Here is a 72,089-nt window from a genome sequence, read left to right on the forward strand (position 1 = left end):
GGAAATGAATTGTGATATGGTTAAATGTTGTAAATAGAATAGATATGCAAATATCAATGGAATTGAGATGTTAGTATAATATACTTATTTAAATTGGCTAATTGCAGTAATGTATAGATGATCCATATAATGCATCTGGTATATTTGTGACATATGTATATTTTGATGCACTGGATGAGGTTTGGCATGAGATGTGCATAATTGGTTGACATTAGAATTCAAATTGATTATATGCAAATGATTGTAACTTATGTTATATTGACTTGAATCATTAAAATAACACTTAGCTTTATCGCTTAGTATATGGTTTGTTTCCGGTGAACAGGTTTAGGTACATATCAAGGTCCTGATCAGTGATTCCAGCACCCAGCCGAAGATCTTCAACTCATCAATGTTTGCAAAGTCTCTTTTTGTTCATTATATGGCATGTACCTAGGTTGAGTCAATTTTCGTATAATATGTTATCTTGTGAACTTTTGGAAGTTAGAATTGGAAGTTTTGAGTAACGACATAATGAAATACTTGTATATATTATTTTGGTACATTTCATTTGCATGAGATGATGCTAAGTTTAAATTATGTAAATGAAGTAGGCTAAAAATGGTTAAATGGTTAGTAATATGTTAACTACTTGTATGCTTGAATTAAATGGTAAAATGGTAGTGACATTTAAGCACAAATTGTGTTAATTGCTAAAGATGAAGTAGTGAATTATGGTATGTTGCTTAATTGATTAAATGGATGGGATAACTTGTGCATATGAATGAATGAAATAGGTGCCAAAACTTGACCATTCAAAACCAATATGCTACGTCACAACGTCGAACATTTGTTGTCACGACTAGATCTAGTCCATATGCCACTCCACAACATCGAGCAATGGTCATTGCAACGAGGCCAAATCAAAATGTGGTGTCACGACGAGGAACCCTTGAAGTCGCGAAGTAAACTCCAAACTTTGAAAATATTACAAATTGGTCCTAATTCGACCTTGGTTTAGTAATAGAGCTTTCGTAAGCTTATATAAGCCCCAGAAACGAATGTACATCATATTGTATGTATGTATGGTTTGAAATTTACTCATTTATTGGTATAAATAGAATGTAATTTCATTACAGTTGCTCCAGCAACGAATGTGACATCTTATAGTTCAAATTCGGTGATCAAGTCGGGTAGCAAGGTGCTAAAAAGCCCATCTACTTGAAGCATCGATGGCCTAATAAAGCACTTAGAAAAATTAGGGCTACCTTGCTAAAAATGGAAAGTAATTTTAGAAGATTTGTAATATGATAAGATTTAAATTTGTAATCTTAAAGAATTGTGTCAATCCTTTAATAATCTTAATTGTATATAGACTTTTATCTCGATCGTCGATGTAAAACAAACTATACCATTGGATTTGAGGATGCTTAACTAAGAGGGATTTCCCCTATTTATAATCACTTAATTATAATCATTCGTAGTAATTGAATACCATTGAGAGAATTTACTGAAACACTTGGCGTGTTTTTTCTTTCTTATGACTTTTCTGTTCTTCGTTGTTGTTTTGTTTTGGAGTTGCTTCTGCTTCATTTTTGGTGCCTTAAAGAATTTCAATTTATAATTTTCAATTTTGTGAGAACTAGACTAACTCAGGCGGATTTGAAACCAAGAAATTGCCTAAGGCCACACAGATTGTGAGACGAAAGTTCTAGCCTCGTGACACTAAGGGCTAGCTCTCTATTACTATTGTAGTTGAAAAGTATTTTTAAAAAGTGTGGTAGAAAAGTGCTGTGAAAAAATATGTTTGTTAGTTTTTCGTGCTTTCTATTGTTGCTAAAAAATGCGGTTGAAAGGTAAAATGTATTTTTTAAACATGATGCTAGAAAGTAAAAAATTAGTTAAGTTGTACAATATTTAAATAATTTAATATAATAATATATTATATATAAATTTTCAATACCTTTTATGTAATTAATATAAATTATTTGTAAATTTGATGATATATAAATTATTTTAAAATTTTAAATATAATAATAAATAAGATTTAAATAATTTAATTTAATCATAAATGATATTTTGTTATGAATATTTTATTAAGTGGATGTCCATCAAGATATAAATAAGTTTTGATGTGCTTTAAACTCTAATAGTAATTAGAAGTAGTGTTCTATTTCATTTATACTTCTTATGTCTATATTATAGACTTTGGAGAAGCATTGAATATAATTCTGATTTATCAATAAAATATGCTCTCTTTGCTCTCCCATTCTCTTTGTTCTTTACTCTCTATCTATTTATTTTGTAACACGTTATCAACACGATTCTCTTTTAATTGTTTTTCTCCATAAGTCACAATTTTTTTCCCTTTCACCAAGCCTTACCTCTTTCAAGCAGCAACCAATGCACTAGTCGATAACTCCAAATTTATTGCTCAAGCTGTTGTCTATTACCTTCTAGAGTTACTACTATTTCAGTCTTTAATTGGGGCCTACACACAATGGGTAATCATTATGCAAAAATTTTTATATAATCCTTATGTGTGCTCATGATAATAGCTAGGGTGATAACGATGATGTTAAAGAATCTCAAGTATATTTCACGATAATTTATTTACTATATCATGTTTATTATAATTGGAGACTAATCATGACAACATGAATAAATATATTTTTATTTGAAATCTATACATGTTTGCGATGGTGATTATGAAATAAAGAATCTATTAGGACATTGATAAGTTCTTCTTAGTAAATCTATTGCATTCCCAAGTGAACATAAGCATAAAAGAAAATAAAAATCAACATTATTTTAATATTTGGTAGTACAAAATTAGTTGAAAGCTCCAGAAGAGCTAATATATTAATATCTTGTGATGGTTAATCTATTGGTTTTAAAATATATTCATAATGGATCTCATATTGACATTGTGAATGAGGAAAAAAATATTTTTCATACGAATCAAAAGAGGATTGTGTTTTTATATTTTGAATCAAACTTAGGACCTCTCGCATCCTAAACGAGAATCATACCACTAGACCAAATGCTTTGCATTTGAAGATTTTGGCATATACTCTGAAGCGAATATTGCATATAATTATTTGGAAATTATATTTATTTTGTTGACTTAGTGGCATTATAAACTTCACATTGATTTAGACATTTCCATTAGTAAATGTTACAATAGTACTTATATGTGGATACAAAGTAAAAGGAGTGATAGTAAAATTATCAATTTGTCACAATTTATATTAACATTATTAGTACATTTGAAATGCATGTTAAAGTAAACTAGAATTTTACTGATTCAAATGCATTTACTACTTAGCGCGACTAGTTAGACCATTCTAGATCATATATGATGTGAAAATTAATTGAGAATTCATATGGACATTCATCAAAGAACCAGAAGATTATTTAATTTAAAGAATTCTCATTTGTTGCTTGTTCTCAATGAAAATTGCTTATTAGAAACTCACTAGCTAAAGTTGAGATTTAATGTCTTGCATTTCTGAAACGAATATGGGCTCATTCATCAACCATGTGGATGGTTTTGATATTATATGATTTTGGTAGATGCATCTACAAAATAATCACATATGTGTTATCAATTTGCTACCTGTCGTTTACAAGATTGCTTGTTTAAATAATTAAATTCAGATTATGCAATTAAGACAATTCATCTTGCTAATGTTGATGAGTTTATCTATCAATCTTTTATTAATTGCTGAAAAACTTTTGTAAAAGCTTGTTATTTATACGCCTAATGGTTTAAAGAAATTATTGATTGAACGTATTTAATTAATATCTATACCATTACTTATGAGAACTAAACTTTCTATTTCAACATGAGATTATGTTGATTTACATGTTGTACATATCAAGTCAATAAGTTATAAATACACCTCATTACAATTGGTTTTAGTCAAGAGCTAAATATTTCTCATCTTTGAATTTTTGTATGTGTGTACGCACAAAGATAAGTGAATCCTCAAAGAAAGTTGGGAATACATATTAATTACGAGTCTCATTGTATTATTATATGTTTTAAATGTATTGGAGATTCAATTATGAAATGATTTGTGATTACTATTTTGATTCAATTGTAATGCCCCAAAAATCTCTTATATATTTATTTTTTGTAGGTTTGTGACACAAATATATGTCTGCTTCAGTGGTTATGTGTTCGGGGAGTGTCTAAGAAGTCTTGGGTTCAAGCCTTGACTTAGGCAAAAATTTTAGTTTTAATTGAATAAAACCTCTATCTCTAACTAGTAGGCTTATAAATAAATTTTGGTGAAATATGTCAGAATGGGTCTATTGGTCTGATGGTTAAGTGGAAGGCAAATGAGCATAAGGTTAGGAGTTCGAGTATTTGTGCAAACATGAGATTAATTTTTACTGCTTGTGTCATGTGGGTGTTGTAGTTTGACCGAAATTCTAAAGATTTTGAGTGGGGTTTGAATTTGGTGGTTTAGGGGTTTGTGGTGGAGTGATTTGGGGAGAAAAATAAGGGTGGAAAGAGGTTGGATAGAATCGAAATTGGTTGCGAAAAATTCGGTTGCTCTCTCTTATTTTTTCAGTTTTTTGACCGTTCTCTCTTCTTTACTTTTGGGTTCTCTCTGCCGATTTTTCCCTTTTCTTGTTATCGAATTCATTTGGTTTTGGCTTAAGTTTTGAACGTTTTTCTTACTCTCTTTTTCCTAGCCAAATCATATTTGATCTTCTTCCCAAATTTCGGCTTCTTCTTTTCTCTACTAGGATACCCCTTCCTGAAGTGTTGTCAAGATTTTGTGTTGTTTTAGTGGGTGCTGAATTGTTCCTCTTTGTTCTTTATCTTTTCCCCCTCCCGAAATTATCTCTCCATTCCATGGCAATAGTGTTTCTTGCCTATCTTTGGTGGTTCTGTGCGTGTGGTTTCGGTAAGTGAGTTCTTAGTTTTTTTTTGGCAAATGGTTGTCATTAGGGTTCTAATTTTTATTTTCTTTATCTTCTTGGATAGTAGCTAATTTTGGAGGAAGAGACCAGACGCGAGTGGAACCTTAGTCGATTATTCAAAAGTCGTGGGTAAGTTTGAAGGTTGCGTATCATAATGAGTTATTTGTTCCTATTCGGTTTGAATGCGTTTCAAGGAATTAATCTGGTATTTTCGATCAATTGATAGGTATTAGAGTGCTCTGGTATACAAACGCATCAAAAACGGTTCAAGTGTGTAAACACAACTCTAAAAACAGAAATCGGTAAAAAGCTAAAAAATGTGATTGTCGATGCCATATAGGCGTGTGGCCGCTTGTGTGGTAGGCTGTGTGATCGAACATGGGTGTGTGATCAACGAGGCTGACCATGTACGAATCATGGGTCAGGCCAAATTGGGCCATGTGGGCCACACTGGCTCGTGGGCCCCACACAGGTTAACCACACGAGCATGTGGGAATACTAGGCCAGACTGTGTGAACCACACGGCCAAGGCCATTTTGGGCCGTGTGGGCCACACGAGCGTGTGAGCCTACCTGGGCTTGCAGCATGGGCTTGTGGGCCCATTTTCACTGTTTGACTGCTAAGGTTGCACAAATCGCCCAAGTCGACTATGAACCTACTGAAGGGTCGGTAAGTTTATATAAACCCCTAATTGACTGAAATGACTGAAAGACTGTTATATGCCTATATGAGATAGATATGTATGTTTATACTTTGAGCAAGCTATATATTGTATACTGTTTATACATGATACCATGACATGATTGTATGATACATTGCATTGAGTTAGGGATTGATATTAATTGGAGGAAGTGTACTGAAAGGCCTCGAGCCTAACTTATTGGCAGTTCAACTGCAACTACTGTCTAGTGTCGCATTTATACTACTTTGGAGTGTGGGATGGGTGGGTTGATTATATCCCCACATGAAATGTAGGGTTGGACGGATATGGAGTGTCGAGGCTGGCTGGGCAGGACCTATATACTGTATAATCTATTACTGTACTGTTTATTGTTACTGTAATGGGCCAAGGCCAAACACATGATTGCTTGTGTGCTAAGATGGGCTAAAGCCCAAACTGATATTGTCTCTGACACTGAAAAGGGCTTAGGACCAGACTGTGATTGCTTACTGTCTATTTGCTTTATATGGGATTACACACTGAGTTTTCATAAACTCACCCTTCTGATTTGACTATACATGTAATCCCTAGACATAGGCGGATCGGTGTGACGGAGGACTCAGCGGTGGCCACACGACTTATTTAATTCAACTTAGTACTTAATTATAATTTTGCTTTTATTTTTGGGGCATTTACTGTAATAATAGCCTCTTTGGATTTTTATTTTTAATTTGGGATTTATATCATTTTGGTTTATAACTGTTAGTGATAAGAATAATCGAGTTTTCAAAATGAATCAAACGTTTTAACAAAATATACACAAATACGCAAACTGTCTTAAAAGCTTCCGCATAGATTAAACGTTTTGAAAATTTTCGACTGATTAGTTAACACGACTTTAGAATTAATAAGAAATTCTTAAAAGTTTCTAAGTGGAAAGTTTTTAAGCAAAGTTACGGCTTTCCAACACAACCTACGGTTTTCAAACACAGTACTATGTGACATCGCCAGATTCGGCCATAATGACTAGGCCAGGTTTGGGGTGTTACATCGATAGTTTTCCTGACATTAAGGGGAGAGAAATAATATCTTGTAATGAGTTAGGGGGAGAGTAATTTGAACCAGAAGTTCTACAAGGATAATTCATTACAAGTTCCAAATATGAAAATTCTCATAAAAGAAAATAATAAATCTAGATGATCATATAGTGAAGGCGGGTGCTCCAATAGAGACCCAAGACATAACTAATAAGTAAAACTCCAGAAGAGATTCAAGTACCTGGAACTGAAGATTAAAATAGTGAAAATAAGAGATCTCGATAAGTTATGTCAATTCAAGAAAATGTCGAACCGATAATAAAACTAGTCGACAATGGTTTTGCATGCAATATTATTGTTGAAATAATGAAATAAAAGGAGAATCTTAAATAAATCTATTGAGAAATATAGATATGAACTAGATTGTTCAAAATAGAAAGACGCAACTCAAGTACAAATAAATTCGTTGATTTTTTGGACCAATAGTCTAAATATCTAAAGGTATAAAGCCAGCGAGGGTAAAAATGAAGTGGTTTTGCAAGAGCGGAAGAAAAATATGAAGTTTTTCACTTAGCCTTGGCATTGATTATGAAAATATATAATATTCTTTTGTGGTGGATACAATAACCTTTAAATATATTATTAAATTGACCATTTATAAAAGATTTAACTTGCGTCTAATGGTTGTTGTTACAACCTTTTATGAATCACTATATAGTAAAGTTTATTTTAAAATCTTTGAAGGATTTAGAATGCTAGAAACATATTAAAATTCTTGGGAAATTGTTCATTTATATGAATTGAAATAATTTGAACATATGTGGTGAATAGTAGTTGAAGGAGGGTTATAAAATGATCCAAAATACTTATTTGTGTTTTTATAGAAGAATCATGATTAAAGATTGTTATGATTATTGTTTAAACTCTTGAAGAGATCAAAATATATTTCCCGATATAAATGCTTAGTTTATACATTCAAATAGTCATTTGAAAAACTAGTATTCAAGATTGAATACGTAGAATATGATAAAGTATGTGATGTTTTCATGAGGGAGTAAATACGAGTTGTACTCTTTTTCATTTAACCAAAGTTTTGCCCCATTGAGTTTTCCTGGTAAGGTTTTTAATGAGGCATCATATTATGCATATTATAGATATGTGTACTATTTTTCCTTCACTAGCAATTTTTTCTTTTCTCATAGGATTTTTATCTTAGTAAGGTTTTAACGAGACACATTATCTACAAATGGACATCCAAAGAGGAGTGTTATGAATATTTTATTAAGTGGATGTCCATCAAGATCTAGATAAGTTTTGATGTACTTTAAATTCTAATAGTAATTATAAATAGAGTTCTATTTCATTTATACTCCTTATGTCTATATATATAGACTTTGGAGAAGTATTGTATATGATTTCAATTTATCAATAAAATTTGCTCTCTATTTGCTCTCACATTCTCTTTATTCTTAACTCTCTATCTATTTATTTTATAACATATTTAAATAATTTAATATAACGATACATAAAATATTTAAATAATTTAATAGAATAATATATAAAATATAAATTAATTTTTTTATATACCAAATAAAGGTATGTTGATAATTTTCACAAAATCCAAAAGCAATAAAAAGTTATCTTAGATTAGGTTAGGGGTGAATATTCGATCGAGTCAAATCGAGTAAAAAAATTTTGAGTTAGTCGAGTTGATGAATCTTATTTTAGCAACCGAACTCAATTTGATTTTTTTTCGAATCGAATCGAGTAAAAAAAATTTTACTTGAGTCGAGTTAACGAATCATATTATTTATACTCAATGTTGCGTTTACATGGATCAATTATTTAACTAGTCGACAAAGTAAAAGATTATTTAACTACGCAATAGACCTGTTCATGGGTCGGGCCACACCGGCCTGGCCCGAAGGCCCGCTCAAAATGTGGGAGGGTTTGAGCAAAAATATAGACTCGAAAAGTAGGCTTGGACAAAAAAAAGGGCTCATTTAAAAAACGAGTCGGGCCTCAAGTAAGGCATTTTTGCCCCAGGCCCGGCTCGGCACGGCCCCAATTTACTAAAGGACAAAAAAATATGTTTTTTAAAAAAATATTATTTTCTTATTGTTTTCTCCCTATTTTGCTACCATTTTACTATTATGTTGTTACTATTTTATTGTTATTATTTGGATATTGTATAAAACTTATTTTATTATTAATTTTGTTATTATTTTAGAGGTATCTGCTTATTAAGTTGCATCTATCTTAGTGTTATTTAAGTATACATATTTTTTAAAATTTATTTTCAATTTGTTGTTAAATATTTGTTCTGATTTTTTAGGATTTTTGATGTATTATATATTTTTTAAAATTATATAAAAAATAATATAAAAATTAATATGGGCGGGCCGAGTCAGGCCCGAGTTTTAACATTTTATCCGGGTCGGGTTTAGACAAAATTTTAGGCCCATTTTTAGGGGTGGGCCGAGCTCGAGCCTAGCAAAGGGGCTACTTAAATTTTTAGTTGAGCCCGGCCCAGCCTGGCCCGTGCACACCTCTACTATGCAAACAATATAATACTTTTGCCTTTTAATTTAATGGGTAAACATTTATCAAAACGACATTGTTTTATCTTTTTTAACTTAATAGTTTTGACTTTTAATCTTAGAAAAGGTAAATATTTATCAAAACGACATAATTTTGCGTTTTTTATTCAGATTTTCGGATAACTCGAATTGTGTAATTCATATACGAGTTAAACAGAAAATTTTAATTTTTTATTCGAGTTTATCTGAATAACTAGAACTATTTAATTTAAAATTTAATTTTTTATCGAATTTTTCGAATCAAATCGAAATTTCATCACTTAGAAAAATAATTAATTATGACACTTTTGATTGCAAAAATTAAGTATTTTCATTATTTCTAAGGTGGAGAAACAGTTTTTCGAACACAAATATAAATTTTCAAACTTGCCCCCATCCGCCTGTGCAAGTGCTAATCCAATTAAGTAATTGGATAAAGTCCTTTTAATAATGATGATGATTATGATGCTACTGAAATTATGATGGTGCAATTTGTGCTTATAAAATGAGTAATGAGAATTCTAAGACGAGAAGAAAGATGGGGTTGGCTTGGATTGCAAGGGATACTCTCTTCATTTAGTCAATAAGGACGGACGATGATGGTGATGATACTATGAATTCACTTTTATTTATTCCTATCTTTAAAGAGTTTTTATTCTATGATGACTAGTATGTAGTAACTAGTAAACACCAGTAACCAATGGAATATGAAAAAAGCAACCATTTTTCTTTCTTTTTTTAAAAAAAGAAGGGAAGAAAAACATTTAATATAGGGGGTATAGATTGTTTCCATGAGTCTCATCATCAGCCACCTTTTACTTTGTCTGTTTCACAACCAAGCAGAACAGGTGGCTAACCTCTTCTTTCACTTGCCAATCTCCGCGCTTCTCTCTCTTTCTCTCACTGTCTTTCTCTTTCACTTCCATTTGGGTACTTTTATTTGGCCTTTGTTTGGTCATACTTTCATCTCCAAAATTTGGCAGTAAGTTCCTGTTCCTAATGGGGTTTTTAATTGAATCTTTATATATTTTTCTTTTTTTTCCTGGTACTGGTTTCTCATTTTCAGGTATGATGTTCTTAGGTTTCTAGTCCTTTGAAAAATATCTCAGCTCTTTTGCTTTGATTATCTCTTGTTTGCTTATTTTGATTTGGTTTCTAATTTCTTTCACTGTTGCTGGTCTTGTTCCTTTTTTCTCTTCTTCTTGTTCTCTGCTAATACTTCATGTTTATTTTTATGGTAAACTGCAAATGAGAATTCTCAAATTTCATTTATTGCCGATTTTTTTTTCTTTCCCCCTGTATACTTGATGGAATAATTGTATAAAAAAGTTGAAAACTTTGGGGCTTTTATTGAGCAATTCTCTCCCTAGAACTTATGTTACTCCTTTTCATGGTGATGATGATGGTCATTTTCTGGATGCATTATCTGCTTGGAAATCTTAATTGTTGCCTTATCCTTTTTCTCTTTTTCCCCCACTGATGAAAGTGACTTGAATTTTACGAGTATTATTAGTACTTTTGGATTTGGTATGCTTTTGATGCAGCAAATATCATTCCATTATATTGTATTTCTTCAAATTTCCTCTTATGGTGTCAGCTTCACTCAAACTACTATTTGAATCTGAATTCAGAACTTCTGCTTCATCCATGTCTGAAGCATTTGAATGCTTGAAACTTGAAACATATAAGAGGAAAAAGAAGCAGTGAACTTGCTAGCTTATTAGGAAAGAACGATATGCTCACTAAGTCCTGTAACTTCAAATCCTAGAAGGTTTCTCAGTCCAAGGAGTCCGGTATTGTATAACTAGGCAAATTCTCTGTGTTGGAAGCATTATCCAAATGGCTTATTTGGGAATAGGTATTTATGATTCCTGATATGAATTTGATCTGTTGTAAGTAGGGGGGTTGATATAGAATATGTACTGAAATCGGTAAGGTTTTGTTGTATCTATGGATTTCAGATATGGCTGGTGGATGAACTTGAGAAATAAAAAGTTCTGCTTCATACTTCATAAACAGCAATTTAGAAATTCAGTGATTCATGGATTGGACTGAAATCTAAATTCCATATTGTTTTGAGTTCCATTCAAGCAAGATAGACTACTGGACGTCCACATTCTTCTTATTATTACAAAATAGTTTTGAGTCAGTCCGTTTTGCTGATTTATTAACTTATTTCAGCATTTACTCGGTCATGCTGTTGCTTCTTTTCCTTTCTCTTCCATTGTTTACGTTTCTAATGAACATAATTGATTGATTGGACGAAGTATTCTATAAATATTTGTGTGTCCAGTTGATGAGATATAACTATATCAAAGAACAGTCCGCACTATAATCATGAGTACTACTTCAGCTGTTCCTCTGAAAGATCAGAAGGCCAAAGCAAATTTCCTTCTAGAGGTACATTTTTGGACGTTGTAGCTACAATTTCATGTTATACTCTATTTGTATACTAAACTCTCCCTTGTTTCTATTAGTTTTTGACTCTCGAAATCATGTTGGTTTCATCAGATTGCTAACACAGAGAAGCATTTGTGGGTGTTAATCCACACCAAAGGTTTATTGCACTCTGATGTTCGGGATTTATACCACAAAGTCTGTTTAAATTACGAGAGTTTCTTCTTGGATGATCATGAACTGACGGAACTCCAAGATGTTGAATATTCGCTGTGGAAGCTACACTATAAGCACATTGATGAGTTCCGTAAAAGAACAAAAAGAAGCTCAGCTAATTCAGAAAGTACAATGTCTGCAATGGGCTCAATTGGTTCTGATAACAGATATATAGATGGGTTTAAGTCATTTCTTCTAAAAGCTACCGAATTTTACAAAAAACTGATTGAGAAACTCAGAAGTCATTATGGACTTCCTGAAGAATCTTCATCCTCTAAAAGGGGTGGCATCAATGCTTCTATTGAACCTGTGAAATTGCGGAAATGTCACTTCTTATGTCACCGGTTTTTAGTATGTCTCGGGGATCTTGCTAGATATATGGAACAAGTTGAACAATCTAGTGTCCTCAAGCATAATTGGTCAGTTGCAGCCGCCTACTACTTGGAAGCTGCAATGGTATGGCCAGATAGCGGAAACCCCCAGAATCAGGTATTTTAAGTGTTTTTCTTATTTTCTCTATTGATATATAACAATGAATGTGTTATGAGCCAATTATATAGAACAAAGTTGCATTTGTAACATTCTGAATTCCCGATTTCTATGTAATAACCATAAATGTTCACTTTTAGTTGGCAGTACTGGCTACGTATGTGGGTGATGAGTTTCTTGCTCTATACCACTGTATAAGAAGTTTAGCTGTAAAAGAACCATTCCCGGATGCCTGGAACAATCTTGTTCTACTATTTGAAAGAGTAAGATTTATACTGTTTGCTGATGCCATGCAAATAATTTTGTACCCTTTGGATATTCATACCAGTTTCTGATTTCCAAATGCTTCTTGTGATTTTGCAGAACAGGTCATGTGATTTGCCATCTCTTTCGAGTGAGGAACAATTTGATTTCTTACAACCATTTGAAAGAAGTGGTTCCCAGGTAAAATTACAATCAAGTGAAAAAGTTTCAGATGGCGTTCCGTTGAAGGGTGAAAATGATCACTCTGAAGGAATGAATTTTTGGCTGCTTCTTATCCGAATGCTAAGTTTCTTCTTCTTAAAATCCAGGTAATTTTTGTAACTACAGATGAGTAGAATTAGTTCATTTAAGATGCAAATATGTTCAAGGCTTCATATGCTAGTTTGTCTCATCCGTATCATGTCTGCTTTTCATGCTCGTAAATTACCATAGGGCATAGCATATGGAGTATATGAAGAATTGACTTTTGAGTTGCAAAAACATACTTATGATGATCCAATAAAATAAGTTTGTCTTTGAAACCACCACAGCTAGATGTTTTCTGATTGCTTTCTATCAATTTGAATGCTGCCAATCTTACTCGATACGGATGGTTTGTCAACTTGCTTCTTTGGTGTTTGTATTCTGTTTTTAACAAAGAATATTTAAGCTTTTTTGGTGTTTGCATTCCGCCTTTAACTAAGTTCTGATGTTCTTGGCTGATGCAAGGCAGTTTGGAGGACTTCCCTTGTGCTTTTGCATCTACCATGAGAGTGTTGGATGTGATGATGGCTTTAGATGATATAAAGCTAAGAGCAATGCTGGAGTCCTATCAGCTTATGGATTCGGCTAGAACAGGCCCTTTCCGAGTTCTTCAAGCTGTTTCTGTTTTCATCTTCGTCTTCCATAATCTAAATAATAACCCCGAATTGCCAGGGTCGAAAGATGGAAAGAATAAGAAACATCTCGAGTTGATACAATTCGCATTGAATGCTACATTCATTTTCATGGGACGTGTTGTATATAGATGTTTGAGGGCAAATTCTTTGAACTCGTGTCCCCTTCTACCTGCCATACTTGTTTTCGTGGAGTGGCTGGCAAGTATGCTTGATGAAGTTGAAGCATATGGAGTGGATGAGAAAACTAAAAGCTCTATATCTTATTTTTTCGCTGCTTTTATGGACCTTTTGAAGCAGCTCGATGTTAACGTTGAAATTGTGTCTGATGTAAGAATTGCACTGTGGGAAGACTATGAGTTGAGGGGCTTTGCACCGTTAGCTCAAATACATGTTTCATTAGATTTCTCAACTAGTTGGAATCAGATAGACAGTTACCAAAGTGGGATTGAATGCCGTATACAGCGTATAATCAATGCCGCGATGACGATTGCAAGCAGATCAAATGGTTCCTATAAATGGATTATCTTTGATAGTTTGGGGAAGAAATTCTATCCGAAAGATGCAAATGAAATGCCTGAGAGACTAGAATCAGAAAATGGGGAGTCCAATTCAGATGTAAATGTCAAAGGGCTGAATCAGCATACATATGAAGCTGGAAAAGAATGCAAGACACAGATTGCAAGTGAAAACCAAAGCAGCCATCTTGCAGATGGGAAATCTGTTGCCATGGAAGAGGAAGAAGTTATTCTCTTGAAGCCTCTTACAAGACATAATTCAGCACCACCCTATGGGAAAATTCATAGCGAAAAAGACCCTGCGTCTCCAAACGAAATGGAGGAAACTGTTCCTTCCGATGAATGTTTGCGCCGTGCTACGTCCCTACTAATAGCGCAAAACCAGGCCAATTCTGATGCTTCAGATTTTCAATCTGACATCTCGAATTTCAGGCGCAGCAAGCCTGTCAAGCAACATGAGCCTTTTGTAAAAGATACCACGGCATTCTTGTTTTCAGAAGCCCCCATCTCTGCTGGGCCACCGTCACTTAGTTCTTGGGTTCTAAACCAAGGAAGTTTAAGCAGTACCGAAAAGACAAGAAGTGATGTTAGTAGACCAAGCTTGAGCCCTATTGCTGAAGTAGCCACTTCATCCCTGAGCGATCTCTCGATCCATCAAACCGAGGATTCTGTCAATTCATCAAGATTTGATGCTTTAACCAATTACTTGTACTCACCTCCACCATATTCGGCTCCAATTCCTTCTGCCCCTTTATTGCCTGATGATGCTGCTTGGTTTAATGGTAATCAGTCTAGTTTTTCCGGGGTGAATGGCTCAGAGTTCATTAATAAACCCGAGCATTTCTACAATGCATCAAGGATAAGTGGTTACCCCAATTGGTCTCCTGATGGCGAACGTATTTATGGTTCTGGTATTCCTGGTTTCATTGATAAATACCCTCCATTCAGCGGGATGACTTCTTCAGAATGGCTTCGGAGATACAGAGAGAGTCGCAATCTTGATCATGCCAACAGCCATGTGCAGCCTATCAACTATTATGCTCCCGGGAACCCCATTCCCACACATGATGGTTCCCGTGTTGGTCTTTTCAATCAATACGGAGTACCATCTGTTACAAATCCAACAATTTACACAGAGAGTTCAGTATTGCATCAAGGATTTCCCTGTGTTTACGGCATGGAGGAACCGAGAAGGGAAAAGCCGTTTCATGGTTATCAAAGACCGAGCCATTATGGCTGTGGGGCCATGACTGAGCTTAGAGACGAGCCACGGCCACTCTTGCAGTATCTAAAAGAGAAAGAATGGCTACTCCAGCAGGATCCAACCCTGAGAAATCCTACTTTCATGGGAAATTGAAAACTTTGAAGCTCTCTTTGGACATTCGCGTAGCATACATCCTGTGTGTGTATATATATATAGACATAAAGAAGTTGAAAATATGAATGTAGGTATGTTTTAGTCATGTCTGAAAATGAGGTATTCAAGTGTGAAGAAAGGGTGTCACAGATTTAGGATGATTTTATAGTGATATATAATGTTGTCTTACTGACCAGAAATGTTGTCTTCTATAAATTTACTTTGCCATGCGTAATGGACGAAATCCCCATCAATAAGGTACCCAAGCCAATGGAAAGGCAGCTGATGGACGAGAAGAATTCAAGGCGAACTAAAGCTAAAAACGATTCAGAAGCAACCTAGCCCAACAGCGAGTTTCGCTCTTCAGGTGGCAATTGTTTGATGATTGTAGTATAATTTTGACGTCCTGGAGAAGTTTGATTCCTTCAAAGATTGGCTGCTTTGAAACATCCTGTGTTAATATTTCTCCCTCCTAGGTAGCCTGCAGTAATTAACATTAAAAGTTCTGAGAAGCAAATAGAATAGCACGGAGGATGAAACCGTGCACAGATACAAGCTGAAAACCATTGGAATCCCGGAACATAATTTTGTCTGTTGTGGACAATGATGAGGGAGAGCAACCATTGAACAGGGGAGGGATTCACCGAAAGGGGACGTGAGATCTTTGTTGAAGAGAGGGAGAAACATTGCTTAGAAAGAAGTTGAGAATTATTTGAGTAATTTTTGAGATTATCTTAATCACCACAAAAGGGGCATAAATTAGTGCCTTTGAAAATGAGATTGTTTCTTTTAAGGCAACAGACTTGACTTTTACTCGGAACTTCAGCATTTTACTCTTTTTAAGAAATGAAGCTTAGAGGAGATCATCGGTTTTCATGGAGGATTTTGAAAATAGTACTAAAAATGTTAGGCATTAAGTTGATTTTAAAAAGAAAAATCTCGAGTACCACCATCAGTCTTTAATATTTTTTATATAAAAAATACATTAAAAGTTTTATAAGTAAAATATTTGAGAGAGGTGAAATATGATGTAAAAGTAGAACCATATGAATTGTTGGAGTTTGGGTTATTCTTATTATTAACTACCAAACCGGCTATAACCCTAAACCACTGAACCCAACGGAGAAGAAGCGCTAGGAATTTCTATTGGGTAAAGTCTCCGGCTTTGCTTCTCAAACTCAAGATCTGAAGATCCAATGGAGAAAGAACAATCAGCAGGAGGCGATATATCATCAGCCCAAGCTGTTTTACTTGGAGCTTTAGCTCCTGGTGTCAACGTCGGTTCTGTTTTCCTTCTCTATGATCTGCCCCCGCCCCCCGCCCCCCCCCCCCTCTGGCTTCTCTTTTTAGATATTTACAATATTTGCAGCCATATTTATTTATGTAGTTTCTAATGAACGATTTTGGGTTTCAGGGTCCTACATGGAGTACTCTAAAATTAACGTTTTTGATGTTAGGTCTTTGCCTTGCTCTCATGTTGGGTTTAGCATTCTCCTCTACTGATTCCTCCTTGATTCTTCATGTTGCTTTCCTTGTTCTCATTGCCATCACGCTCTTCTTGCTTCTTAACTGGTATTACTATCTATGCTAACCCCCCCCCCCCCAATTATCTTTTGTGTTGAACATGGATTTATAGTCTTCTAGCTTTATATTAGTTTTTGCAGTTGCTTTATTTGCTATTTATGATTTAAATGAAAATCATAGGATTTTGTATGATCATTTGGCACTTTCTATGTTAGATCTGAGAGGATACTTTAATTGTCAAAAGGTATTTGTACCATAATTACCATGATTCTCTCAGACTTTAATGGTTTGGTATTTTAGCATTTGAAAATTTCAGTGTTTTGTCACAAACATGATGGGTTTTAGCATGCTCTTCTGATATAATGGTGATATATTAGATATCAGTTTGGATTGAACCTGCCTGTTATCATGGCACATAACATGGTTTAGATAGACATGGTGAGTAGGGAGCTCGGAATTTTGTTTTGAAAATGTCGATTCTTGCATGCTCGCATAGTTCTTTTTCCAGTTTTAGAACAATAAATTGGAGGGAAGAATGCGAAAGTGACTGGTTCTTATAATGCTAGCAGTAATTATATGCATAGGGATGATGATATTTGAAATAGCAAAATTGAATCTTAAATCTTTTCTAATTGGAAACTGTTACTTGACATACACCCTGAATTTGGTTGATTGGATGGATATCTTATGCAGGTTTCTTGAACAGACCGGTTTGGTTTCTGTTGAGCGCCAAATGCAGGAGATGGACTTAATACCGAATAATCGTAAGAGAGAATGAACAAGAATCAATTTAACAGAATGAACTGAGTTTTCTTTTTCTTAACTTTTGAATTGCATTACGGGTGAAGATGTCATCAAACACAAGGAAAGGTGGAGGATTTGAGAATGAGATGGCATTTCTAAGAAAAACATGTTAAAGAGAAGTGTTAGCAAATCATGTTGCTTCATTTTTCTTTCCCGGGAATCACATCGGGGACGCTGATCATTAGTCGCTCTTTGCTTCCTTCTCCTTATGTTTGCCCTTCTTGGCCTTGATGAAGCAGAAGCATGAGCAGCATGGGAGTTGAAGCAAAAACTTCATATTTCTTGTACTGATGATTCATTTGCAAAAATTGAGATTTATATAGAACTCCAATCTTAGTTTTCTTGTAAGGATTAAATATATTCTAATATGGATGCCATTACTGAGGTAGGATTCCTAGCATATCAATGACATATTCATAGCCATTGGATGTCTTATGCTTCTTTGTGTGGGTCATGTTAGGGCTTTTTCTCCTCCTTTTCCCCCAAATGAATAAAGTCCATGCTTTTTTTGTTATTTTCCTTGGCAAAATAAAAGACTTATGTTTTGAAAGGAACACAAAGAATCTGGTTGACCCTGTTCAAGGGTTTCAATTAATAATCTTTACCAACTAGTTGTAGGATGTCTCAATAATAATAATAATAAATAAAGAGACGATGGTTTCTTCACTGCAAATCTTTTAGTAATTTTTATCAAAGATAATTATTTGACAAAATAATTACCCTAATGTCTTAAAATAAACAAACATAAAATATTGGGTTTGAAGGGTAAATCAGAGATTAATAGATGTCTTGTTGATGTGCTTAGTTGAAGTACATCATGTGCTTAGATGTATGTATATATTATTGTATTTTTAAATCCTATTACTCCGAATGCAAATTTGATTGAATTCCTCTAATGAGTGTTTTTATTGAATTTTAAATCTTTTATCTAATAATACATACTATTATTGGTATATCGTGTCTTTTTCTAAACAATGCTCTTATAGTTATCATTATAATTCCTAAATGTATATATCTAACTTGGGATATTTCTTTTAATCATCTTAATTTTGTCTTTAGTAAACTGTGGGATTTACGTTAATCGCCTCTAGCATCTTTGGCAAATGTATTACCACTTACTTTTTATATATATCTTTGACACTAGATTTTACATTTAGATATTTTATAAATTTCTTCTTTAGAAATGATTTTATTAATCTTCTAACATTTCATCATAAAAGTAGTTTTCTTCTCGATTATATTCCCTAATTTTATATTTTGTTGTTCGTTCTTAGGAATTTTTCTAATTGATTATTAAAAGCGCTTCCTATATTAAACACAAATATATATTCTTCATCATCCGTGTCAAAATCTATTTCGATATTAAATCGTATAATATTTCCTCGAGATTTATTTACTCTTCGAACATATTTTTGAACCTTGTTCTTCAAGTGTTTTAATAATTTTCTTGCACTTTTCCCTTATTAGGACAATTTGGTGCTATATAACCTTCTTCATCACATATGAAACATTTACATTTTTGTTTTTAGGATTTTCGAAGTTTTTCTTCTAATGAATCTTTCCTTTTATTATAACCGAATTTTTCTTGTTTCTGGTTTCCATCTAACTAGCTTATATCTTCTATTTTTCTTTTTATGTTTTTTATAAGTATTTGGACGTCTTGATTTACATCCAAATTTCCATTCATTTTCTAGAATTTTTGTACAATGCTTATTACTTAGTTTATGCTTAACTTGTTTAGAAGCTTTACTTTGTAAACAATAACTAGTTATTCTTTCTTTTGCAAAATTAATTCTATTTCCTATAGAATCTATAGTTTCTGAATCCACTCCAGATATTTTACTGTGCTTTCTAAATAAGAATCATATTTTTTATACAAATCTCATCCCATGGTGGTGGTAATTTATGGTATGACAACACATAACTAGACAGACTATCTTGATATTTTTTATCAGTATAGCCACAAAATCATGTTTTTAGAATATAAATTAACCCTATAATAGATCTTTAGGAGTTTGAATCTGGTTTATTAACTGCCATTTTTGTTCTTTTTCTTTTTCCGATTCTTCCCATCTTCTTAGGAATTGTAGAACATTTCCTTGAAATGTTCCAACAAAGTAATTTAAATTTTTTCTTTTGACCACATGTTGTTGTTAACAAATATAGTCATAGACTGTGTCCAATCATCTATGGTTTTTTCATAGTCCGCCATAGGAATATTAGTTAGATCTAAATATATTCCTCCTTGAGTAACATTTCTTTTATTTAGATCATCTATCCTATGTGGGACAGGTTGAGTAGATGATTTCCTAAATTTTCGTGTTTTATTTCATTAGTAGCAATATTTTCTATTTGATTACCAAAATTCTAGTTGTATTTTCAACTTGTTCATAATTTTATTATAGGATCTTAAATAATCATCTTTTAGAAGATTCAACTCTAGTTTTATTTTTCCATAACGATCTTGATCTGCTTTTATCAGCATTCCATTAGTTCGGTATTTATATATTTTCTTCTTCATCTGTTGAAGTATTTTTTATCGATTTGTAACTTGTAACTTTTATATCTTCTAAATTGATAGAATTATCGAATTATTAGAACTACTACTACTGTTTGTAGTGTCATAGTTCAACATATAATGATAATTGAATAACATAAATAGGTCTTTATGTTTTTCATAAAGTTGTTCTATTAGTTTTCGATATTCTATTCTTTCATTTTTATCAAATGTCTTAGTGAATTTATTCTTCCAATGTTCTATAAGTTGTTTATAGGATTGGAAATCATATTTTTGTTGATAAGTATAATTTCTTTTCTGTTTTTTAGATTTTTTATGTCTTTTGTTTTTAGAAGATGATTCTTCAGAGGAAGTGTCTTCTTCTTCTAACAAGGCTAATATTATGTTACTATTCCCATTATATAAATGTCCTAAATCTATTTCTTGTTCTATATTTTTATTAATAAGAACTTGTTCTAATTTATTATTAACTTCAGATAAGATATCTTTAGATTGTTTGTTCAAATCTAATTTTGTTGCTTCTCCTAAATTATTTATTTGTTGTTCTATTGTATTTACTTTATTATATAAGTTATGAAAATATATAGAAGTAATATCTATTAAACTATTAAAACCCATACTAAGTGATGAAATATTGTTTTCAATTTTAGAGTCAATATACATAGCATGATTACAAATTTTATCATTGTATAGACAATCAATTTCTTCTATGAAATTTATCTTAGGTACCTAAAACCGTCTATTATCTTTATATTTTCTTACTTTAAAACGCCAATAGTCTCACCCAGGCATAAACAAGCTATAGTAAAATAGAATAACAGATATATGAGTTTTAAGATAAACCAACATGAAATAAACAGAACTAAAAATAAAGGATAAGAACTTACAATGAATACTACGATATTATTTCTCCAAAAAATGTTACACTGACGCTCTGATACTAGTTACAAGGAGTTTAAGGAGACAGTAGATGGTAATACAAATTTACAGAATAAAACTAGTAGTAAATGAAAGGTTTTACAAAATAGGGGAGGATGGTGGATGGGAAGTAACTTAGAGAAAAATTTCAAAACTAACTTGAATGCCCTTCTTATGCTTCCTTTATCTCATTTTATAAGAGAAATTCTAAACTCTGTTTAATTTCATTTGAATCCCGCATAGTTTTTAAGATAAAGATGATGTTTCATCTTTGATTTGATGATATTTTTTGTCCTGATGTGGTTGCTTTCACATTGCTTCCTTTTTTTGTACATAGATGTGGTTGCTTCCACATGTTGCTTCTTTTTTTGTCTGGAGATAGATGTGGTTGCTTCCACACGTTGCTTCCTTTGTCTTTTCTTTTATCCTTCTTGGATGTTATCTAGATTCACTTCTTCAATTTCATCTAGATTTAATGAATCAATTGACAATCTTGGTGAGTTCTAATTTTCCCATATATTTTTTATTTCTTCAATTATGTGTGATAAAAAATCGCCAATCTCCATGTCAACTATCTTTTTTAATAGTTGAACGGATTCTTTACTTCTATCATCCCAGTGATATCCAACTCTAGCATCATATGCCAATATTTTTCTTCCATCAGTCCAAAAGCAATAAGATTTTTGTTGAAGTAGATATTGGGTTTTGGTCATTAAATCTACTCCTGCTTGGATTTGATAATAACTGAGATTTTTGTAACACTTGCCAATATTTTTTGTCAAGTGTTCTTTCTCTTCTTTAGTTGCTGATAGGTTGGGTCCTCCGATCATTTTTTTAATGGTCCATATTTGATATGGCTAATAAAATTTTTCTTTTTCAACTATACCAATAAGGCTACTGATTTCAAGATGAAAGTAATAATAAAAATCATCTTCATATACCATACGTAATAACATAATTTTAATAAATGCTGGAAAATATTTTAATAAATGAAAAGAAAAATTTTGAGCCGTTATTTCCCTAACAAAACCCCATTCGATACTGTTTATATCAAATGGTTCATGATTGATTCTAAACTTTATAGTAGAGAAATTTTCATCTAAATCATTTGTAAAAACATAAGCTTGTAGAAAGTATTCGAAAAAACTTTTTGAAATTGAGCTTGTTGGTTGCAAATGGGTCCATTTATTTTGTAAATATTTCTCGGTAGGATATTCCTAGCCTTATTATATAAACATAATCTAAACATTTTATTTATAATCGGGTTATTTGTTCCATTGTTAATAAAATACGTAATCTATCAAGAAGACATTTATTATCTCCTTAATATCTAAAAATTAATTTCTAGTTTTTCCCAATCTCGATATAAAATAGATTTTAATAATAAATCATGAGCTTCTTGTTCTTTACTTTTTTTTCAACTAAAAATTTTGAAAGCTTAGTAAGAGCTCTTCTAAAATTAGCTCTTTGCTCGGTAATATGGGTTTTTCATATTTCATTAATACAATTATATAATTCGAATGGTAAGCCTAGATTATAAAAATATTTTATTTCCTGAATTTGTTGTGGTTTCAACAAATTTTTTGTTGCACAAAACTTTTTTGCTCCTTTTATAATTTCGGCATAACTAGCTTGGTATGCTGAATTTAGATCTTGCAACCAAGGTAGTTGACTTACCAGTTGTGGTGTAAATGATAATTGAGTTCCAACTGGTTGCCTTACCATTTGGATATGGAACATAATATCCTTGATTAGGATAAAAAGGTACTTGAGAAAGTATTGTTACAAATCCTTGATTAGGATTTATAGATTTGAAAGTGTTCCCTTTGTTGGGTTTTTCATGAACAGTAGTCTATTCACCGACTTTTTTTAGAGGTTATTTGCCTCTATCCATGAGGCTGGCTAAGATAATCAGTAATAATATTGTCAGTTCTTTTGACATATAAAACTTCAAAATTAGAAATATATAATTCATTATACCATCTAATTCTTCTAGGTACAGTTTTCAAACTTTTATTAGTAAGGAAATGTTTAACTATCGATTATCAATTTTTATGATAAATTTTCCATGTGCTAAATATATAAGAAAATTTTTATTCATTTCTTTATAGCTAATAATTATTTTTATATATGACATAATTAATTTTATTCGGTTTAAATTTTCCCGAACTATATCCACATATTAATTCTTCGTTATTTATTGTTCTAGCTTTTAAAATACAACCCCAATGATTTTGTGAGGCATCTATTTCTAAAATTAATTTATCACCTTATTTAGATAAATAAACTTTTGGAATTTGATTGATTTCATATTTTAAATTTTCTATAATTTCCAAGTTTGTTTTAGACCGGATAAAAGGCTTATCCTTTTTTAATTTTTCATATAACATACCTATTTTTTAGATAAGTTAGGAAAGAAATTTCTTCCATAATTTATAATTCCTAGAAATTGTTGAAGTGCTCTTTGTCTTCAATTTTTTCAGGAATTCTTTTATTTTCTTGTAATATGATCTTGTAGTTTAAGATCATCTGCAGATAATTTTAATCCTAAAATTCTATTTATGTTTTTCTAGCTCTATTTTCTTAAGACTTAGTATGATTCCATGTTTTATGAATTCTTGAGAAATGATATTTAAATGTTTTCTATGTAATTGATGTATCTAAAAATATCAAAATATCATCTATATAAACTACACAAAATTTTTATATTTATTAAATTTAGAATCCATCCATCTTTGAAAGATTTGTGGTGCATTACATAATTCAAATGGCATTACTTTCCATTGATAATGTCCATTAGGTGCACTAAAGGCTGTCAAAGGTTTGGACTCTTCTGTTAGCATGATTTGCCAGAATCTCGATTTACAGTCAAATTTACTAAAATATTTCACTTGCTTAGCCTAATTAATTAAAACATCCTTTCTTGGAATAAAATAAGCATCAAAAATAATATTTTGATTTAATCTTTTATAATTAATGATCATTCTAGCTTTTTCACTTTTTATTTTGACATGATTTCTAACCATAAAAGGCTGGACTAGAATGTAGACTATTAGTTTTTCTATTAATCATTTTTCTAATAATTCTTTAATTTGTATGTCAAATTCATCTATATCTTGTTTAATATAGATCATAGGTTTAACTCTAATAATTTTATTGGGATTTTCTAATTTAATATCACAATATCTAGGGCTATTTTGCCATAATTTTAATGGTTCTTCACTAAAATTATTATATAATATTTTAAACAACCAATAACTTGTTTCAAGTTGTTTAATTTGTTATTTTCTTGGTGGTGAACATTTTTTATCACAAACAAATTTATGATTTTCTACTAATGGTATTTCTATAGAAGTTTTTTCTACTAATAACATAATTAAATTTCTATCAATAGAAAATGGCAAATGTTGATAAATAAAATTATTACCTAATAGTATATCTCCATGCATTTCGGAAAACATGATATTTTAGGTATTACAAATCTTACATTATTTATGTAAAGTGGTACGTTTCTAGCTTTATATTGAATTATGGTTTTGTTACCATCTATTCATATAGCTCTTATTGGATGCTTCATAGGTTCCCATTTTTCTAAAGGAATGACATTTTTCTACAACTACTAGTTGTACGTCCAAGATCAAGTAAAGCATGTAAAGAATATGTTTTATATTCTCTAAATTGAAATGTAATTTTAATATATGTAATATTTCCTAGATTGAAAATTGAAAATGTAATCACATCACTTGTTCCAAGTTTCATTTGTTTGAGTATTATTGAAGTTTGTATTTCTTCCATTCTAGTGTTTCTAGAAGATCTGAGTTTCCACTTGGTTTTGTGGGAAAAATATGAATATGAATTGTTTTCATTCCTATTGGTGTTGAAGATATAGAACTTCTACTTGGATTTTCCTCATCTTCCTCTATTTTAGTATTTGAAGGTAAAACCAAATTATCATTTGTATTGTTATTGTCAAATTTTAAAATATAATTTATCACCAAGCAACACATATTCTATTGTACTTCTTGGTTTACAAGTACTTGCACTATTTATCCTTTCTATCATTCAATCTCTTGGAATTGATAGATCTCTTAAATGTAATTTTTTGGTTGTATTTTAATAGTGATTTTATTAGGTTCAAAGAGTTCAATAATTTTATTATTAATTTCTTTGATTCCTACTTCTGCTATATTAGTATATTCATTAATAGAAGTCCAATTGATTGCTAGATCTTCTGCTAATCTTTCCTCATATGTAACCGACTTTCAAACCCACTCTTCTGATTTTGTAGGCCCCAAAAAATAGTCATTTTAGTAATTTTAATATTTTATTAAAATGATTAGATTTTGAGGTGATCCAATCACACCTAATTAAAAAAGATTGGTGGCGACTCTGTCTTCCTTTTCAAAAATGAAATAAGTCGGGACAAAAAAAAACAGTTTCAATATGTATGTTTGTAAATGAGGATTGCTTTGCATACCAAGTAATAGAATCTAATGCATGAGGCTAAAATGAATATATATAAGTTTTTCATCATATGTTTAAAGGTGTATAGATGTGTCAAGAATAAGATTTGGCATTTATTTAATGCCTATAAGGTGATGAGTTAAGATTTTGGGTCATTTCGACCATTTGGAGTTGGTGTTTTGTAGGTTTGAGGCTAATAAGGTAAAGTTTGGAGGAAATTGTCTTCATAGTCGTGAAATCCCCCTGCTGGTGTCATGACATTAAGCCCCCTATCTTTAAGGTTGCGACATTCCTTTGTTGAAGTTGCGACGTCAACTTCATGTCTTCTTAGTCGCTACTCACCCTAGATGAAGTCATGACACCATGCTACTACCCTTAGTGCCGCCATTCATCCATTGGTGTCGCGACAACACCCTATTTTAATTGTTTTTACATTTTAAACCCTCAATTGTTACTAGAGTTCTATAAAAGCTTTCTTAAGCTTACTTAGAATCCATATTTGAATAAATAATGTTTTTAAAAAAAATTTAAACTTAATTGTTTACATAATTGTCTTTATTGATATTGTAATAAAAATTGTAGTTGCTTCAGCAATGAATATGGCATTTCACATCTTGGATTCGATGAACGGGTTAGGAGTGGGGTGTTACACTTTGAATCATTTGCCTCCAACAGATAAGATAACCAGACATCTAATGTACTATGATTCTAGTTGGTTTGACAATGAATATCAAGATATGCCAAACTTTTCTAGCCACCCTACAGTCACGAAAGGCATGTAAGCATGTTTCAATTATAGCTTGGCAGATAAAGCAAATAGTAGAATAATCCACTTTCTTATTGTACACATTCAACACAGCAGGGATGTAATTATTGAGAAATTTCCAATTTCCTAGCTTAATCTTTTCTAGGACATTATGTTGCCAAAATTTAGTGTAAAAGTGTCGAGTTAATTGTATAAGCCGATAGGTAGTAAAGGGAAGATTAGAGAGCATGGCCTTGTACCTACTATTCACTATTTAAAAGTATGTATTATCCAATCACCATATTAGCTTATTAACTTGGCCATACTGAGCAAGCAAATCGTTGAGAAATAAATCCATATCAACTACATCGAATAAGATACGAACCTATACCTCAAGTCGTCAACGCCTTAAATTCCTCGCAAAAACTAAGTGGTAGTAAAAAAACACAACATAGCATACATCAAGATCGATTGCAAAATGGATTTGACAAACATCTCTTTGCCACCTTGAGACAAAGAACAGACACTCCTACTATCAAAACACCATTGAAATAAAGATAAGCCTCCCTCTTATATCGTCCACTGCAAGAAGACCTAAATACTTTCAAGGTTATCCAACTAGTAAATACCCAAAACTAACTCCACATCTACGCGATTCTAATCCTCTACATTTGAGTTGTAAAAGACCATCGACTTGAAAAACTTAATAACCTGACCCAAAAAATCCTAGTACTCCAAAAAAACCTATAGAACAACCTCTACCCTAGCTTATGTAGTATCCCAAAAAATTAAACTAACATATGCAATGAATAGGTGAGTGATAGACGGACTACGGTGACCAATGCTATGTTGGATATGGTGCCCTGAGTGTAGTATATTTGTTTTTACACTTGTAATTTTTTTCAAACAAATTAGTTCATAAAATTATTCATAAATTACATTAATATCCTTTTTATGATGTCCTCATGTGGTTTTTGCATGTAAAACAAATATTAACTCAATGGTTGTCAATTTTTAACTAATACTAAGCGGTATTGTATGTTTGGGTCTAAATACTGAAAAATAACTTTTATTAGTAGATGAACCTAAACATGTAATTAGTCTAATCGAAAATGAGTAAATCGATTGAAAGACTAATATGTCGTCTGTCAAGTCCAATTGGGGAGATACTTTGTCTTGGGCATCGAAACAGATGACTTCTAGAAGATAGAGATATAAATGTGACTAACAGGGCTAACAGTGCATCGAACTAGACCCAAGCAAAATAGATCCTGAATTCGTTTATGGATTTACTCACTTGTGATGTTCATGGTGTGACATATCTTAATCTTGAGTGGATGATGGATTATGTATGCATGACTTGTATATTTTGATGTAAGTAAATGCCTGAGTTCAAATAGATAATGGACCGAAAGTTAGTGCGTTGGGTATATGACTTCTGTAGTATGTAGAATCATTCAAAGTAGTGAAATTCATAGCCCCAAATATTGGTAAATGATATCCTCTTATTGACATTACATGATAGACGAAAACTAAATGTGGTCATGGGTCGTTCATCTTCGTGATGAATGACTTAATTACTAGTTGATAGTAGTTGACTTTTTATGAAGGAAGATGTAATGGTTACCATGAGATAAAATAAAATCATATTGAGATAGAGGATTTATCCTAAAGAGATTAATGATATCCTATGAGAGTAACACACTTGTGACAATGTATTGACGAACACTGATCAAGTAGCTTTCATAATGGTATATCATTAGGGAGAGCTCAGTCACGATACTATAGTGGAATGACTTTGTGACCAAATGAGTTTATAATTAATAGGCGAAAAGCTAGAACTTAATTAAAAATCATTTCAACCCTAATCACATATGTCTAATTGGTCCCTCCGCTAGCTCGTTGAAGCCAAAAATGAATTGTGTGTTGAATCAAATGAGCAGAAAAGGATAGAAATGGTAAAGTTAAATAAATGGGAAACATTCGGAAATGAATGTGGGTTTCCACTAAGTATGGAAATAACTTGAGAATTAATTTATAATTTTTTGAATTATTAATTAATTAATTAATTGAAGTTAAAAAATGGGATAAATTAATTGGTCATTCTAAATTTGTTGAATGTAGAAAATTAAATATATTTTTATAGATTCTTTTATAATAAAGTTGTCATGATTTTAAAGGAATTAAAATTGAGTTGAGAAAAGAATATTTAATTGGAAAATTAATTAATTTAAATTAATTTAGTAAATAATATATATTTTTGAGAAATAGAAAATTATGTATTGGGTTGGATTAAATTATAAAATGATGGGTTAAAAGTCTAGGAAGCACATATAATTGGACCCAATATAGGTGAAGCCCGAATCCCTATCCTAATACATATGAAAGGAAGCACACCCTATTAGCCCCCTCTCTTGTAGTTTGACTAAGGGATTATTTTCTATTAAATAGACATTAAATTTATTCTACTAGTTCAACTAGGGTTTCACTTTCTTTCCCTATAAATAGATGGCAACGATAGGGCTAAAAACACAAGAAGTGATACATAAATTTGAAGTATTATTATTCTTCTTGAAAATAGTAAAAAATTATTTTTAGGTATAATTTTTATTTTTCAGAAATAACAATTCTACTAGTTTTCATTAAAGAGAGAGTTTTATTTTCCTACTGAAAGTAAAGTAAATAATTTCTAGTTCAGTGTTTGATTTGAATTGTTTAAGCCCACACTCGAAGTAGTTCATGATACGAGAATAGTGGAGAAGGCCACTCATTGAAAGTCGGGAATGATAGGGATCCATCTTGCCTAAAACACAGGTGCGATTTCGGGAAAAGTTTATTGTTATAAATATCACAAACTGGCTCTGTTTTCAATTTTTTATATTTCACTGCGCAAGAGAATCACTTTTGAACTGAATTTTTTTCAATAATTAGTATCAGAACCAATTTGTGCTATGTTTATAGTATAAACTGATACCAAAATTTTTCTCTCTTCTTCATGTGTGATTGAATTTTGATAAGATATGACATTCTTATAATTATCATGTTTAGGGATATGTGTGTGAATGAGAATATGTTATTATTTTATTATTTATATGATAAAATAATTTTGCTAATGTTGTGATTCCTAGAAATTTGAATGTAATTATTATTAATTTTGGGAATGTAATTAGATCGTGGACTATCATCTCCATGTAGGATTTATTTATTTTATTATTTTAGAATAATTTATGTAAGCTAAAAACGGACATCAGACTTATGTAACTAATATTTTTACGAAACCCAAAAAATCAATATGCATCCAAGCTAATCGAGATGACACAAACACGACCCAAGCAAATCGGAAAAATATTGGCGGTGGTCCAACAGCAAAAGTTGGTGGTTCGATGGTGGGGATCTACGGTAGAGGTTGGTTGTGAAGGTCGGCGTTGGTGGTCAATAGTGGTCAACGAATGTCCAGCGGTGGCCAACGGTGATGGTTAGTAGCGGGCCGACGATGGCCAGCGGAAGTCTAACGATGAGGTGATGGCGACGTGAACTGGTATGGCAGTGAAAGCCCATTGTGGCAAAATAGAATACCTAAAGTATGCTTTAGGGTGATTTTGTAATTTTATAATTTTCCTAGAAAGGAATCATGGAAACTTTGGCTGGTCAGGGTCATTTAAATTTTATACTTTTATTTATGATAGCATGATGATATTTATTTGACTGAAAATTTATGTTCATGCATATGTATAATAAGCATGCCATATAGTTTAAAGAAAGAATGTCATATGTACTTGCCATGCATTTATTAATTATTCATGATTGAAACCAGACATTGAAAACCTTACATGTTTTTAAAAGATTGAGTGGGAGAAGGTCCCTAAACAAGGCTATGACATCCATCAATAGTCTCTTGTGATGGAATGACAATTTAACTACCTACGGTAGTATTGTCTTGTGGATTTCATCGAGGAGATTTCTTAAAAGTATGAAGAATTGTCTTGTAATCGTATGACAGTTGGTCAGTTCTGTTGTATGTATTATCATGCGATATAACAAGTTTTTCTTCAAAGAGGACAACTAGTCACAGCATGTCACAAGGTGAGATTGCCCCACGATGACTCATTTGTGTTCCATGATGTGATTGGTGTTGAGTTGATAGTTATACACTCAAGATCTTCTATTTAAGTAACTTCCCACAAAGCTCTACTTAAGTTAGAGTGATGGCCAAACATTAAACGACAATTAGTACATGTGAATGCCTAAGGAATTAGGTTCATGTACTAATTGGATCGAAATACATGTTCTTACTAGTTGATCAAGATTACCCTATGGTGACTTAATTCAATAGGTGCAGGAATTATCGTTGCAATGACTTACAAATATTTTCAAGGTTTAATGTAAGATGCATGTATCATATTAATGCATACCATAAGTTGCAAAATTTTTTCAAAATATTTTCTTAATACAAAAATATCAACGACTGAATATTTTAGTTTTAGTTCAAAAATGACACCTACTCCCTTATTAAATATACTTATTGAGAACAAGCTCAACGAAAATAACTATAAAGAATGGAAAAGGAACCTCATGATTGCCTTGAGTTGTGAGAAACTAAAAATAGTCCTTGATAATAAATGCCCTCCGACCACTTAAGTTGAGGCTAGAAAACTCTAGAATGACTGATGAGGTAGCTCGCTGATATATGCTGACAAGCATGACCAACAACCTTTATAAGCAATTAGAGAGTTGTAAGACTGTTAAAACGATTCTAGACAAACTAGAAGACATGTTCGTAGGCCAAACTGCCTTAGCTCGACAATAGATTATTACTAGTTTGATGAATGCCCAACAAAAGCCTAGCAATTTTGTCGAAGACCATATGATCACTCTTATGTGATACTTTGTCGAGGCTACAGATAATTAGGTCAATCTGGACCAGAACACACAAATAGAGATGATGTTCAAAAGCTTGTCCAAGGATTTTGCGAGCTTTTGGGTCGTATATACCTTGGGGACAATAATTTGATGCTTTCACAACTCTCTTTTGGATAGATTCTCTCTTTCTTTGATCCTTTTCAATGTGAATTGAATTCTCTAATTTTACCTCATAAGAATTTTTACTTACTAAAGTTGGACCATTAAATTGACTTTTATCGCTCAGGGTCCATTTTCTCTCGATCTTTTCACATGAATCATCCTCACTTCCCTTTAACCCCTCACAAAAATTTTGAACATTGAATTCATCAAAATACAACTCTTTAATAGGAAAATAAAGGTCTAACTTGTCCAAATTTATAGACTCTAGGAAACAATTCGCACTTTCAACTTTTTCCAGTTCACTATCACTATTATCATAGTTCTCACTATTACTATCAACTTATTTGATATCAACTTTGAAACAAGGTGCAATGCTAAATCTAAAGTCAACAATTGGCACAAAATCACACTTATTGTCTTCACAAATGGTGTCACTCAAATTTTCTTACTCATTCATACCATCATCAATGATAGCAGTGGATGAAGACTCCTCAATAGGCTCTATGTCATACTTACGTTCCTCAGCTTGCAAGGATCGTGTGACTACTATCATCAAATCAAGTTGAGAGAGCGTGGCTGAAAATTTCAAGAATGTCTTTTTAAATGAATACGTTGGACATTTAGAGTCTTTGTGATCCTTCATATCACACCACAGGCACTTGCTTGCCCGTTCTCTTTGCTCCACCATAAGTCGTTTAAGGTCGACCTATAGAGATTGGATTGATTAATTTACGATTTCTTATGACCAAGATTAAACAAATCTGCGAAATTAAAGAAAAAGGGAGATTAAATCTAAATAAAAAATAATTAATAGAAATTAAATAAAAATGAAATAAAAATAAGTAAAACAAAATTAAAGCTAAATAAAACAAATAAATGAAAACTCTAAGCTCAAGTGTGATTTTGACTTTAGCTTCGAACTAATCTTAGACAATGGATTTTAGTTGTAGAGATCGAGGAACAACCTCAAACTTCTTAATTCTTTTGTAGTAGTAAATTAATTGCAGGAATAGCCTGACAACTAACCCTTACCAAGTGAACAACCTTTAAAACAACTTCCATGATTTAATTCCTCGACAGTTTTACGAACTAGAAGAACTTGGCTCAAATCACAGCCTCAACTACGCAAGTCATTTAAACTTGATTGTTAACTCTCTTGACGAATCCAACCACTCACTCAATTGATCGCATCAAGTTATTCTTTGATGTATCGAATACAACAATTACGGATCATATTGATTCACCAATTGTATATTGTTCAACATTGAACCAATGGATAACCTTTATCTATTTAATGCTAAAACAACATTGTGAGACAATTGAGTCTACCTCCTAAACCAAAGAATTAACTATTACTAATGTGGAAAATATTAAGTACAAATTTAAAATCTCACCGTTCAAACACCGGATCAATAATTGACCTAAAACTAGATCAACTCTAACTAATACTTAACTGAAGGACAATAACAATAAACTAACTAAAGAGAAACTTTACTTAAAATTAAAACAAAAAATAAACAAAAATAATTTGGTGATGGCGGTAGTGTGCGCCCGCTTAACTATTTGTACATATAATAATAACAATAACTGAAAAGAAAATAAAACCTATTAGTTAAAAAGAAGGGTGGTTGACGCTCCCCTTCAATTCTCCTCTTTCACGTATATCTATTCAACAATAATAATAAACCTAAAATAAAAAGACAAACTTAAAATACAAAAAAAGTTAATAAAAAATAATAAAACAATCACAAATTCTTCATATTGCGCATCAACTCAAACACTTGTACCAAATCTTTTGTACAATCCATCTATCAACTCGTTTTGTACCTACATAGAGAATGATCAATTAAGTATCAAATTAAGTAAAATTCATTTTCAAAGTTAATTAAAATAAAATGATAAAAATATGTCAACTAAGCACATTAAATGAGATTTTTTACAAAAATATTATAAAAAAATAAAAATTTACCAAAATATTATAACTTTTTTATTTATCAAAAAATATATTTTTTATTTATCAAAATATATCAAAAAAACTAAAAAAAAATTCAGATCGATGTGATGGGTTACTGGTCACGCCAATGGGATTGGCGGCACCAAAGGTGCCAAAACCATTGGCGGCACCAATGGTGCCAATACCATTATGCACCGATTAATAATAGGGGGTCGGTGGTGGGGAAGAAGAAGAAGAAAGAAAGAAAGAAAGAAAGAAAGAAAGAAAAGAAGGAAAGAAAAGGAAAGGAGAAGAGAAAAAAAGAAAGAAGAAGAAGAAAAGGAAAGGAGAAGAAAAAGAAAGAAAGAAGGAAAGAAAAGGAAAGGAGAAGAGAAAAAAGAAGAAGAAGAGGAAGGAAGGAAAAAAAAAGAAAAAAAGGTAATTTTTTTATAAATTTAATTTTTTGTAATATTTGTGTATTTAAAATTTATGTTATGTACATTATAATTATTTTATAATTTTATTTAGCATATATATTTTATGAAATATATTTAGAATGAAAAATAATAGTATGTACATTGTATGTTGATTAGAGATTTTTTATGAAATTTACTTAGGAATTTGAAATTAAAATTTTAGGAAAATAGCATTAAAAGTAAAATGACAAAGAAGTATATTTAAGAAAACATAAAATATGAAAAGAAAAACGGAATTGTATATTTATCGAAAATAATAAAATGCAGGAAAAATGCGAAATATGCACATGTAATAAATTTCAAACATAATAAATTGAAATAATGTAAAATTATAAAATAAAAATTACGATATTTTTTAAAAATAAAATGCGGATAAAAAATACAAACAAATGGTCAAGTAAGAGTGTATTAGTAAATTTTTAAAAAATTCAGAAATAATTTATACAAATAATTGAAACAAAATGTCTTGAAATAATATAAAATAATAAATACGAAAATAATATAGTTTTATTGAAAGTAATAAAATCGAGAAAATAATAATACGACCAAAGCGCAAGGGAAAGGGTTTATTGCGGGTTTTTTAGAAAAATATTACAAAAAAAAACCAAAATATTATAAAATTTTTCTTTATTTACCAAAATAATAGAGGAAAAAAAATGGTGATGGAGGGAAAAAAGGCGGCACAAATATATGGCTAATTACCTTTTAATCCCTCATTATTTATTATTTTCTTTTATTCTCACTTAACACACTAAATTAATAAATTTCAAAAATGATGCAATGAAATAATGTAAAATTATAAAAGACTAAGTTTATGATATTTTTAAAGTAATAAAATGCGGAGAAAAAATACGAACAAATGGCGTAAGTAAGAGTGTATTACTAACTTTTATAAAATTCAGAAATAATTAATACAAAATATTTCAAAGAAAATGTTTGAAATAATATAAAACAATAAAATACCAAGAAACCGTCACATCACCGATTTTTTTGGTTTTTTGATATATTTTGGTAAATAAAAAATATATTTTTGGTAAATAAAAAAATTTATAATATTTTGGTAAATTTTTATTTTTTATAATATTTTTTGTAAAAAACCCACATTAAATGTGTCAACCATATTTTGAAACATTAAATGTCTCAAATTAAAGAGTTCGCGAGCTGTCTGTGATGCTTGTGTCTGACACCATTCTATCAAATAATATCATATCACACAATATGGTACAAGAAAACATTTTCTATTTACATAATTATTATCGACCTTATAATATTTGGATCCACAGTCCAAATAATTTGTAGCTCTTATATAAATTTAATTTGAAGAAAGACTTATGCTAGATTATATGTCTTTTATAATACATAAATTAAGTAAAATTAATATAAAATTTATAATACATATCTTTTATAAAATAGGTTTTATAAATTGTCCAAAACTTTCATATAAATAATATTTTTGCCATAACTTAGAAAGTTATTTTTATAAATAAGTTATGACAAAAACTATAATATTCTTTTATGAATAAGATAAGTATATTATTTTATAATATATAGTATGGACACATAAATAAGTTATGTTCATATATTCTTAACCATAACTTTTATAAATAAAAATATTAAAACATTTTTATAATTTTATTTTTATAAAAAAACTTTTTTGCCTTAACTTTAGAATTTGTTTAGGATTTAAATAATATATTTCTTGTTATAACTTTAAAAATACATAAATTATTTTTATAATATAATATTTTTAAGATTTATAATATAAGAAAACTTTGGTCATAATCATCTCAAATGCTCATACGTGTTTATGCTTAAAATATAATTTTTATAACTTATGTGAAAAATATTTTTTTACAATTGGATTTAGTTGTAATTACTCCAATTCTCACTCTCCCCCTAAGAATTGGAAAGTAAAATTAGGTGCTCCAATTACACCTGATTTGATGGGACCTTTCAATTACAATGGTTACCCTAACATGCCACCCTTGTGCAATTACAAGTAATTACATTCAAATCCAATTATTAGGTGGCTTTTCAAATACTACCTGAATTAATTTAGCTACTATTGTTTGGGTCAAAACTAAAATTTCAAAAATTGAAAAGTACATAGACTAAAATTGACCAATTCAAAAAGTGCAAGGATTAAAATTGATCAAATTGAAATATAAAAACTAAATCCACAACTTTTACGAGGTATAAAAACTAATATCAAAATCTAACCTTTAGTATAATATGAATTCCTTTTTCCTTACAGAAGTTCTCAACTATTGGATTTTTCAAGCCCCAAACCAAGAAGGTAAGAATTTTTGGGGCAATTTTAGTGCTTAAAAATGTTGGTGATACAACATTATAAGACATGAACATATTAAGGGAAAATAATATAAAAAGTATAAAACAATGGCACAACACGAAACGGAAGCAAGAGCACGACAAATATAGGAACGCGTCAAACTCTAGATAACACAAATTGTCAAATCTTATATAAATATAAAATAACTTAAACACGAATACGATAATAAAAAATATATGAATACATGAACTACCTAAGAATGTAGAAATGATTTAAGATAAACGATGAGGTTTTTGTAATTGTGAAACAGTTAAACTATATTGATCTTAAATGGCAATAATTTTAATCCAATAAAAAGCTGAAGAAGAAGAAGTTGGTCCCCCCAGACACCTAATACGTAATTAAACCACACTTATGCTACAAGTAATCTAGTGAATGTAATGAGACAACTGGAGCACCACCAGCGGCGGCGGCTGCACTGCCGCTCATTCTTCCCATAGTCTCTATAGCCATGACCCCAACTTATTTGTGCGATATGAATGAGACATATAGTGCAATCTTTATGCTTTTATATGTTTTAAATGTAAAACTACCACAAAACTCCTGGATTGTATTTTAGGTTTTTTACTAAAAAATTAGATAAATTGACTCTTGTACGTTAGATAAATGAGTAAAATAGTCCCTCTGTTAAAATTTGGTATTTCTATATAATGTATAATAACAAATTTAGCCCTCAATCTTTACACATTTATTCAATTTTACCTCACTATTTTATTGAAAGTAAATTAGAAAATTTTGAAACTAATCAGGCTAAAGGGTCAAAAGACCTTAGTAACAAATTAAAAAAATCACTTAAGCCCTTTTAAAATTTAAAATTATTAAATTATTAAATAAAAAAGCATATAAATATAAAAATTTATTTAAAAATAACAATCTGATCAATTAAAATATAATGGTTATAAGATATTTAAAAATTGACCCTACTCTTTTTGAGTTAGTATTATTATTTAATAAAAATGTATAATTTTAAAAATTTTAAAATTTCTTTATAAATGTTGTTTATAATTTTATAATTTTTTAATAATTTTAAAATTTAAAAGGGCTTAATTGGTTTTTTATTTGTTATTAAGGTTCTTTTACCCTTTAGCCTCATTAGTTTCAAAAACTTTTAATTTACTTACAATAAAAAAGTAGGAGTCAAATTGAATAAATGTGTAAAGGATGAAGGATAAATACGATCATGCCTTTCTCAAGCATAAAAATCATAAAATTTAATTTGTACCAATAAAGGTTGAGGGATAAAGGCAAGACCGGTAGTGGAGATCTTTAATGGCACGAGTCATTTCGGTAAGTGGTAAAATGAGGTTTTAGATGCTCTCTTTTAATAAGGTCTAGACATTGCCATTGATGAAAAGAAACCAAATGCTGTGGAGGAGAAAGATTGGGAGATTATCAATCATTTGACATGTGGTACAATTCAATTGTGCCTTTCTTGAGAGTAGAGGTAGGCTTTCTCAAAGAAGACTTTTGCAAATAAGTTGTGGTTGACACTAAAAGAAATTTTTTTAAAGAAAAACAATCAGAATAAGCTCTATATGAAGAAAAAGATTGTTCCACTTCACTTATGTTCTGAGTACCACTGTGAATGATCACATCACCAGTTTTAATTAATTAGTCACTAATTTAGTGAATATGGATGAGACCTTCAAAGATGAATATTTGGCTTTGATGTTGTGGGGGTGACTTCGTGAGGAGTTTAAGTTACTTGAAACTATTCTACTTTACAGGAATGTTTATGTATCTTTTAGTGAAGTATGTGCAGCTTTATATAGTTATGAACTGAGAAAGAAGGAAAAGCAAATAAATGCAACCGGAGATGCAGAAGCTTTGGTGGTCCGAAGTCGTTCACACACTCGAAGTAAAGTACAAAAAGGGAGATCCAAGTCAAAGGGGAAACCAAGTAAAGATGAGTGTGCTTTCTGTCGAGAAAAAGGACATTGGAAGAAAGATAGCGCAAAGTTGAAAAATAAGGGTAAATTAAATAAAGGGAAAGCTATAACAGAATTAAATGTAGTTGAGTGTGATAAAGAAGATTCAGATCTCTTAGTTGTTACATCAGTAAATGACCATTCTAATGTATGGATGTTGGATTCACCTTGTAGTTATTCTATGTGTCCCTATTTGGAGTGGTTATTTGTTTTTAAAGAACTAAAGGGTGGAGATATCTATACAAAAAATAATACTCGTCTTACCACAAATGAGATTAGTTCTGTTCAATTTAGAAATCATGATGAATCAATCATAACTTTACATTATGTTCGTTATATGCCAAATTTGATGAAAAATATCATTTTTTTTGTGGGAACATTGGCATCAAAAGGTTTCGAAGTGAGAGCTAAAGATGGTGTGATGAAGATTATTTCTGGTGCATGTGTGTTAATAGAGAAGGTCCGCAAGAATAATAACTTGTACCACTATTTGGGTAGTACAATTAATGGGACAGTTGCTGCGACATCAACTAAAAATCGGGAGTTAGAAGCACTTAAGCTATGGCATATGCGCTTGAGGCATACAAATGAAAAATCCTTGAACTTACTCATAAATCAAGGATTATTTAAAGGAGTAAGAACCTGTAAACTAAATTTCTATGAGCATTGCATCAAAGGGAAGCAGACAAGGGAGAAGTTTGGGACTACAATCCATGATACTAAAAAAATTTTGAATTATATTCACTCTAATGTCTGGAATCCCTCCAAAATAAGCTTTTTGAGAGGAAAATATTATTATGTAACTTTTTTTATAATTATTCCCAAAAAGTGTGGGTGTATACAATGAAGACAAAAGATGAAATGTTAAGAGCTTTCCTTAAATGGAAAAATATTATGCAAACTCAAATTGGCAAAAAGATCAAACACCTTTCTACAAACAATAGTGGAGAGTATAGAAGTGATCTATGCAAAAAGATCTGTAAAGATGAAGGCATCATTAGGCACTTCATTATCAAATCTACACCACAACAAGATGGGGAGGCAGAAAGCACGAATCAGACATTGCTGGAGAAAGTTTGATGTATGCTATCCAATGTTAGATTGGATAAAGAGTTTTGGGCTGAGGTTATAGCATATGCATGTCATCTCCTTAATTGTTTTCCATCTATTGCAATTGATGGAAAAACACCATTAGAGAAATTGAGTAGGAAGCATGCTAAATATTATTATTCCTTACATGTGTTTGGTTCCACTACATACTATATTGTTAAGGGATCAAAGTTGGATTTAATAGAAAAGAAAGCAGTGTTCTTAGGGATCACTTCTAGTATAACGGGTTTTCACTTATGGTGTCCAAAAACAAAAAAAAATTATCTTCAGCAAGGATGTCACCTTTGATAAATCTACCATGTTTTTAAAAGTGCAAAAGAAGCAGTCAAATAATACTCATAAGCAGACGAAGTTTGAAAGAGTGGTGATTCCAACAAATGAAGAAGTTAATGATTCTCCTATGGTAGAAGGAGACTCTAGTATGGAGGATCTAGTGGAAAAATGAGACTCCAATAAAGAGGATGTTTAGACCCAAAAAAATTCTACAGCAACTTGAATCAATTACAACCAATAAGCCAAGAAGAATAATTAGAAAGCCTACTCACTTTTCTGATATAGTGGCTTATGCATTCTTAATTATAGCCAATGACATTCTTACCACTTTTAATGAAGCAATTCAAAGTTCAGAAAAAATGAAGTGGAGGACTATCATAAATGAAGAAATGCAGTCCCTTCATAAGAATCAGACTTGAAAACTAGCTAGTCTATGGAAGGGAAAGAAGACAATTGGGTGCAAGTGAGTGTTTGCAAAGAAAAAAGGATTTTCTAGCCAAGATGAGGTGCACTACAAAGCAAGATTGATGGCGAAAGATTGTGCCCAAAAGGAGGGAATTGATTACAATGAGGTATTTTCTCCAGTTGTGAAGCATTCCTCCATTAGAATTTTATTGGCTTTGGTGGCACAGTTGGATTTGGAACTAGTTCAATTGGATGTAAAAGTTGTTTTCTTTTTACATGGAGACTTGGAAGAGAAAATCTATATGACTTAGCTAGAAGAATCAGGGTTGCTGGAAAGGAATATTTAGTGTATAAACTTGGATAATCGTTGTATGGTTTAAAGCAATCTCTGAGGCAGTGATACAAGTGATTTGACAAGTTTATAGCAGAACAGAGATACACAAGAAACAAATATGATCAATATGTTTATTTTCTCGAGCTTTAAGATTGTGCTCTCATATATTTTCTTCTTTATGTTGATAATTTGTTAATAGATTCCAAAAGTCAAGTAGAGATTGAAAAGCTAAAGAAATAGTTGAAAAAGGAGTTTGAGATGAATGATCTAGGGGAAGCAAAGAAGGTTTTGGGCATGGAGATAACTTAAGATAGAATCTTGAAGAGGCTTTGTTTGATTCAGAAATAATATTTGAGAAAATTGCTAAAGAGTTTTGGCATGAATGAAAAGTCAAAACCTGTTAGCACTCACATTGCTCATCATTTCAAGCTTAATGATTTTATGTTGTCAAAGAATGATGCAGAACAAGAATACATGTCAAAGATATCATATGAAAATGTTGTTAGTAGCTTAACGTATGCTACGGTATGTACAAGACCTAACATTTCACAAGCAGTTGGGATGGGGTTGTAAGTAGGTATATGCATGATCCAAGAAAGTAGCAATAGCAAGATATGAAATGGATTTTGTGATATATCCAAAATACAATAGATATTGGATTGATTTTTGAGTAGGAAGATAATCAAGGTGTGGCTGAATATTGTGATTCAAACTAATCTGGTGATCTGGACAAACGATGCCTAATTACTGGTTATGTGTTTACTCTTGCAAAGGCAGCAGATAGTTGGAAGTCTACTTTATAGTCAATAGTTGCTTTATCTTCTACAAAAGCAGAGTATATGGCAATCACAGAGGTTATAAAAGAGGCAATTTGGCTTCAAAGGTTGCTTGGTGAACTGGAAATTAAGCAAAAGTATGTCAAAGTACATTTGTGATAGTCAGAGTGCTATTCAATCAGCAAAAAAATCAAGCTTATCATATAAGGACAAAGCACATTGATGTCCAGTATCATTTGTACAAGAGATTCTTGAAGAAGGTGGAGTAAAAATCCAAAAAATTTCAACCACTGAGAACCCTATCAATATGTTAACTAAAGTTGTGACTACAGTCAAGTTCCAACTCTGTTTAGACTTGATCAATGTTAAAACTTGAAGGTTGAAATTTGAAGACACTATCAAATGTTATTTTGCAAGGAGATTGAAGATGTGAAAATTTGCTAAGATGGAGATTTATTGAAATAACACAATCCCACATTTAAAACATACAAGGTTGTGGAGAGTTTTGTACTATTTCTCCACTTTTAAATCCTTCCAAAATTTTTCACTTTCTTCTTAAGGCAATTTTTCCCTCACCCTATTTGCACAACATTCTCAACCCTAAATTCTTTCAAATGCAATAATATTTATAGTAAATTCTAATAATAATAATACCCAACATATTCAAATGCCAAATTAATACTCAAAATCCATTGCACCGGCCAAGCTAGCTGCTAAAATCCCAAGAGTGGACCATCTAAAAGTCCATGCCATAATATTGTCTTTACTCGTATGGCCTTACCTTCGCAGTTTTAAGATTTAATCAAATGATACTTGAGTTCAAAAGCCAGCCATATCAGCTCATATCAGTGACACCAACAACAAGAAACTGGCCAACATACCAATTCCAGTAAATAAAATGGACACATTGCAGTTTCCGTACCATTGATTATACCTACCCAAAACCACAAACTGAAAAAGAAAAAAAGATAATTAATTAGTTGGTCCATTTGAGATCTTTTACTAAATACTGCAACAAATACCCAAAAAAACCCAACCTAATACTAATAAGTAGCATTACATTAGGGGGAAACAAGGAAGAACATGTCATGCAACGTATATACATACACTATAAAATAGAAGCCAAATACTGGACATGAACCTAAAGATGAGGATGAAGAGGATCCGAGGTTCCTCTCAGCGCAGTACAGGGATTCTCAACCTTTGATATAATAATAGAACTATTGGCTGAATTATTCTTGCAGCTGACATGATCGCTCGGATCCAATCTTGGTTCCATGTATATGCTTCAACAGTCAATTTATTACACATATTTGGTTGCTTGTTTTCTACTTCCCACCCCTGATATGAGTATAGGAATCGCTACAACATGAAAAAGGGAGATCATTTGAAGAATAAGATGAAGGTATTAGTTTTGGCTAGATCAGAGAAGTGACTGAGGACCCAATGTTTGGTCAATCATGCCAGGCAGTTACAGGATCATATGAACCAATTTGCTCTAGCTGAGCTTGTACTACATTCCATTCCATTCTTCTTTGAGGCTCTTCAACTTTGACATCTTTGATGGCTGCCCCAATATCGTCAGTCATGTGAAGATCTCGAAAAGGTGGTAAGGCTTGGAAATGGGTAGGCGGCTGAGTGTTTTCAAGGCCACCATCAATGAACTTGTGTTGGTGAAGTGTAGAAGCTAACAAAGAAGCAATGGTTGGTGTAGCGATGGTGAAGATATTGGAATAGGTTGAAAGGAGTGGATTTGAAGTGATAACGTCCTGGATTTGCTTACCATTTCCATAATCACTAGACACAATAGCAGTAGCAGAAGAAAACCCTGGTCTAAAAGCATTCAGTTGAGGAGGTTGCAGATCATAGTTGGTCACTGTTTCCACACCTGAAGAAACTCTTGAATCAAAACAATTAGGGAATGGAAGATTGGTATCAGTTGCTAACCCATAAAACAAAGGGTTGATGTTGATAGGGGGGGTAGAGGGTGAAGAAACGTCGATTTGAGGCCTAGGACTGGGACTTGCAGTTGCACCAGCAATGGCTGAAGCAGGCCTCTTGAGACGCTTGTTTTTCCGGCAACCACCGCCCACTGGAACATTCCTTAAAGTGCCTCCTTTAGTCCAATAACGCTTACAAGCCTTGCAAAAGTGTCTGGGCTGAGATAAACTGTAGTTGTTGTAGTAGCAGAACTTGGTGTTTGATGAATCACATCGAGGACACTTTAGGGCTTGTGCTTGTTGGCTTGGTTTCTCCATAAGCTTACTTGTTGAAGCCATCATCATGTGTTTCTCATCTACACGATTCTGCAACCAAAGAGAAGGGAGAAAGAAAAAGGAAAGAAAGAATGAAATGAGGTGTTCTTAGGGTAAAATAACAACACAATATAGATATTCTCTTCCAAAATGAAAAGCAACAAAAATGGGGTCAACACTTTGTTTTTTGTCTAATTATTTTGAGAGAGAGAGAGAGAGAGAGTAAAAAACCTTTGGCCATTCATTAGTAGTTGAAGTGATCACCATTTCTCCTCTCAAAAGAGCCTTTGTTAATGGGGGGGGGGGTTCAAATATTACCTGTGAAGTGATTGACAGATTATGTTGTGATCACCATTACAACAACTTTATTCTTTTTATTTGTTAATAATCAAATTTTCACGTGATGGGGTTTGGTTTATAATTGAAAAACAAACCAAATTTATAATTAAAAAAAATGGAGGGTGGGGAGGAAGAATATATGTGTGGAGGGTACAAATATTCAAAATCCAAGAACAAGACAGGAAGGTAAAGCAGAAGAACAGATGAATCTTTGAGAAGTTCAAGAAAAGAAAGAACATAAAATGAGACTTTTTGCATATCCACTATTATGTAACATTCCTTTATAGGGAGAGAGGGTATTCCCCAATGCAATCCCCCTTTACTTTATTTCAACTTTATTATAATTATTGAATTCTAAACCAACATTTTATAATTCATATTAAATAATGATAAGGTATAAAAAGTTTCATGCACCTACCTAGTTTCAAAACATATAGGAAACAGGAAATTAATTGATATGCTTAGTAGGTACAGGGTGTCCTTTGATTAAAACCCAAACAATATTTATAACCATTACATCTTAATTTTCTCACACAAATGTTATTAATACTGTTTGAGTCATCGTTTCGAAAAATATGAAAGACTAAATACATACATTTTATAAAGTACATCATGGGAGGACAAAGATGTGACGCATCTATCATTTAACCCACCCACTGGTTATCCAAAACAGCTCACCTATATACGTCTCTTGTAATTGACTGAAGTTCAAAGTTGAAACGATAAAACCTTCTTTCTTTCAATTTAATTAAAAAGGAAATATATATATATTACGTTCAATTTCAAATTTAATTTATTAAGTTAAAGCTGAGTAATATTTTTAATATCAATTAAATTTGAAAAAAGATTGGAATGAAATAGTAAAGTATGTTTCTGGTTTACGCGTATGATATTTGTGATCACAGAAATGGATGGACTTTATTAGTTGAAAGAGATGATTAATCTTTTGCCTTTTTCTTTTCCATTAAGATGGCCGTACAGTTATAACGTGGAGAAATAATAAAGACAGAACCAACGCAGATGGGTTCGAATGGTTTTAGTAAAATTTTATGTTTATGTTCTACTTCTTTTTATAACTATCGAAGAAAAAAAAACATAACGGGCCCTACTACAAACCCACACCACACTTTGAGATGATGATTGCCCCCACCATATGTGGCCAAGATATACTTAATTGCTAAACATGAAAGAAACCCAACCAGCACGTTAAGGCCAAACTCTTCAATGTTATGTGCAGACAAAGATCTCACTCTCCATTTTTAGTTTCTTTTTTATTCACGTATTTGCCCACCTTTCACTTCAATCATAAAAAGAGAAACTACCCATTTGCCCTCTAAATAAATATAATTTTTTCCATCAAACAAGGGTAAATTTGTCCATCCCAGGGGTTGCCCAATTGAGTTTCTTTGTTGTTTTCAGAGAAAAAAAAACGTATTATACAAATTTGTAGTATATGGATTCCTTTCCAAGGACCATATATTCCATTCCATGACCGATGAATCCATCATGTACCCTACTGTACTTTCATTTTTAATAGTTTGTAATATTTTAATTTTGCGGACGGTGATGAATGTTGAAAAATAAATAAAGGTCGAATTAGGTCATGTCTCATGTGGGAACAAACCAGCACATGCAGTGGCATGGTTCATGATGGCCCAACTTGGGTATTATATTTTGTCATAATAAACAAAACAGATATGGGACACTCAAAATGAGCTATTCACACACGGTCCTTGCATTTAATATCAAACATATATGATATCTTGTCATTTCTACACTAATGGTGAATCACATGATGCAACTGTTGTATTTATATTGAATGTAGCCCAAGATACAAAGGACAATTGGATAAATTCCATAACTGTGTTCAATTAAAACCCACAAGTTACCATTGATCAGACAAGGGTTTTTTTTTCCCTCTCCAAAGACGACTACACCAATAGGGTACCCTAGTTTGATGGACAATTTTTTTCTTTCCATTAGACCCTTCGGAACAAACCATCAACTCATAAGGGACCAATATGTTAAAAAAAGAAGAAGAAAAAAAAAACTAAACCGAAAGTCAAATTAGTTGAACCTTTGATTTTCAGTTCAGGTTGAGTTAAATAATATTTTCTTTGTTTTTTTTTTTTGCCAATTCTAGTTATTCTTTAATTTGTCAATTTAGCTTATATAGTTGGATTGTAGATGCTAGCTACATATTCACATTCGGATTTTGTTTGGAATTAACCTAAAAAATTTTATTAATTATGAAAATGTCCCATTTAAAAAATTATATACTAAATGAACTGTTTGTTATAATAAATTTTAGTGTCATTGTTGCCATTGGCGACACCACCCCTAATGAGTACACAATCATTGGTCTGTTACGGTAGCCATTGGCGGCACTAGTAAAAATATGTGTATATGTCATGCCAAAAATACTTGTATTTTGAGGGAAAAAAATATATTTTAATAGATGCTGCCATTGTCATTAGCGACATCGACATTTTTATTAAAAAAACAAAAGCATGTCAGATTTTTTTTGGTGTTGTCATTGCCATTGATAGTTGTAACACCCCCATACCCAACCCGATCGTCGAGTCAATGTATTAGGATGTCACATTCGTCGCCGAAGCAACTATTGAAAATTTAGATCAATTTATCATATTATTTAATTAATGTAGATCATTAACTCATTTTAATTATAATTGAATTTACGATAGAACTAATAATGAGTTAAAGGAGCTCATTAAAACATCCACAATTGATCAAAGGCCAAACTGTAACGTTCATAAAAAATTTTGAACTGTAGTCGCGTTGTTGGGATTTTCACGTCGTGACATGGTGAACTTGTCATCATGACGTCATCTCCATTTTCTTACAAGTTTCATGTTTTATTTTTATATATCATTACCTGAATATATATTTAGATGTCATAACCGCCACTTTATTTTACATATCATCTACTTACATCTATTTCTAATATCAAATCATCATAAAAACATGATATTCAATTAAAGATAACAAAGTATATAAAATTAACACAAATATTAAAGTTTTACAAATAAGACCATTGGAAGGCTTGCACTTCCCAAAGTAGTTTACCCACTTTACGTATATTTCATATTTATTTCTAATTTGTGCCAATCAATTTAATTCTTCATAAAATTTTAACAAAGAATTCAATACCACATCAATAGAGGTGATCATGGGCCGGGCCGGGCCAGGTTCGGGATGGGCCCAGACAAAATTTTAGGCCCATATTTCGGGTCGAGCCTAAAAATAGACCTAAAAATTTGTCCAAGCCCGGCCCAAGAGAAAATTGCTAAGCCCGAGTCCGGTCCGACCCGACCCATATTAAATATATATTTAATATATATATTTGATTAAAAATAAAAATATATATTTGATTAAAAATAAAATATATATTTGATTAAAAATAAAATATATATTTAATATATAATTCGGGTCGAGCCGGGCCCAGGCCAAAAAAGTTTTACCCGAGGCCCAGCCCGTTTTCTAAACGGGCCTCATTTTTTTGCCCAAACCCATATTTCGGGCCTACATTTTTACCCGAACCCTCCTATTTTTCGGGCGGACCATCAGGCCGGGCTGGGTAGCCCAACCCATGATCACCTTTACACATCAATTAACAATTATTCACTTATTATTTTATCAATTTGTTTAAACATACTCACATGTATTAATCATTCCATCACTTATAACCATTTCGAAACATTTCAAATTCTTCTACTATATATATATATTCATATTTTTTTCCTCCTCCTCCTCTCCATTCCACATCCTTTATGTATATATTTGTTAAAATCTTTAACTTTTAGTATATAACATGCTTATATGTAATAATATCTATAATTCCACTATTTACTTATGTGTTCATATCAAAGCTGTCCACTTGAGTCATAGTCACTAAATCATTTATATCTTGAGTTACAGAATTTTAAATTAAGATCCGTTTGATGTTTTTGAAACTAGGCTCAAATATTTTTTACCATAAAAATTTCAGAATTTATGACTTAGCCAATAACTACAGTAAATTCTTCAAATTTGTTCCTATTCTGTTGTTTGACAGCTTCGACCTTTCTTTACTAAAATTAATTATCTCTTATTACGGGATTTGGATTATGTTTCCGTTTATTTCTGTTGAAAATAGACTCATTAAGAACTTAATCATATAAATTTAAAACCCTAATAAATTTTTAAAATTTTTATGATTTTCCAAATCCAGAATAGGGAACCCAAATCCACTCCTACCTTGTTTTATGAAAATTAATATATCTCAAACTATAAAATTCCGTTTATTTCACCGTTTCTTCCATATGAAACTAGGCTAAATAAGCTTTAATTATATATTTAATTCAATCTATAACTAAATTTCTATATTTTTGGTGAATTTTCAAAGTTAAGTCACTGCTGCTGTCCAAATTGTTTTAATGAAAAAAATTCTTTTCCATGGTTCTTAACGCTATCTTTCATTCATTCACACATAATTGTCATACTTTTGGTTACTATAAAAGTTAGACACTTATGTTTATGTGTAGATTACATATTCATTTCTTAATCTTAGTACTTTTCAGCATACAAATCACATTCTCTCTTACCAATTTAGTGTTTTAGGTCTCTATTCTTCATCAAATACTTTCAATTTCTAGTATTTAGATTAAATATATGTTTCATACATCTTACTCAAAACATTTTTAACTCAATCTATTGAAATACAAGTAGGTTTAGTATGAAACTTACCTCCTTTGTTAAGATTTTCTTCAATTCTTCATTTCTATGCATTTCTCATCTTCGCGACTTTCCTTCCTTTTTCTTCTCATTTTCTCCACTTTCATCTACTATTTTCTTGCTTCTAAATTGATGAACATATTCTCTAGAATCTTTACTTCATCTTCTCTCTTTAATATCTAAGGAAATTTTAAAATTTGAGGTAAAAGATAGGTTTTCATGGCAAAAGACTAAATTGTAAAGAAAAGAAAATTTCTTTTCTCATCCTTTCGCTCATGTTGGAAGGATGATAAATTTCATTCATCCTTCCTTTCTTCTTGTACTACCATTTTCTAAATAAAATAATAATAAATATCTAAGTAAAATATTAATAAAATAATATTTAACTAATTAATTAAAAATCACCAAAATATCATCAACATCGTCATTACATTCTAGAATTCTCCCTCTTGCTAATTGACTATTTTACCTTTTATGATCTTTCAAAATTCTATCCTTGAATCATCACTTAATTTGGTAAAATTACGATTTAGTCACTCATAATTTTTTAGCTATTCAATTTGGTCCCTCCATGTCAATTCCATATCTTAGTAAATTGGATTATTTTCACTTTTGGTCCTTCAACTTTCTCATTTTTACACTTTGATCCCCTAAATTTTGAATATTTACACTTGAGCCAAAAACTTTTCACATATTTACGATTTAGTCCCTTCCTTAATACATCATGTCATGCTTCTTGATTTAACTCTCTTTTAATATATTGTAACTTTCATTTCTTTGATCTTATACCTAATTTCAATAAGATTTTATCTCATATTATTTACGACTAAGGGGTTTTTGAGGATGTTACAACGGCACTGGTATGTTTTAAAAAAATATATTTTTTAATGGGTGTCGCCGACCTCTATGGCAACACCAAAGAAAATTTTTAAAAAAATAATCTGTCATCCATTCTCTAAAACGAAAACCTAGATTCGGTGCAAAAAAAACTGGTACCTTCATCATCGAGTGGAGAAGCATGAGGACAAAGAAGAACAAAAAAAAATTGATATATACCTGGCTAAAAACAGAAGCTCCAGTGGTGAGAAAGGTGAATCAAGAATGTGAGAAAGATAAAAGGAGAAAGAAATGATTGTTTTGGTAGTTAGTCTAAATGGAGAAAGCCTTCAATGGTGGAGAGTTCACATCGACAAAAACAATTTTTTGCTATTTAGTTTATCTTCATCTTCTTTTTTTTTGAACGGTAAGGAATGTGTAACAACTCGATTTTGGGACTAGTCGAAACAGTGGTTTCGGGACCACAAATCCAATGAGAAAAAAAATTATTTTTATTATATTTTTATGGTCTACTATTTCATGGAATGATTTTGTGAAAATTCCGTTCGAAAATTTTGACGTTTGGGCACTCAATTTAGTGAAAAGAACTAAATTGTAAAAAGTGCAAAAGTTGAGTTCTACATGTTAAAAGCGTCCAATTGTTATGAAATTTTAAATTAGAGGTCCTTAAATGGAAATTATACCATTGGTTAACTTGTTGGACAAAAATGGACATGAGATAAGTGAAATAGGATAATTTTAAGTTGGGGGCATTTTTGTCCTTTAGTAATTAAAAGAATTAAAAAGGCCAAAATAACCAAAAATTTGTCCATCTTCAAGCCTTGGCCGAATTTTACAAGGGGGGAGACATAGTTAGAGTTTTCAAGCTGCCAAGCTCCATAGTAAGTGATTCCAACCCCCGTTTTTAATGTTCTTTACGTTTTTGGAGTCCCGGTAACTTGATTTAGCTTATTCTAGCAATAATTTAACCTAGGGTTTATATTTGGAAAAATACCCATAGGTGAAATGTGTTTATTTTGATTTTTTATGGTAGAATATGAAGCTTGAAATTATGTTAAACAACTTTTGCTAAGCGATTTTAAGTGAAAACGAGTAAAACGACATAATCGGTAAAAATACCTAATGTTCATAAGTAAGTGTTAGAGTGGGAATTCGATGTTGCCATAGAAGGGAAAAATGTTCAGCATGTCATAATACATAATAATAAGGGATGAAGTTCAATTTACGAGCTTTGGGGAAAAAGTGTAAATATGTAAAAGTTTAGGGGCAAAATTGTAATTTTGCCAAAGTTTGAGTCAAGGACTGTTTTGATAAATGTGAGTATTAAATAAGTCAAATGTGTTATTATAGATCAAGAAAGAAGTGGAATCGACCTTGATCGGAGAAAAGAAAAGATTAAAAATTAAATTGCTAAATTTTTATATTGTTGCACCAAAGTAAGTTTTGTGTAAATAATAGCAATATATTTTTATAAATTGTGAATTATATTTGATATGTGAATTAATATTGAATGTGGAAAGAAAATTGTTTATGAATTATTCAAGTGATAAAGTGTTTAAAATAAAGTGTTAAGTGTAAATTCGGTTGAACTTAGGAATAGAAGTGGATACAAGTGACATGTTACTAGAGACCAGTGTTACAGTGGTACAGTGAGTCCCGGTCTTGGGTGATCTAGCATGTGTTGCGACACACGATAGCTTGTGTAAGCAGACCCTTGGACATTTCGGTGTTATTGATCAGTGGTAGCCCGGCTACACTTGATGGTAGCTACTGACTACATATCGATGGTAACCGGCTACATTTCAGTGGTAGCTACGGCTACGTATCAGTGGTAGCTTTGGTTACATATCAGTGTGGCACTTATGTGCTAATTCTCTACGTATCCGTGTATATTCCGAGTGTTCAATGGGAAATTGACTAAGTGAAAATACATGAGATCATGTAACGATTAAGTGTAATTGAATGATGAATGTATGTGTGGAATTGAATTGAATAGTGATCGAAAGTGAAAAAGTGAAATTATGAAATAGTAAAATTAGCAGCAAAATAGTTTTGGATAGAAACAGTTGTGTGACTTTGAAAAATCACCAAAAATGGTGAAAATCTAATTAGAGAGTGAATAAGATATGAAAGGAAAGCTTAATAAGTCTATTTTTACATAAAAGAAACAAGGCAAGCAAAATACTTATATATTTTGAGATATTTTAAGTTTAGTGAGACAGGGTCAGAATGAGTTTGGAATCCCCTGTTCTGACTTTGAAAAATTGTTAAAAATTGTAAAAAAATAATTACAGGCTAAAATTTATATTATTAGAACCTTGAATGAGTCTATTTTTAAGTGAAATAAACGTAAGTACCATCTGAATTCTGTATAGTGAGATAATTAATTTTTAGTAAAGAGATTAGAACTATCGAGCAGTGAAATAGGAAAACTTTAAAGAATAAAATGTACTTATTGGCTAAGCCAAAAATTCTGAAAATTTTATGGTAAGAAGATATGTGAATCTAGTTTTAGGGAAAATTAACGGATCTTAATTCAGAGCTCTGTAGATCTAGATAAAAATAATTTAGTGACTCTGACTCGGATAGATAACTTTGAATATACATGTGAGTGAATAGTAAAATTATAGAAAATGTTATTTATAAGAGTATTATGTACATTAAGGATGTGGAATGGAGAGGAGGAGGAGGAAAAATAAAATATATGCATAATTTATATATAAATTGGTCATATGCCGATTTTATTTGATAAACGTTGAATTAGAAATGACAGAATGTTTCATTTCAATTAGTTATTATGAATTGAATTGTAAATTCATATGGATGAAACCAAACAATTATTTGTTAGTATTATGCATGAAATAATGTATTATTCTATATATATATATATATATATATATATTCATGGTTGAATTATGATTGTTGAGAAAGATAGATAAATTGGAAAGAAGTTCAAATTGAGTAAAACGCAGGGTTGAGTACTTTCATTCAGTGATAAAGATCAATTGACGGAAAATACCATGGATGGACCATGGCAATAAGTGATATGTAATTCCGTGTAAGACCATAGCTGGGCTATGGCATCGGTATATGTTATGTGATTACGTGTAAGACCATAGTTGGACTATGGCATCGAGAAAATAAAGTACTCAATTCCATAAGACGTTCACTAATTTGACAAAGTTGGTAAGTGTTACATGGACTCACACTCAAGTGATAGATTTATTGTGATTGTTGAAGTTGAATTCAATTAAGTGATTTCACCAATTGGATATTGTATATGGCTAGATGTGTTAGTGAATTACATATTTATGAAATGATATTTGAAGTTCAGTAAGTGATATTGAAATTAATATGAAATGATTTATGATTGTTATTAGTAATTTTTCTAACATAATGTCGATTCTTCGATGTTAAAATGATTTAACGGATTTTATTGAGCATATGAATGAGTATGAGACTCATACGAGTTAGTATAGATATGTACATGTGTCTTATAAGCTTTGAAATGATAAGACTTGTGAATTGTGAATTAATCTGTGTGAAAGTATATGGGATAGATTAGCGAATCTTTACAAGATATTGAATATTTAATATATTACAATGGTTTAATAGGAAAAATATGACGATACGAGAATATGAAATGATACGGATCAATTCAGGTACTCGCGAGAAGCAAGTAATAATTGATAAATTCATATGACGAGAAAGTGAAGGATTATAAGTTCATATATGGCTATGAAATGAACAAATAGTGATAACTATAAGGCTTGGATCGAATGAGTATATATATATTGGGCCTTGTAAGCCCTAATTAGCGATTCAAAGATAATAATTTGAAAGTTTTAATATGTATGAAATTTTATAACTCAGTTTAATACGTTTATAAATGTATGTGTTTTGGTAATGCCTCGTACCCTATTCTGGCGTCGAATACCGGTAAGGGGTGTTACAATATGACATCGCCAGATTCGGCCATAACGTTTAGGCCGAGTTTTGGTTGTTACAGAATGACTTCCATTAAAAGAGAAAAAAATCATTAAAAATTATAGAAATTCTAATGGTGAGAAAAGTGAATCTAGAATGAGAGAAAGATAGAAGGAGAAAGAAATGATTGTTTTGATGGTTAATCTAAACAGAGAAAGCCTTCAATTGTGGAGAGTTCACAACAACAACTACAATTTTTTGCTATTTAGTTTATCTTCATCTCTTTTTTTTTTTATATTTTTGAATTGTAATGAATGTCTTCCATTAAAAGGGAAAAAAAAGCATTGAAAATTACAGAAGCTCTAATGGTGAGAAAGGTGAATCTAGAATGAGAAAGATAAAAGGAGAAAGAAATGATTGTCTTGGTGGTTAATCTGAACAAAGAAAGCCTTTGACAGTGGAGAGTTCACAATAGCGGCGACGATTTTTTACTATTTAATTTATCTTCATCTTTTTTTAAAAACTGTAATGAATGACTTCTATTAAAAGAGAAAAAAGATATTGAAAATTACAAAATCAATGAACTGTCAAAAGACTAAAAATTAAAATAAGAAGAAAACTTATCAAAACCTTTCTTCTTCAGACGAAAACAGTAAAGCAAATAGGAAGCCGTTAAAGAGTTCCCCATACCCGGTTTTTGGCTAGATTTTCATTGGTTCTTGAGGAAACATTTTATTTTCCCAAACACCTTTTTTTTTTAATTTCTTGGTTTTATTATCATTTATTATGTTTATGTTTGCATGTTAAACCGTTTATTTATTTAATGAATAAAATCCATCTATTTTCTATAAAAAAATATCTTTTGTATTTAATGTGTTTTTAACTCATTAACCCATTATTTTCGAAAATAAACAAAATTAAGTTGCTAAATGTTAATAATCCAGCTACCTAACTGTTTTCTTTATTATTTCAACTTTTCTTCAATCTCCCCCATATTTTTTTTTACTTTTTTTTAAAAGTTTTCAGTTTTCTTTCCCGCCATTGATTTTTCAATTTTATCCAAGCATTTATCAATTTTTTCTCTTAATTTTTTTGTTACACTAGATCCAAGTCTTCGTTTTAGAGAATGGATGACAAAAACTTCTTTTTTTTTTAAAATCTTCGATACCGCCGTAGAGACCTACGACGCAAATTAAGAAATCATTTTTTTTAAAAACACACTGGTGCCACTAATATTAAGGTTTGTAACAAAACACCAATGTCGCCAATGGCAACGGCATGACTTAAAATATATCTAACACACTTTTTTTTAATAAAAACGTCGGTGTCGTCAATGACAACAACACCACCTATTAAACTATAACCTTTTTTTTTCCCTTTTCCCTCAAAATATAGATATTTTGGCATGACATGTATGCATATTTTTACTTGTGCCGCCAATGGCAACGACAACACCTAAGGAAATTATTCATTTTTTAAATTGACCAAAGATTGGGTACTTATTAAGAGTGATGCTGCTAAAGACCCCGACGTAAAGTTTATTGTAACAAACATGTTATTTTCATAAATGACTTTTCAAGTGAGTCATTTTCGTAATTAATAAAAAATTTAGATCAATTCAAAATAAAAAGTCTTCACTTCTTAAATCTTCTTGTCAAATAATGAAGGGTAAAAGTAAAAATATCACAAAGATCTTTTGTATTATGAATCAAATTACATTTTACCTTCTTTCCTTAGAAATAAATAAACAAAATTAAAGAACAAATTGTTTCTTTCTATTAAAAATTCATCTATTTGTGAAATTAAAATTGACGTAACTAATGAAATAACAAAATAATGATACGTGGTGTGCCATGTACACGCATGACATACAAAGAATATATTTTTAATAAAAGAATCAATTTACTCTTAAATTTAAAGTTAGTATACAAGAATTAATTTATTATTATTATTAACAGAAACAAAATTCAGTCTATTCTTAATATAAAAAAGGTAAGAGTGAGATTGATAATGACTACCAGAGATGGCAGTACCCAATCAATAAATATATTCGTGTTTGTCCAATGTACTCACGAACTTTTACACCTTGTTTGGTTGGGTGTAATGGATTAGCCATTACACCCAGAATCGGTGGCCCCACTGAATACATCGTTTGGTTCGCTGTATTGCCCTAATACGGGCCTAATCCGTTGCGGACGGATTCCGCATTTTGGCTGCTTCACCACCGATTTCTAATCCCTTGCAAAAGCAAAGATTAGGTAATTGGTGTCTCATTTACCCTCCCCTTGCCGAAATCGACTCCAGTCGACCCTCTCCCTCCCAGCGAACCAAACCTCTAGCCGATCCCGATTTCAACTTTGCATCTTTCTCCGACTCGACGGTGTCAGATTTCCGGACGGCTTGAATCAGTAATCTCCGCCTCTGAGTAACCTATTTCTTTCCTCTCTGCATGCGATTGTTTCAGTTCTTGGCAAATCGACATTTCGTTTCTTGCCGGTTATGGTTTTTTTTTCATTATTTGTTTGGTTGTTGATCATTACAGGTTCTTTGCTCCAGCAGTTCTTCATCGGTCTCCTCTCCGATTTCCTCATTACAGGTTAGTTTCCCCCCATTGCATGTGGCTATACAATTGTTTGCAGTGGCTATATAATTTATTTGCAGTGGCTCCATCTGCTTGATCAGTCAGAAATGAAAACAAAGGACTATGAATGCTCATGTCCTGTTTGGATTTGTATGCTTTTTGAGAATTTTGTTGAATAGAAACACTCTGATATTCTGTCATGGATATTGCAATTTAACATGCATATAATGAGCTCTAGAATGACAGCATAGTGCTTAAAATGTCCACAAAATAGTCCTGGTTGCCATAAAATTTCTCGGTGGTTGTTTTCAGAATGAATCTAAACTAGACAGAGATTCCAACATATATATCTTGAGCAAGTACCAAAAAAAGAGATTATCTTTAAAACTAACTTGACTACTTCAACTTAGAATGCTTTGAAATGTTTGCTCACTGATAAATGAATGGAGACAGACTAATAAGAAAATAAGATTCATGGTTTTAGCATAAGAACCCATGTTGGATGTTGCCAATGGTGCTGTTAATTTGGAGGTGAAAAAAATATAGATTCATATTGTGTAGCAATCGGAGTTTTGCATGCATCAATTAGCTCTCCATATATAGTCTTTTCTTATAGGTATAGTGTAGCTTTCCATGGCTCAACAGTTTTCGCGAATGATCCTCTATTCTCTAAATTATATTTTAATATATATTCTAAATATTGAATGTGTGTTAATACGACTAGTTTCAAATGAATTAACACCCAAGTACATTTACTGCTAATTTGATCTCCAAGTTGGTGTGGAATTATGAAACTAAGAGAGTTTTTTCCTATATGTTGCTTTTACGTTTCATTCTTTTTGAAATATTTAGTTGATAAGGTTTCCTTCCACTGTATCTGCTTTTGGCCATATATGAGAAACCAAGAAAACCCTTTCTTATTGGGCTGTATATATATTGAAGTGAAAATGAAGCCATGACCTGTACCTCCAGTTGATGGCACCCAAGGAACATAAATTACCCAAAGCTTTCTTCATTACCAAATCTCTCATCTTACTTTTAAAAGTTTTAAATTATCATCAAACTTATAATCATCAATATATCAAACATTAACCCATTTTTCAATTGTGGATGTACTTCCTTTCTTTCCAAACAATCATGAAAAAGTTATCACATGGTTTTTGCTTTCACTTGCTCTCTCTCCTCCACCTTCCATTGTCCAACTTTCAAGCAAATCGTTGGAATTCTAGGATCTTTTGAAGATTAACATGCAACTGTCGAATATTTATGGTGGGTTTATAGGAGCTTAAGTTATCTATTTTTGGTATGTGTTTCAAGTGTGTTCTATTAACTTTGTGGTTAATTTTTAACTCTTTGGATTTTAATAATACTTTTATTTGCTAACCAAAAAAAAAAAAGGAAATTCATGGACGAATATTGTTATAAAAGGAGCAATATATAATTTGGTACTTGTGTTTTCAATTAGGTAATATTTATAAAAATATATACACTTTCGTTGAATCAATATATTATATAGATTTTTATAATTACAATGATAAAGTTTATTACTATATTCTTATTAACTATTTATCTTTAAAATATTAAATTTGTTAATAGCTATCAATCATTTACATAAATTTTACTAATAATTTTACTAATTAAAATAAACACGTGCCATCTTGATTCTTTTAGATTCAATGTTCCTTCCTGTAATTTCTTATCCCCATATAATCCTATCAACTCCCCAAAATTAATAACCTAGTTGCTCTCATTTTTAATTTGTTTGACTCTCAATTATTTTTATAAAATTTAATTTGCAACTTCAATTTTTTGATAGTGTGTTCTAAATTAATATTATTTATTTTTATTTGATAATGTCTAATTGCAACTTCAATTCTTTGATAGTGTGTTCTAATTTTAATATGTTGCAATAATGGCTCGTCTGCCTTTAATTGCACAACGTGAGAGGCGTAAAAGAATTGGTATTGCATTGACAATATGGTTGGAAATCTGTAGAATTGCGATTTGGTTCTTATTTAGAATGGGTGCCAGCCTTAGCCTATAGACTTATAGACCAAGGATTTGGTCCTATACTTTAGATTTTTATGCAAAACGGGATTATGTGAAAAGGCTTGTATATGCTAGTGACGAGACTTGTATTGAACAAGTTAGGATGAATAGAACTGCCTTTTTTAAACTATGTGAGATGTTAGAATCGATAAGGGGATTGAAGTCGTCTAGAAACATGCTTGTTGATTTGCAAGTAGCAATGTTTTTACATATCATCTCCCATCACCTGAAAAATCGAGTTATCAAGCATCACTTTAGAAGGTCCGGGGAAACTGTTAGCAGAGCATTTCATAGTGTTTTAAATGTTGTCATACGCTAACAAGATGTGTTATTTAAAAAGCCGGAGCCAATTACAACCGATTCTTCTGACAGAAGGTGGAAATGGTTTAAGGTATTGGACTGTTTTATATATAGCTTGTACAACATTTAGTTGACTTGGATTTAAATTAGTATTCTAACTCAAGGCTTTATATCATGTGATATAGAATTGCTTAGGTGCTCTTGATGGAACCCACATCAAGATTAGGGTGCCAACAGTTGATAAACCTAGATATCGAACACGAAAAGGTGACATAGCAACAAATATGCTAGGTGTTTTTACACCTGAGATGCAATTTGTTTATGTTCTTCCTGGTTGGGAAAGTTCAGTTGCCGATGGACGGGTTCTTCGAGATACCATTAGTAGAAGACATGGACTAATTGTCCCCCATGGTAAAGTGGATAGTTAGAGGACTTTGATATTGTTCATTAAGATCAAACTTTTTGTGCTGAATTAATCATTTTAAGTAGCAATTTTATTTTATAGGTTGTTATTATCTAGTTGATGCTGGATACACAAATTGTGAGGGATTTCTTGCACCTTTTAGAGGACAACGATATCATTTGATCGAGTGGCGTCGTGGTTATCGACCAAGTTCTCCGCAAGAGTTTTTAATATGAAACATGCCTCAGCACGTAATGTTATTGAGAGATGCTTCGGGTTATTAAAACTTAGATGGGGAATACTTAGGAGTCCATCGTTCTATCTTGTAAGGGTGCACAATAGAATTATTGTTGCATGTTGTTTGCTCCATAATTTTATTCAAACCCATATGAGTATTGATCCCATTGAAGCGGAGGTGGGAGAAGGATTACCTAGTAATGTGGTGGATGACGATGAACAGAATATCACAAATATTCATGCATCGGATGCTTGGGCTACTTGGAGGATGGAACTAGCCAACCAAATGTTCGATGTATGGCAAGCATCTAGAAATTAGTTTGTGAAACTTTTGTATTGATTTTTGTATTGTACCAAACTTTTTGAATTATAATTTAATTTCTTCTCATTCAGCATGTGTTATAATTTTAAATTTGTTGTGGTTTGGAGCTTTTGATTCATGATATTGAACTTAATTATAATTTTATAAAGTGTTCACCTTTTGATTCATGATATTAAAATAGTGATTAATATAAATTTTTTTTGTTCTTAAGATAATTATGTCAGCTGTTCCAAAATCAAGAGCATCTTCTCAATCTTCTCGAGGAACCAAAAGAAAATGGGTTCCAGAAGAAGATGCAGCGTTGGTTTCCTGCATGGTGGACCTGTACAATGTTGGAACATTTAATGCTGATATCGGGTTTAAAGCTGGTTATTTAAACGAGTTGGAAAGAATGCTACAAAAGGTTTTACCAAATGCAATGTTAAAGGCGAAACCTAATATTGAATCGAGGATTAGGTTACTGAAAAGGGAGTGGTCAATCGTCTATGACATGCTTAATGGCCAAAACAATAGCGGTTTTGGTTGGGACGAGCATAGGCAGCTCATTGTTGCTGAAGATGCGGTTTGGGACTCCTATTTAAAGGTAAGATTATTTCAAGTATTTATTATCTTATTTTTACCAAACTTATAACTAATATGATTTCCTCATTTTTTTAGAGTCACAAAGAAGCCGCTCAATTCGGACATCGTACTTTCCCTTACTACGACCGACTTACTACCATATCGCAAGAGATCGAACAACGGGAAAGATGCTCAAACAATTGCTGATGTTCTTGAAGAAATAAATCTTGAGGTGTACCTACTACGGTATGGATGAAGAAAGAAACGCATTCTATGATGCGAAGTGACATCTCTTTGGATGACATGGATGTTTATCACTGAGAGCCATAGCGAGATAGAGACCAATGGGGTTCCTCATCTTCAAACAAGAGAAAGAAGAAATCGATGCTCGTGATATGTATTCTTCATTTGATGAGGCCGCCACTTTATTGGCCGAAAACATCAAAAGGCCGTTGGCGATCAAATCGATGAGGAGTATTGCCTCCAGGTGGTAGTTCAATGAAGTCGAAGAATATCAAAAGATGGAAGAGAAAGCTTCAAATTTATATTCAACCTTATGGGAAATTGAAGGTTTAACCAACGATTAGTGGTATGAAGCTTTGAGTAAATTCCAGATCATCCAACTCAAATGATCGTTTTCTTTAGTTTACCTTCGTTGCCTGCGATTGGAATGGGTCGGAAGATTTCTTTCTCACCATTAAAATCAATGTTCAAACTTTTTGATGTTGTAAAACTATATAACATATGGATTATGATGTAGAATTTCATTTTCATCTAAGCTTTTCTTAATATAAGTTAATTATGTTTATGCGAATATAATTCTCAAGTTATATTTTGACTTTAGTAAATTCATATAAGAACATTTTATTATTAAGAATTTTATGAAATTATATATCATTATTAAATTATATTTAATATTAATTATTTTAAATTGTATAAATTCATATAAGAAAATTTATTATCAAGAATTTTATGAAATTATATATTATTATTAAATTATATGTAATAATAATTATTTTAAACTATACAAATTCATATAAGAAAATTTATTAGTCATAATTATTTTAAATTTTATTAAATCATATATTTTAATTAAAATATATTTAATAATAATTATGTTAATTTTATTTTATAGTATCATATATTATGATTTGAGTAAATTCATATAAGAATATTAATTATTAAGAATTTTATTAAATTATATATTTTAATTATAATATATTTAATAATAATTATGTTTAAATATGATTAAATTATTTATTATTGATATTAATAATCTTATTAAAATTTAAATAACAATTACCAATAACCATTTACCCAAACAAATTTATGCTAAGGGTATTCTAGTCATTTTAGTTTTTTCCATTATGCTATTACGCCTCTATTCCATTACACCTTTATTCCATTACGCCTCTATTCCAATACAGCGAACCAAACGTGCTCTTAAGGTTTAACCATTTGTTCCTTGGTTTGGATTAATGCTATGTGATATTCTTTCCAGGATTGCTAATAGAAAGACATCAAAAAGAATTCGGATAAGGTAACACACAGCTCAAACTTTGCACCATTTCTTCCAAAATTCAAGCTTTGAGATCATAACGATGATGAGTTAAAATTAGAATCCTCTTGAAATTAGATGAATGAAGTGACTTCCTTACTCGTTCTTGATTCCGAGGAGCTTCATGGCTAGCTCCCAAGTGACAATTGGAGCTGCATTAGCAGGAAATGCTCTTACTATTGTAGGACCCAAACCGGCATAGCATCCTCTAACTCCGATCCTCCTGTAAATCTGTGAGGCAAGGAAATCATTACATCTATATCACCTTCACTATGCTCCAATACTAGGAAAGGCTAATTCCATTACTATAATGAGGGAATCAGATCGTGTTACCGAATTTCAAACTTGAAAAGGATTTCTTTGACAGCTTTTATCTGGTGCAGTCTGGATAATAGTCTTTGCCACATCCAAAGGTAAAACAGCTGACCAGAACTGGGGAGCAAAAATTAGCAAATAGAGACAGTAACTCGAATTAAAAAATTCAAAACGTAAGGATGTTAGAATGCTTACAGCAACACCACCTAGACCACCAGTTAGAATTCCAATTCCTATATCAGTCAAGTTGTGAGGATCAGATGAATCCGTGTTTAGCTGTAAGTGCATATAATAACGAACGTATTCGTAAACACTAAAAAAGACTGCATTTCCAATAGATTCTCTCAATAATGCTGTAGAGCCCCCAGGAAACATGCCTGTAACTTGAAAGGTGTTCCTTTAGCTTAGACTAGTAACGTATTTAAGTTGGCAGAAAGCAGAGTATTTCTCACCCTATCACTTTTTATGGTTTTAACTGCACAATCAAGTCAGCGCCTTGAACTTGCATCCTACACTGGAGCAGCTCCGCCTTGTTACATGCATGCTTCTGAGTAAAAAAGGCAAATAAAAACTAGATCCTAACCTTCACCAGCTCCGAAGGACATAGCACAAAACTGATAATAGCTCCACCAAAAGCAGCTGAAGGAATTATTACTTGGGGCTGCGGCCCACTACACTGAACTCCTCCCTACATAGGGATGTGCATAATTCAGGTAAAACCGAAAAAATTTGGTAAACCGACCGATTAACCGAATTCGGTCGGTTAACCAAATTTTTTTGGTTTTACCCGAATTCGGTCGGTTAACCGAATTTTTTCGGTTGGGGGTCGGTTAATTTTTTATGATTTTTCGGTTAACGGTTAATTCAGTTCAAAACCGGTTGGTTAACCGAATTTTTTCGGTTAACCGAACAAATTAATAAATAAAATTATCCAACCCAACCCAATTACCCAACCTAATAAAACTAAAACTAAAGTCTACCCAATTACCAACTCAATAAAAATAAAACTAAAGTCTAACTCTAAGTATATACCTAATTATACATTTTTTTTTAGGTTTAACATAAATGGAGATTTTTGAAGAGAAGAAATGAATATAAATGGAGAATATTAAAGACTTACATTTCAATTGTGTGTTAATTTCAAGAATTATGTAATGTTTTTAATTATGTAGTGATTCAAAGACTTATGTAATGTTTTTAATTATGTAATGATTTAATTCTGTTAATTCGGGTGATTCGGTTAATTCGGTTAATTTTTAACCAAAAATAAAAACCATACAATTTTCAGTTAATTCGGTTAACCGACCTAATTAACCGAAAAAATTTTGGTTCGGTTCATGTTTTTTTAAAAAAATTTGGTTCGGTTAACAGTTAAAAATTTTGGAAGGTCGGTTAATTCAGTTATAGTTATTTCGGGTCGGTTAACCGAATGCACACCCCTATCCCTACATTAGCCAAAAAAATTGCGAATTAATTAGAAACATGCCTGGAATTGTTTTGAATAAATGCCTTTAATAAACTTTTTTGTGTGTGAATAAATGCTAAAAACAAGCGAGCTTTCAAAAGCCACTCCAATAAAAGATGATGTTGCCCCTTTATAAAGCCCTCTAACCTGCCAAACTTAAACATGAGTTCTCCACGGGAAGTTAGGAATGCCAAAGGGAGAGGACGACAAGCATATATAAGAAATGCCAAGATTTTTATAGGATTTGACAAGCACATGTGTGTGTTTAAATGAAATGGGGTTGTTGAAATTGATATAAAGGCTTTCAAGAAGCATGCCCGTTCAGTTGCAAGTATCCGAACAGTACAGTGCAAGCCATTCCTGTATTTAATCACTTCAACTTCAGTACTGTGTTTCTGCAACTTCACCTACAAAAAAATTTACTAAGCCAGCATTGTCAACAAATCCAGCAAATAAAAGCTTCTAATCAACATTCAAATGTTTGAATTCAACAAATGTACCCACATTCCTACAATCCCAACCCTTCATTTAAAGTATATTCTTCACCAGTTCACTTAACAGGAATAGATCTTCAAAACTTGTCCAGACCCATTCCATATCTTAAAAATCTTCTTCTTTTCACCCAAAAAAGACAAAATCAAAGCAACAAGTTTATTATACCTTGACAGTATCAAAAGGATGGCCGACGATGACGGTGGCAACACCGGCGAGCAAGCCTGCAACGTACTCTTTGTTACCGGAAGGTTTGGTGGAAACCTCCTCCATCGGGTTTTGTTTTGATAAAGCTATATAATAGAGGTGCTCATGGGCCGGGCCAGGCCCAAAAAAAATTCAGCCCGTTTCCTAGGCCCGGGCCCGGCCCGGCCCGAAATATAGGCCTGATATTTTGCCTAGGCCCGGCCTGTGAAAAAATATGAAGCCCGGGCCCGGCCCGGCCCGTTTTTTTAATGTGTTAGAAATTAATGTGTTACAAATTAAATGTATATTTATAACAGTATACTAAAATTTAAAAGTTAAAACATTATATTAAAACAATATAATTATAACAGTACATTATAACAATATATTAAAACAATATATTAAAAAAGTATATTAAAACAATATAACCAAACTCATATATATTAAAACAAATATAAGCTTCTCGCCATTTCCAACATGTTGCAGAGGCTATCACAACATCTCGGGCACCTCCAAGCCGAGACAAAATGTTTCCAATGACTTCAACTGGTAGGTGCTCCATTGTCAATAAAGATAAAAAAAAAGCCTCAAATATACAAATTGGGTTTTCTGAAGATACTCAGCTAGATATAATCAAACACAAATTCTTCACAAATCACAACTCAACAAAATAAAGTTGACATGGAATTGAATTATTGAAATCATTGCCCAAGTATTCTTTCCCAGTAGTGAAAAAAGTTCTGTGATAAAACAAACAAAAAAAAAAACAAAAAAATCACTTAAAAACATGAGTTTTAGTTAGATCTTCAAACAGATTTCACATCCAAATAAAGCAAAATTTATGCGTCAAATAGAAGAGAAAAAAGGGTTTGCAAGGGAGATTTAAGCAACACAATCTCTCAGCAGTTTCCAACTAAATAAAAATCTAAAATGAATCTTCAAGTAAAGGATCAAAGTCAAAATCAAGCACTATCCCGGTTCATAAAAATATATGCTTTTTAGGAGCTAAAATCAATTCAGTGATTCAGAAAGTAGAATAATCCCAGAATTGAAAGTACCTAACTACCTATAAATCCAAAGCCAAAAAAAAATAATAATAATAAAATCAAAATTGAAGTTTTAGCATCTGGGCTTTCACAAAATATCTGAAATTATACATCAAATGAAAAATAATCCAACCAAAATCCGCAAGCTAACCTATGACATCCAATAGCAGAGACAGAAAGAAGGATAGCTACTGAAGCATAGGAGAACCAATATTGATAAGAACATCACTTAAGCTATTTACGTAATAGCGATAATAGTATGTAGATGAAGAATTCCTACTAGAAAAGGGTCACAAGCAAGAAAAGAACGGATACATCAAATGAAATTATACATCTACGGTCACAAGCAAGTGAGGAACTGATTGAATAAAATGAAAATCAAAAGCACAAAGCAAAAACAAATTCAAAGGTTAACGACAAACTCACCTTTGAGAAGACGAAGAAGGCTAAAAGCAGTGAAGCACCGTGGAGTCATGGAGTCGTGGACGTGGAGTCGTGAATCGGTGGAGGTGGAGTTGGATCCGATTTGGGGGAAAAAAAGGGAGGGAAGGGGTTAGGGATTTATCTGGGGTCGGGGGGAAATGGGGAAGGGAAGGGAAATGGGAAATGTATTAATGACAAAATAAAAAATAAAAAAATTATATTAATTAAATTGGGCGGGCCCGGCCAAAAATTTTACTGAGGCCGGCCCGTTTTTAAAACGGGCCTAATTTCTTACCCAAACCCATATTTCGAGCCTATATTTTTACCCGAACCCTCCCATATTTCGGGCGGGCCGTCGGGCCGGGCCGGGCTGCCCAGCCCATGAGCACCTCTACTATATAATCAATCGTATTTTAGTTTGAAAAGTCAGAGGAACATCGGAGATTGGTCCAATCCCTGTCGTGTCGACTGCGAGAAAGACACGGATTATGTTGCTTTAAGACAACTTAAGTACTTAACTGCTAGTAGTAACTATGGTTAATTGTATCTATAAATTAAAATATATTTAATAAATATTCATGTTTAATTTAAACGGTAATAAATTAGTTAATTAACATATATTTAAAAATTGTATACAAATTATTAAAGAAGTTTAGTTTGTCATAGTTTAAATAAATTTAACAATGAATAATAAAAATTTCAAAAAAGAATAATAAATAGTACCAATTAAAATAAATACTAAAAATTATGACGTTATTAAATTTTTAGTATCAATGGGCTGAATATGTAATTTTATAAAATATTTTTTATGTGGATTTAATTAAAAGTGATGAACAGGAACCATTTGTAGAAGGGTAAACCAAAATTTGTCTATATTCTATTTATAATAATAAATTTTTGGCATATTTTTAAATAATACTAAAACATTTACATATTTCAAAAAAATATTTCTATTTAGGGTAAACTATATCCATAGTCACTTTTGTTTACTCGGTTTACATTTTAGTCACTTATGTTTGAAATATTACGTTTTAGCACTTGCGCTATCGTGTTGTAATATTTTAGTCATTGAGCTATTAATTGCTATTAATGGTGTAACGGTAAGCTAATATGATACGTTAAATTATCATTTCAAAAAAAAATTAAGTTAAATTATACAATTGGTCCAAATTATACAATTGGTCCCCATATTTTTTCGTTTTGAGCAATTTAATTTTTTTCTTTTATATTCTTTTAACCTTTTTTTTTTCATTCTCTTCTGCTTCTCCCTCTGTTTTACTACATTCTTTATTTCTTTTAACATATTAAGGGTGAGTTTGGATGGACGATTAGGTGCGGTGCGGTGCGGTGCGTTTTGCTTACTTTTTGTCTCATGCTACAGTATCGCTACAGTATCTAATCTCACCGCCACCGCTGTTTTTACACTAATCGCAAGTAAACGCACCGCCCATCCAAACTCACCCTAAGAAGTCAAATTGGCAGTGAAGAAAAAAGCATGGTATCGGTTTATGAGTTTTGGTTATAGGTAGTGATGGCTTTCGACTTCCTACTTCTTTCTTCACTGTCAACTCGACTTCCTGATATGTTAAAATAAATGGAGAAGGTAAGAAAACAAAGGGTGTAACACCCCAAACCCAGCCTAGACGTTAAGACCAAGTCTGGAGAGTTACATTAACGTTACTAGGAAAAAACCAACTTTTATAAACACAGTTGAAAACCGTCTAACAGATTATAACAATCATAAAAACCCAGTTGATAAGTCATAAATCTTAGAAAGTCACAATACGAAGAAAATACTAAAATTACTAATAATATAAATAAAGGGTGATAAAGTAGATTGATTGAGCTTCCACTACGCCAACCCGATCAGGACTGTAAGTTACCTGTAATCCAGTCAACAAAAAAATGAGTTATGAACTCAGTGTGTAATCAATATAGATTCAATTAGACATACAATTATAATAGTAAATTCCTAAACTCGAGTTCAAATCAGAATCAGAGAATATCCAGTACAATCTTAACACATCAATTGAATGATAGAACAGTTCTAGTTCAGATACAGAACAGATCAGAATCAAAGGCAAATTTTCCTACCCCCATCAAATACACACTATCTTTGACCAACCCAACACACTGTTAATGCGAATTTAATACCCATCTAGCCTTACACACTATATAGTGTCGGTCCAACATGTGCAAGGTGATTGCAGACTAGCTTCCAGATCAAATTGCGATAAAACACCAGATTCACATATAAATTGTTCTTAGCCACTGAACCAAAACATATCACTTCCTCCTTTACATAATTCCTATCCAATGCAAATACAGATTACAGATGTCAAATCTCAAGAGCGCACATACAATCATTCAGATTCAGTTCATAGTCAGGTGATACAGATCAATATCATCATCAATCATCACAATCAACATACATTTATATAATCAACAGTTCAGTATCAGATCATCAGATAGTAGCTTATACGGTCTAATTTAGATCTTATATACACTACGGAAGGCTTACATTCGCGTTAGAAGACGCTTACGACTTCAGGGATAAATCCTCTATTTGACCCACACAGCCTAAATGATTGGTCCGTGTATCCTAAATTGCAAATAGTGAGTCACACAGTCTAGACACACACCTGTTTCTCTGGCCTGTGTGGTTTCTAATAGCAACAGTGAGTCACATGGCCTACCATACGGCCGTGTGACGTCGACAGTCATGGTTTCCAGCATTTGAATTTCACAGAGTGACAGGTTTTCGGTACACACCTGATGTAGTTTTTGACATAGGAGCAATGCAGTGGAACCCCGAACCCTAGAACGACCATCCAATAACCAATTCAACAACTATTCTCAATGAATTACAAAAATTAACATATAAAACCAACTCTTATGTCGAAAAACTTCGACACAACCTACTCACTCGGACTTCAACACTCACCTCACACATGATCCTGAAAATGGAACTAACGTGTTAGTGAAACGATTTTTGCAAGATCCTTGTCTAAAAAGGGAGTCAAACGTACGCTTAAAATAAGAAATTTGAGTAGAAAAACAATTTCAACCAAAGAACAAAAACACCCAAAAACTCACAAAAACAAAAAGAATTTACGACAGAACTTACACAGAAATCCTCCAACGATACAACAAACAACGTAAGACCTCAACTGGTCCCAGTAGCTACTTTACAGATGTAATTAAAAAGAAAAATAAAAAAATTAAGAACAAGAAAAAAAAGAAGAAAGAAAAGAAAGAAAGGAGAATGGAAAAAGGGAAAGTGTGAGAGAGAAACGTTAAATTCTATTTTAACTACCAATAAGATTTCTCACATTCAGCAAAAATATTCCTTAACGCATACATCGGGACTCGAGCACAAGACCATTGACGCAGACAAATATTTAACTATTGAACCAGCAAGCTCATTCTTAACACTGATTCACTTAAACTTAAACTTATGTTGTTAATTCCAGGGTAGAGGTTACCTTAGGATAAAATAGAAAAATTTTCCAAAGATGTGACTTAAACTCCCAACCTCAAACACATAAGTAGAGTACATAGCCATAGATATAGAGACTTAATTATAACGAAATTCAACAGTCAAACATTCAAATTTTGGGGGTGTTACTACTCTCTCCCCCAAAAAGAAAATTTCAGCCTTAAAATTTGCCTGACTCAAATAGATAAGGAAATTGTTGATGGATGGAGCTTCAGTGCCATGATTCTGCCATAACACCTTAACCAAAAGAATAGTTTTCTTTCATAAAACCTTGACATCTCGATCTAGAATTTGAACAGGCTCCTTCTTGAAAGTTAGATTCGGTCATAACTCAATCTCTTTGAGAGGGATGATGTGCGACGGGTCAGAGACGTGGAACATATCTTGGATCTGATCAAATTCAGTGGGTAATTCTAATTGATAAGCAACAGGTCTGATATGTTTCAAGATATGATAAGGTCTAATGAACCTCGGACTCAACTTGCCCTTACATCTAAATCGGAGAACTTTTTTCCACAGAGACACCTTCAGGAACACCTGATCACATATAGAAAACTCAATATCTTTTGTCTTTAAATTGGTATAAGATTTTTGTCGATAAGAAGTGGCTTTAAGACAGTCTCAGATCAACTTAAAAGTATTCTTAGTTTCAGAAACTATATCGGGACCTAAAACCTAACGTTCACTTAACTCAGTCCAACACAGCGGAATATGACATTTACGACCATACAGAGCCTCACAAGGTGCAATCTAAATAATAGAGTAGAAGTTGTTATTGTACGCAAACTCAGCTAACGGTAAGTAATCTTCCCAGCTGCCCTAAAAATCTATTACACAACCCTGAAGCATATCTTCTAGGATCTGAATAACTTGCTCAGACTGTCTCTCGATTTGAGGGTGATATGTAGTACTAAAATCGAGTCGGATGCCTAGTACCTCGTAAAGCTTCTTCCAAGACTTGAAATGTGGATCTCTATAAGAGATAATCGAGACTGAAATCTCGTGTAGTCTTATGATTTTAGTAATATACAGCTTAACGAGCTTCTGTAGTGAGTAGTCTGTTATGATAAGAATGAAATGAGCAGACTTGGTTAATCGATCAACGATGACCCAAACTGAATCTTTCTTAGTGGGGGTTAAAGGCAACCCACTAACAAAGTCCATCGTTACACGTTCCCACTTCCACAAAGGGATCTTAACTGGCTGAAGTAGACCTGAAGACAACTGATGCTCGACCTTAATCTTTTGACATGTTAGATAGTGTGATATAAGGGCAGTCACTTTCTGTTTCAGACCAAGCCACTAATAAAGTTCTCGGAGGTCCCGATACATTTTATTTTCACCAATATATATAGCATAATGGCTACTATGTGCCTCCTGTAGAATCAATCGCCTCAACTCCTTATCATTAGGCACACAAATTCGACCCCTGAAACATAAAACTTTGTCGCTGTTCAAACTAAAATATGAAGTTTCACTCGAATCAATCTGTTGCAGACGTTGAACTAAAGACTCATCGCCTAACTGTTTAACTCAAATCTGTTCGACCCACATTGGTTTAACCTGCAGTTCAACTAGCAGTCCCCTATCCTTATATAAATTCAAAGGAGTGAAATCGCTCTTAGTTCAGTCATCGCTCTACGGCTAAGAGCATCAGCTATCAAATTAGTCTTACCAGGATGATACTCTATCATACAATCATAATCCTTAAGTAACTCAACCCACCTACGTTGCCTAAAATTTAAATTTTTTTGAGTTAATAGATACTTGAGGCTTTTGTGATTAGTGTAAATGATACACCTCTCACCATACAAGTAATGTCTCTAAATTTTTAGAGCAAACACAACTGCAGCCAGCTCAAGATCGTGCGTAGGGTAGTTACCCTCATGTGTCTTAAGTTGTCGCGATGCGTAAGCTACCACTTTACCGTCTTGCATTAAAACACATCCTAGTCTGATGTGGGATGCATTACTAAAAACCACAAACTCCCAGCCTGATTCAGGTTGGATTAGAACAGGAGCTTGCCTAGCAAAATAAAAACGTAATGTTATTAGGGCTCTATACCTAGCGTGCTTTGTGCCGGTGATATTCGGGCTCTATGCCTAGCAGACTTTGTGCTAGTGATATTCGGGCTCTGTGTCTAGCAGGCTTTGTGTCGGTTATATTCGGGCTCTATGCCTAGCAAGCTTTGTACCAGTGATATTTAGGCTCTATGCCTAGCAAGCTTCATGTCGGTGTATTATATTAGGCTTTGTGCCTAGTAGGCTTTGTGCTGGTGTGTTATTTTAGGCTTCGAGCCTGACAGTCTTCGTGCCAATGTATTGTATCAGGTAAGTTGTACTGAAAATATTATTTCCCTTATTCGATGTTATTTCTTTTGATTAAACGGGCATGAATTTTACAAGGATATGGTAAGTGTTCTATATGAACCAAGACTTGTATGTATGAAAGACTTTGAAATAGTGAGTTACATGAAAAATATGTTATGTTGAGATGGATGATAAATCCAATTGAATTATGCTCAAGTATAATGGTTATTCATGTTAAATTCATATGAATTATGCTTAAATGAAATAGAATGTGTTATTGATGTGCCAAGCTGTTGGTTGGGTTGTATGATGTTTTATTTTGAAGTTATGCATTGAAAAGGTAAGCTTTCACTTGACCTTATGCATATGTTTATAGAAAGGTTAAATGATTCAAATGAAATATGTGCACATGGAAATGGATCGTCATATGTTTAATTCAAGTGATATATGTATGTGTGCACTAACTTGTGTATTGATGATATTTAGGCTTATACTAAGCTTGTATTCATGGTTGATTTTTATGCCTATGCTTGGTAATATGCAAATGGAACGGGTAAGAAAAGGAAGTGAAATCGAAAGTTTAATACTGGGATATAGTATGCTGATAATAAAGAATTGGTGAGTTAAATGATGTATTTATATGTGAGCAAACTATTTATGCTATGGATAAATATACTTATTTCATGGATAAATACACTGAATCAGAAATTGACAATGTTGTTCAGGCTTATGATAAGCATTGAGAACAAAATAGAAAGTAAGTAATTTGAAAGGTATATAATCGTATAAAAAGGTTTATGATTATATAGATTTATGAACCTTATGACATTGGTATAGGTTTATATTTATTCAATAAAGTTTATTATTGAGAAGGAATATTATGCTTAAAGTTTATACGAGCTTACTAAGCATTCATTGCTTATGTGGTTATTTTTCTTTTACTTTTCAAATTATCAGAAGCTCGATCAAGTTGGAAGCTTGTCGGAGATCTATCACACTATCCAGCAGTTATATCGGTAGTTTTCAATGTCTTGGTTAAGGTTATAATGGAATGTATAGGTGGACTTATGATTGATGATTAGTTGAATGTTAGTTGATGAGTTTGGCATGTATATGCCATTTTGGGTGATGTAGCCTTGGTACGTTTGGTGCCTTGTTGATATGTGTTAATTTGATAATGTGTTATAACATGTTTAAATGGTCCAAGTGATATATGATGAATTGACCTCAACATGGTCAATATATGGTATGCTTTGGAAAGGTTTTGAATAAATGTGCATGATTGAGATATTATTTATATACATGTTGATTGTTGGAACCATCTATGTATGGTTAGATTTGTGTCATTTGGATGCCCTTGA

General features: G+C 32.1%; 3 protein-coding genes and 1 pseudogene across 7 annotated transcripts; 2 read left to right on the plus strand and 2 right to left on the minus strand.

The window, feature by feature from the left end:
- The first annotated feature begins 9,981 nt into the window (after positions 1–9,981).
- On the plus strand, positions 9,982–15,545 carry LOC105772924 (nonsense-mediated mRNA decay factor SMG7-like). 5 transcript variants are annotated; one of them, XM_052632825.1, is made up of 6 exons: positions 9,982–10,260; positions 10,826–11,594; positions 11,706–12,296; positions 12,437–12,559; positions 12,660–12,868; positions 13,273–15,545. In XM_052632825.1, the coding sequence occupies exons 2-6, from the start codon at positions 11,532–11,534 to the stop codon at positions 15,308–15,310; spliced, it is 3,024 nt and encodes a 1,007-aa protein (XP_052488785.1). In that variant the 5' UTR covers positions 9,982–10,260; positions 10,826–11,531; the 3' UTR covers positions 15,311–15,545. The 5 variants fall into 5 exon arrangements, with proteins under 5 accessions (XP_052488785.1, XP_012449884.1, XP_012449885.1 ...); XM_012594430.2 differs by having other exon boundaries at positions 9,982–10,176; XM_012594431.2 differs by having other exon boundaries at positions 9,982–10,176; positions 11,488–11,594.
- Positions 15,546–16,437: 892 nt separating this feature from the next.
- Positions 16,438–18,038, plus strand: LOC105772925 (uncharacterized). Its single transcript, XM_052632827.1, has 3 exons — positions 16,438–16,587; positions 16,725–16,882; positions 17,528–18,038. Exons 1-3 carry the CDS (start codon positions 16,507–16,509, stop codon positions 17,610–17,612), a joined length of 324 nt encoding a protein of 107 aa, XP_052488787.1. The 5' UTR covers positions 16,438–16,506; the 3' UTR covers positions 17,613–18,038.
- Positions 18,039–41,742: 23,704 nt separating this feature from the next.
- On the minus strand, positions 41,743–43,748 carry LOC105774686 (dof zinc finger protein DOF1.4). Its single transcript, XM_012597243.2, has 2 exons — positions 43,377–43,748; positions 41,743–43,196 (listed from the first exon to the last, which is right to left on the minus strand). Exons 1-2 carry the CDS (start codon positions 43,410–43,412, stop codon positions 42,345–42,347), a joined length of 888 nt encoding a protein of 295 aa, XP_012452697.1. The 5' UTR covers positions 43,413–43,748; the 3' UTR covers positions 41,743–42,344.
- Positions 43,749–61,089: 17,341 nt separating this feature from the next.
- LOC105771550 (mitochondrial arginine transporter BAC1-like) lies at positions 61,090–63,538 on the minus strand (annotated as a pseudogene).
- Between the last annotated feature and the right edge of the window lie 8,551 nt (positions 63,539–72,089).

Source organism: Gossypium raimondii, chromosome 6 (assembly GCF_025698545.1).
Source record: "Gossypium raimondii isolate GPD5lz chromosome 6, ASM2569854v1, whole genome shotgun sequence".
In the NCBI taxonomy this organism is placed as follows: Eukaryota; Viridiplantae; Streptophyta; class Magnoliopsida; order Malvales; family Malvaceae; genus Gossypium; species Gossypium raimondii.

What these genes read in the sequence shown, in the direction of transcription:
- LOC105772924 (XM_052632825.1), top strand. Translation starts at nt 11,532, where the DNA reads ATGAGTACTACTTCAGCTGTTCCTCTGAAAGATCAGAAGGCCAAAGCA. An exon ending in AAGCAAATTTCCTTCTAGAG is followed by an intron (nt 11,595 to 11,705) that starts GTACATTTTTGG and finishes TGGTTTCATCAG; the next exon opens with ATTGCTAACACAGAGAAGCA. An exon ending in GCGGAAACCCCCAGAATCAG is followed by an intron (nt 12,297 to 12,436) that starts GTATTTTAAGTG and finishes GTTCACTTTTAG; the next exon opens with TTGGCAGTACTGGCTACGTA.
- LOC105772925 (XM_052632827.1), top strand. Translation starts at nt 16,507, where the DNA reads ATGGAGAAAGAACAATCAGCAGGAGGCGATATATCATCAGCCCAAGCT. An exon ending in CTTTAGCTCCTGGTGTCAAC is followed by an intron (nt 16,588 to 16,724) that starts GTCGGTTCTGTT and finishes TTTGGGTTTCAG; the next exon opens with GGTCCTACATGGAGTACTCT. An exon ending in CTCTTCTTGCTTCTTAACTG is followed by an intron (nt 16,883 to 17,527) that starts GTATTACTATCT and finishes TATCTTATGCAG; the next exon opens with GTTTCTTGAACAGACCGGTT.
- LOC105774686 (XM_012597243.2), bottom strand. Translation starts at nt 43,412, where the DNA reads ATGGTGATCACTTCAACTACTAATGAATGGCCAAAG. An exon ending in CTACTAATGAATGGCCAAAG is followed by an intron (nt 43,197 to 43,376) that starts GTTTTTTACTCT and finishes CTTTGGTTGCAG; the next exon opens with AATCGTGTAGATGAGAAACA.